The sequence below is a fragment of the Tyto alba genome, unplaced genomic scaffold, assembly GCF_018691265.1.
Source record: "Tyto alba isolate M040663 unplaced genomic scaffold, T.alba_DEE_v4.0 Super-Scaffold_26, whole genome shotgun sequence".
Lineage (NCBI taxonomy): Eukaryota > Metazoa > Chordata > Aves > Strigiformes > Tytonidae > Tyto > Tyto alba.
The window spans coordinates 9,174,038-9,227,038 of NW_024881300.1; the positions used below are offsets into that span (position 1 = coordinate 9,174,038).

A 53,001-nucleotide genomic window follows, 5' to 3' on the forward strand; every position below is an offset into this window, starting at 1 on the left:
TTCGGGGGCGAGAAACGGCGCCAAACGAGGGACTCGGGGGATCTAGGCCCACAGGCAGGTGAACTGCAGGCTCGGAAATGACGGGGAGGAGGCCAGGGATACTGTTCTCACACGCACCGCTCCGCCCTGCCGGCCCGGAGGCCGGGAGGGGAGCGCGGCCCGGGGCAGCCCCGCCTCGGCTCCCGCCTCCCGGACGCGGCCCTGAGGGGCGGCCGCGCGAGCCCCCGCCCCGCGCCATGAGCGCCCCCAGCCGCGCCGCGCCGCAACTGGGTCAGGCGCCCGACGCGGGCCGACGGGGCGGGGCCGAGGGGGCGGGCTCCTCCCGCGGCGCGGCGTGGTGACGCCAGGCGTCTGCGCGTGACGTCGGGGCGGCTTTCGTCGTGCTCCCGGTCTCGCCCTCGCCGTCCCTCGGCCCGTACCGGCCCGCGCCCGCCGCCCGCTGCCGCCATGGCGAACGTGGCCGACACGAAGCTCTACGACATTCTGGGGGTGCCGCCCGGGGCCTCCGACAACGAGCTCAAGAAGGTGCGGGGGAGGGGCGGCGGCGCCCGGGGAGACCGGGCGGCAGCGCGGTGGGGGAGGGGGCGGGCTGGCCGCCGGGCAGGGCCGCGCGGGGCGGCTGAAGCGGGTGGCGCCGGCGGGAGGCGAGCGGAGCGGCGGGGAGGGGAGGGGAACGGCGGCCCCGGGCGCGGGCGGCGTGGCCTGAAGGCGGCGGCGGCCTGCCCGGCCGCGCGGCTGAGGCCTGCGGGGAGCGGGGGAGGGCGCGGCGCCGGGTGAAGGTGCCCGGTGCCGTCTCGGTAGGCCGCGCCGCGGAACCGCTGTGGGGCCGAGCGGGCGCCGCCGGAGCGGGGAAGGCCGCGGACAGGCCCCGAAGAGGAGAGAACGGAGCGGAAGGAGGCCGGCCGGCCTGCCGGAGGAGGGAGCAGCGGTGCCCGGCTTTCTCCCCGCGGCCCTGGCCCGGTGCCTCGCGTCGGTGCCTGGCCCTGGCCCCGCGGCCCTCCCCCGCGGCAGAGCGGCGTTCGCAGCCGGCGAGAGGCTTCCTGGCTGTAAAAGACCTCGTGAAGCCCCGGCAGGTTCTGCCTGGAGCCATTGTCCGCCCCACGTGCCGGCCTCGGTGAGGTTTCGTTTTGCTCAGATATGTGGTCCCTTACAGGCCGAGAGCGACAGGGGAAGGTAAACAAAGAAAGGAAGCGAAAACTTGGAGCCAGGTCATCAGCGTAACAATTCTCTATGTCTATTTTGTTCTGTAGTGTATCAACCACTTTTTTTTCTAAAAGAACTTAATGACCATTTACACATGAGTGAGGATAATTAACTAGGCAGTTTACTAGCAGTGACCTGCTCCCGCTGATGGGTGGTGCTGGTATTAACAACTGTGCGTTACCCGTCATGCGTGTGGTCGCCTCATTTGTGCAGGGATAGGCAATTGCAGTGTTGAAATAATGTTAGAGGTGGAAGGCATGTGGGGAGAAGATAGTGCTGTATACTGAACACAGTCAAGTATATTATTTTTTTTTTCCTTACTGAATTTTCTTAAAGGTATCTGTGTCCTGTAAGAATAAAAAAAATGATAGCAGTTTTCCACACAGATAGTCTGTGCTGCTCAATATTAATGGCTATAGAATAAATTTATGGAATGTAAAGTTTTAAACTGCCTGCAACAGCAAGAAGTTCATCTATATCTTGTCCCTGAGAGGTCACATGGATGCTTTATTAATCTGATATTCTAATCTATATGACAGTATAGGAAAGTGGAAACATAGGTAAACAAATAGAAGGGGTTGCGAGAACAGGCCTTAACACTTCTTAGTTAAATTAACTTTTATTGAATTTATGATATGGTGCTAGTGTAGACCTTGATTCTGGATCTTTTTTGGATTAAATAAACAGTGCTAGCTTACTTTTGGGCCACGGGTAGTTTTAAGAATTGCTCTAAACTGGAATGCTGTTATCAGCAAAGACGAGTGCTATTTTTTTTTAAAGAAGATCACCATGTAAGCCCCTTTTTTCTTGATTAGATAAGGTTGTGTAAGTTTTCAGTTTAGTGTTCTGGTTTTTGTTTTTTTGTTTTTTTTCTTGGTTAGACTCCTTAAAATACATGGGAAAAATCCATTTATATTACGGAATATGTGGGTGTTTGGAAGATTATGCTTTGTTACTGATAAGTCCTGTAAGACCTACATTTTTTGTTCTTTATGCTTATTACGGGTTTGAACATTTGGCTAGTAATATCAATGTTCTATTTTTGTTTCATTAGCTCCTTAATCAAACTTTATTTCTTGATCGCATGCAGAAGTGTGGAATATTTGAAGATAATCAGTAAAGAGAAGTAACTGTGCAGATACAAAAGAGGAGTCTTACTTGTTCCGGTACAAAATGGAAAGTTGTGATCTCTAAAACTTTGTGTGTAAAGATCTCTTAAGGTTGTAATTCTGAAGAGCTAGTTTAGGTGCTCAGTTCTACAGAAACAGAGATTTTGAAAAATCCACTCTTAAGAAGAGCATTTCAGTTTGCAGTTGTATTACTGTAGCTTTTTTAATGTATATAATTTTAAAAATAAGATTGTATACCATATGATTTAGTAATATTTTCCCCCTGATTGTTACTGGGCGAAGTTGAGGGGAAGAGTTGTGATCTTTGCCATCAAAAACTTAAATTGTAGGAAAAGTCTCTGCTTGTTTTGTTACTTGCTTTGATTGTCTAAAGTATATGCAAAACAGATTAAATACAGCTGTAGAAAAAGTGGTGATCCTGAGAGTTAAAATACGGGTCAAAAAAAAAAACATTCTGAAAAATCTCTTCTGGAGATGTGGCTGTACTTATTCCTTCTCCTGTTTTAGAAGAATTAAGTTAAATAAAAGCAATGATCTATACATTTCTGCACATGTAACTCATATACTTAGTTCAAAATGAGATTACATCTTCCATGAGTGATAGGTAGGGAAGAATAAAATTATTATCACGAGGATTGACTGATAGGGTTGAATGAGAGGCTGAGGCAGCCATTTTGTTGTTAATGTATTGTTGTGATTGAGGTGAAAGACAAATGGGTTGAACCTTAAATTGTCATATTGTAGGTTTTGAGTAGGTTCTGCAGAGTAAGTCATTTTAATGAAAGTCTGATGTGATTCTTTCTGTAAGTTAACAAACATAAGCAGGAAAACTAGTTCTAGCTATTGTGTGCTATAGTTGTATTTAAATCCAAGTAGTAATTAATTCATGTGTATAACAATGTCAGAATTTCTGTATCATTTCAATATATGAGTGATTTCAAAACACTAATTTTCTCACTTTGCTTTATTAGAATTTCCTTTCTTCCTGAAGACACTACTTGAGTTTATCAGAAAATAACTGATTAATCAAAATTGAAACTTATTTTGTACCTCTTTCAACTAGGCATACAGAAAGCTGGCCAAGGAATACCATCCTGATAAGAATCCAAACGCAGGGGACAAAGTAAGGCTTTTTTTTGTTTAAATTCCTGAAGTTTGTTATTATAGTAGCATCTAAGGGACCAAATGCAGGTGTTGGGAACTTGCTGTTAAAAGTTGTTCAAAAATAATAACTGTGAGAGGGAACCCTGTCTGGTCTACTTCTTCCCAGTATCAATCTACTGGTGTACCCCGTGAAAAAAATGCAGCAGTTGGCTGAGTCAGTTTGGTTGAGAAGGCAATGGTGAGGGAAAAACTGCCTCTTCATCTGCCGAGATTGTCATCTGGCATTGGGTGACAAGGCGTATTTGAAAAAGATAGTTTTCCAGATTTTTCCAGTGTGGAAAAATGTCTGTATGGAGGTTCTTGAAACTACTGTAGCACGAAACAACAAATTACGTATGTGGGAAGGTTGAATTAGATTTGTTATGCTAATAGCAATTAAAAAAATGTCAATTAAGTTGACTCAGCTGATCCTCTTTAACAGAACTGAAATTCTAATGGTTGCTTAGAGGTGAGCAGAGATGACTCTGAAAGGATATTAATTTGTTTTGAGGACAAACACATAAATATGCATTTTAGGAAGTGGCTCAATTGTTAGCGTATTTTAAGTGCCTAACATACCTTGAAGTCTTTTCCTTTAGTATGTTACTGGGGTTTCTTTGTCTGTTGGCTATTGCATTATTGTGTACTTGGGGGTTTTCTTTGGTTCAGAATTTTGTTTGTTTATAAGAAAGCTGTCTTATGCTAGGCACAGTAAAGAACAAAGTCAATGAAGTTTTTCAACAAAATGTCATATTTTATGGTGAGGTAACACAACTAAGTCCAAGTCTGACTTTTAAATCTTGCATATTAGAGTGAGGGTGGAAAGCTGTTCTGTTGTGTACCTTCTTAATCGTGTGTTTGTGCTGGGCAAGAAACAGCAGTAAAATGCTCCCTTGAAGTTCTAAATTATCATGCACTGTTTTGACTCTGTTCCTCTTCTAGTTCAAAGAAATAAGCTTTGCCTATGAAGTATTGTCAAATCCAGAGAAACGTGAGTTATATGATAGATATGGAGAACAGGGTCTTCGAGAAGGTAGCGGTGGAAGCAGTGGAATGGACGATATTTTCTCCCATATCTTTGGTGGTGGATTGTTCAATTTCATGGGTGGTCAGAGTAGAAGTCGTAATGGTAGAAGAAGAGGAGAAGATATGATGCATCCACTCAAGTGAGTATCTTGATACTGCAACCTGTATTTTCAAACTTTCCTGATCAGTACTTGGCTAGGTTATATTCTTGATATGCTTCTCAGTTGGGGTATTCTGCAGTCTGCACCTACTTTTCAGACCTGTGTGTTTTGTGTAGCCCAGAAGGCAGTCATTTTGAGTTACTTCTCATGATTGGTTAATCTTACAGACTACCTAATACTTTGCTTTGCCTGGTTATTAGCCTGTATATATTTTGTTAGCATTATTTTCCTTGGTTTTGCTCTTTAATTATGTTTGGAAGTTCTAATCTGAAAAAAGCATTCAACAACCAACCGAGTGTTATTAGCTGGATTCTTAGAGAAGCAGAGGTACTGAGGCTCTGGAAAGACTTAAGTTGACTTGCAGTTATAGTGTAATACCAGCTGGAACTAAAGTTGAACTGCATAATTAATGGGAAAGTGTGAGGGGTTTTGTTTTGTTTTTTTAAAGCCATGCTTGAATATCACATCTAATTGTGTTTTGTAGATCTCTGCTTGCAGTCATGACTGGCTTTTTGTCTGCTGAGCAGGTCCTTTCTAAGTTCTTAAGCTAAGCTGCATCTTTCCTGTGGCTGGCAACCTGTGCTTACCAAAGTCTGTTTACTTTTACATGCTTGCTTAGTTTAGTAGCTAGTACTGCACACTACTATTAATTAGCTTTCATTTGATGGTTGTTTGTAAACACTGATGCCAGGCAACCTTTTCTCAGTACAATGAGTTGAAATTTCTGTCCACTAACAAATCTTGTCAGGAGAAACACTAAATATGTTTATAAACTTATTTCAATATGTGAAGGTTATTGGAGTTTGATAGTATATTCAAGAGCTTCTAAAAAAAAAAAACACAACCAAAAAGAAACTGAAACATGAACAAATCTAAAGAATTAAGTGTCCCTGGAGACAATCCTAACCCCTCCCTACAAACTATCTTGTGTGAAAAGCCCAATACAGTAGTAAGTATTTTATATGTATTTTTACATATGCATGCTATAAATACTGTCAGGACTGTCTAGAGGCGTTTGTTTCTTACCTGCCTGGTAGAACTAAAAAAAATAAAGCAACTATGACTGTATAATAAAACCTAAAATGTTCTATCAGCTTGTTTCCTGTTGAGAAACGCAAGCAATCCTATCTGGTTTCTTCTGATTTAAATTACAGCTTTTCTCTGAAACTATGTTCAGGATTACATGTGTATATTCATAGGTATGGAGTAGTTTTTAATGACTCATTGTGAAAGCTAAAATGGTGCTTTTAATTCTTATTTTAATAGCAGTTTTAGTATTTTTATGAATATCTGGTTTTCTTTAATGTGTCCTACGCATGTATTTTAATTACATGGGGGAAGTAAGTTGTTAAATGATAACCCAGGAGAAATGTTTTATTTTGTAGAGTCTCTTTAGAAGACCTGTATAACGGCAAGACAACTAAACTACAACTTAGCAAGAATGTCCTTTGTAGTGCATGTAATGGGTAAGTTTGTTTATATTTTTGGGTTTTCTGGTTGCTGCTTTGGCATACAATGTAATAAAGCATCTCCTGTGTCAGATCTTTATCAGTACTTGACTTACTGGAGCCTGCTCTCAGACTAGAAAATTGTTCAACTTGAATGATACTGTTGATGGAACTGAACTATTCAAGGGCTTTGGGGGAAGGGGAGAGGAGAGAACCTAATTATAACTGGCAGTGCAATTAGGCATGTTAACTTACTGATGCAGGGGTTTTTTGTCATGTTCCTGAAAAACTTACTTCTCATGCAACTGGTGCTTTCTATTCTAGGCAGGGAGGGAAGGCTGGAGCTGTTCAGAAATGCAATGCTTGCCGGGGTAGAGGTGTACGTATCATGATCAGACAGCTGGCTCCTGGAATGGTTCAGCAAATGCAGTCCGTATGCTCTGACTGCAACGGAGAAGGTAGGCCAAGCTATTCTGTTAGTAAATGCATTTAGGTGGATTCAACCTCCCGGTTAAATCTCAGGAGGAACTTATCCAGGGCAGTTTTGCTCCAACCTAGTCAGTTGGGTTTCATTCTGATGTCAACATGGAGAAATAATTTTACTCAGAACAACAGCAAGACTTAGTGTTTCATGTATTGAAAAGCAGCTTGGAAGCTTGAACAGTAGGGATTGATTATTTTTAAAAACACTTAGATGTGAATATTACTTACTGCTATTACTCTTGTGTTAAAGTAAAAAACAAGATTTTGTTGTTTTAAGAGCTTTTTTTGTCTTTTTGCAGTCTCCTAACATCCAAGGACAGGTTTAAGTTAAAAATGTAAACCTAAAGTTGAATTTGAACTACTTTGAACTAAGATACCTTTTGCTGAATTGGTTGTGTTTGGGGGAACAAGTTTTTAGCACATGAGCTGCATGCAGATTAGTAACATCACCTTGTGGAGGATTTTACTTGTAACCATACTTGGAAATTACAGAATTGTATTTTGTGACCAGTCAAAACATTTCACAGATTGTGTTGTCTTTGAACATGTTGTTTTCACAGTTTACATACCTAACCTACATATTTAGTAGTTTCAGCTACATCATAATGTTATGCTTTGTTTCACAGAACGGTGGTTTAAGCTGGCAAGTTTAATGTCTTGAGCCAAGTGCATCTGCTTGTGACACTTAGAGCAGTAGTGGAAATAAGTACTGAAATCGTACAATGCAAATAGAGAATTTAATCTGGTTTGGACAGTCATCTTTCAGTTTGTTGGAAAAAGTAATTGTCTTGCTACAGGTGATGGACAATGTGAAAAACTGCTCAGTTTCAAAGTGAAATCCCTTATGTGTCAGAAAATGTTAGATCCTTTCCATGGGAAAATCCATATACTGCTCTTGCATGGAACTGATTTGACCAGCTATCTTTGTGTCCGTCTGTCCCCTCTATTTTGTATGCCACTCTCTAGTTCTACTGGTTACTCTTAGTTGTGGTGGTATATTGCAAAATGTGGCTGTCAATGTAATGCAGTAATCCTTTTTCCACTTTTCTTAACAGAAGTGGAATTAAGCTTCCTAAATTAGTTGAAAATAGTTTGAAATTTATATTCTGACTTTGAAGGGCAGGGAGATGTTTCAGTCTGGTTTTAGCTTCATCTTTTTTTTTTAATAGCTGATACCTTCCATCATAACAAGGAATAGGAAAATAGGCTTTTCCCTCCTTCCCCCCCACCCCCCCCCCCCTTAGGAGTAGTAAGTTGAGTGGTAAGGATACTGGAGTCAAATTAAGATTTAAGGAACACTAGAAGCTATAATATTGTTTTGCTTTTTGTAAAGCACTCCTTTTTCCAAATGCTTGATAAAACAGCTTGGAAGGTTATGTGTATCTTTATTTCCTCTTCTCTTCCCCCCTGCCTTTATTTTTTCCTTCCCTTTCTTCCAGCGAGGATAAATTGAGCCTGGCTTTCATCTTGTGAGGAATTCATAAAGCAGCATCTAAATCACTTAGTTGTGTTGCGTGTATTCTTCAGCTTACTTTTAAAATAGTTGTTCTTCAGAATCAGATGCAATTAGGAGGAAATCTACAAACTCAAAATTTGTCTTTATTTAGGTGAAGTAATTAATGAAAAAGACCGCTGTAAAAAATGTGAAGGGAAGAAGGTGATCAAAGAGGTAAAAATACTTGAAGTCCATGTAGACAAAGGCATGAAACACGGGCAAAGAATTACATTCAGTGGAGAAGCAGATCAGGCTCCAGGTGTGGAACCAGGCGATATTGTCCTCTTACTCCAAGAAAAGGAGAATGAGGTAATGCTTTTGAGTTTATATTTTAAATGCCTTTTATCCTAGTCTTTAATATTTAAGTAATATAAATGGCTGTTCATTTTAAAGTAATTCATATAGTTGCAGCTCTGGGAGAAATGGTGAATAGCTTTTAATAAATTTATAGCAAGTAGCATAGCTTTCATGGTGAGCCAGAAAAAGCTTTCTAAGTCTGTAGCTGGAGGACGTGCAGATTCTGGTGCTTCCTAATGCTGATAAAAGGTAGCTTTCTCAGGTAAGCTCAGGCTGACTTTGATACAGTGGACACAGTAAAGAGCCATTCAGGTTCTTAACTTCAGTCTGCTTTGCTTGTGACAGTAACAAAATGCTAGATGTTACTTTTTTCCCAGTGTGTTGTGGTATGGTACAGAACTCCTAGCAAAATCCCCAGATGGTGCTTTCTATCTTTGCTGCTGTGGTTGTGGAAATATAACACCTAATACTGATGTTACTGATTAATTTAACAAAACAAACACACACATTTATTTTATGCTAGTTTTGTTAAGGCATATGCTTACTGTTTCCTGGAGTAAATACATTGTACTCTTGAATTAAGTACTGCAATTTCCTGTGTTAAAACTCCCTTAGGGCAGAGTTGAGGTGACTGCTTCTTTTTTTTAATGCTTTTGTTTAGAAAGGCTAGGTATTACTATGATAAAATAAGAAATAGTTTGTGTGTTACACTGAAAAAAATGTTGAATGGAATGATGGCGGGGGGGGAGTTCTGTAGTGACACAAGGAATAGCACTGGGTACAAACTTTAAATTCCAGTTGCATATGAAGGATATAGTGTAGCTAAGTCAAGGACTGGTAATTTGTCAATCAGTTTTGCCTAGCTCTTAACACATTCCTCTCTTCTGTAATGCTAGTTGAAATGTGGCATTGCAGTTGATTTTAACTATAAGGGAGAAACAGTCTGTAAGTATACAGAAGTCAGATGTGCATGATGGCATCAAATTCCAGATGGTGGATACTACTTCTGTCTTCTAATGAACTACGTGTAATTTTACAGTATTAACAGTTCTGGAAAATACTGTACCTTGTGTCCTAGTGACTGAAACTAGGCTGACTTTTAGTGAAGCTTTTACTGTTCTTCAAATTTCTCTTGAGTTGTGAGTCATGGTTCTGCCAGTAGATAAAGCTCACATCTACTTTGACTCAGAATCCTGAGTGATATGGCTTAATGATCACTTATGACAGCTTTTGACTAACTGATCAAAGCCCTGCTGTAGATAAAGGTAGCTGAAGCAGATAGACATGATGACTAGTTAAATGTTGGGAAACAAAGATGTGTGTGTTGTACTCTGGTGCAGGGGAAGTAGTGTCAAACTGTCCTAAGTTTTGTTTATAGGTTGTTTATATAGAATATCTTGGGGGTAAGAGAGCACTGCTGCTGTACAGGCCTTCTTGTTTAATTTGAACCCTACATCGCAGTGTATAGTGTGGTTTGCCTTATCTGAGGTGACACTTTCATCAGGCACAAATGTTCCAAGTATGTAAAGCTATTTAAATTAACAGAATCAGGTTGCCTTTGAAGAAAGGCTGTTGCTCTGACACAGAATTTTAAGAATAAATAATAATGAATTCTATATAATGAGTCTTGTGGAGATAAGTTCATAGGACTAGAAAAGAAGATATCTCTTGATTTTGTTTTTTTAGGTGTTTCAGCGGGATGGGAATGACTTGCATATGACACACAAGATTGGGCTCGTTGAAGCACTCTGTGGATTTCAGTTCACATTTAAGCACCTTGATGGACGTCAAATTGTGGTTAAATACCCTCCCGGAAAAGTAATTGAACCAGGTAAGCTGGACCTGATAAGGACTTTTTTGACTGTGCTTTTGTGATTCTTGAACACTTAAACTCATTCTTGTCCTGTTAACTGAACCTAGGCCAGAGAAATGAGGAAAATTGTCTAGAGAAGGATCTGTTCTGAAGTAGCACTCTCCAGCTTACTTCTCTTTGAATTACAGGTTGTGTTCGCGTAGTTAGAGGTGAAGGAATGCCACAGTATCGCAATCCTTTTGAGAAGGGGGATCTTTACATTAAATTTGATGTTCAATTTCCTGAAAATAACTGGATTAGCCCAGAAAAGCTTTCAGTAAGTAGTTTTTCAAGTGTAAATGTGGTGGTTTTATTTGACAGCATAGGCAAATTGGGTATGTTGTACCTCATGTGCTCGCTTTCAGTGCTTAAATTTAGATGCAAGTACAATTGTTCTTTTAATGTTTATGGGCAACGTGTAATTTGAAAATACCCATTGGAATATAAATTCATGGAACCTGTATTTAAGAGCCGTGCAGATGTTGGGCAGATAAGGGCAGGAGGAAGAATCTACCTGCTGCAGTGTCATAAGTTTTTGGAGTGCGACTGTATTTACTGATTGCACTTTGGCTGATGATATGTGGAGCTCTTGGTTTTCATAAAGTGGCATTTTCCCAGTGATACAAATACTTCGGATACTTTTAAATGAGTATGCACTTCGGGTTTATGTCAGCTTAGACTTCTAAACCAAACCTTCTCTGAGGGAGTCTTGAACTTGTGGGAAACTGATAGCTTTGTTTAGCAGTTGTAGATGCAGTACTGAATACGCTTGTTTTTTTGGGGCAGGAACTTGAAGATCTTCTGCCAGCTAGACCAGAATTTCCCAATGTAATTGGTGATGCAGAAGAGGTAGATCTTCAGGAATTTGATACCACTCGTGGTTCAGGTGGTGGCCAGAGACGTGAAGCCTATAATGATAGTTCTGATGAAGAAAGCAGCCATCATGGACCTGGGGTACAGTGTGCCCATCAGTAATCGTTTGTCTAAAAAGTTGCACAAGGATTTTCTTTCAAATTTTGCCTGACTTGTTTTCAACAATCCAGCTGGATTGTATAAGTAATCCAGATGAACCAATGGACATCTATTGCTGTATGTGTAACTTTTAAATTGGTCTATAGTATCTACAGAGTGTAATTTAAACTAACCACAAGCTTACATCTTCATTTTGACTGTGTAGCAGAATAAAGCACTTGAAAGGAAGACGAGACTCCTTTTCACATGGGTTTTAAGTTTGTCCTCGTATCTGTGCTTGATTTTTACCAGTTTTGTGTAGATTTTAAGTTTCATATTTTAAATTCAAATTCTACATTGTAAAGTTTGTGTACAATTTGTCCTGAGGCTTGGTATTTGGCTGCACCTGCATAAGCTGCTACAAGTAGAATAAAGAATTTCATAGCCTGTATCTATCATCTAGATGCATGGTAAATGGGCTTTGCACATAATGGGTTTAGAGCTGACTGGGAACAATGGAAGACTAAATTAGAAGTGGTTGTAAGTTTTTTCTACCATCTTGTGAACGGTTTCTGAAATTAAATAAAAGCAGTTGGTGTATAATATATTTCTTTTGCCTTGTAACTCTTAATTTTCCAATGGCTTTAACTGTTCTGTGTACGAAGAGACTATGTAGATGGTAGACATTTTATAAACACAGGGAGGCTGAAGCTGCTTTAAAGACTTGGTTACAGTTAGATAAAAATTGTGTGCCACATATAAAAGTCTTTCCTTGAAATAAGGTATGACTGAAGGGGCACAGGGAAGTCTGCAGCCATGTCCCCTTTGTATGAATCAAACACAAGGATATTGTGAGTTCAATCAGAAGATAGCAAAACCTTTTAAATTAAAATGATGAAATCCCAAAATAATGGTGTCTTTATCTTAGCTTTTGAATCCAATTCAAAGCCTGATTTGGCCTGACTTCCTAGAGAAATGTTTCCAGTTTGAAAGTCTTTGTAAAAATGAACATTATGCCTCACAACTTGTGGTTGTATTAACACAGTTTGTAAAGAGATTGAGATTAGTACTGTACTTGACAAAAATTTTTGACCTGGAAACATCCTAAATGTATATGGTTTTGTTATTTTTCCAGTAGTTTATGCTTTGTTTCAACTATTAAGACATTAAGTTCTCCAGCTTCAGTTCTATTCCTTTTTATATGCTTTTAATTGGTAAAAATACCACAACAAAGCAAAAATGTGACCTTAAGTAATTATTGGGTACAGTTAGTTATCTAAGCATTTTGTTACGTTACTGTGCATGAACTTCTGTTGGTAAGCTGCTTACCTATAGTGAGGTTTCTCTACCTTTTGTTGAAGTGAGGAAGTTGAAAGATGCCTTTGCTTTTCTTTACAAATCTGAAGTGTGACATGTTTAATTATTGCTCAGATAGTTGTTGAAACTTTACCAATGAGGTTGGAGGGACAAACTCCAAGGATTTCCATGTGCTGGGGTAGGCACTGGCATTTTGAGTATTGCTGAACATCCTTGTTGCAGACTCTAAAACTGAAGCAAGAATAAATACTGTTTGATCTGTATTTCAGTACTGATTTCTTATGCTGTGGTACTCGCATCCAGTAAATCTTTATTTTAATTTATGAAAACTTCAGGTTGCTTTTTGTGAAGCCATGGTTACATACTGGTCCTTTCTCCCGATTCAACCTGTAATGCTTAAATGATTAAAACACCAGTCTTCCACTTTTACGTAGTAGCTTTAGGATTTGCCTCCTTGGAGGAAAACTGATTTTGTACTCTAAACATTTTATCTCTTTTTTTTTCAAGTGGCTTTTATGTGGGGGTATGGAGGAAGGGATTCATGATAACTTTCTGGATAGCGTGCTGAAGTAAAGGGGTGGAGGTGAAGTTGATTCCTGCATGTGGTGCAAGTTAAACTAGTTCTGTTTCAGTCCTGAAAGTGCCTTAATTTAGGTTACTGACAGCAGCATCTTTCAATGAGTGGGGGTGGCTTCAGAGTCGTCCTTACTATATGTATTTCCAGCTTTATGAAGAGGGTATCCCTTTACAAAGTTGTAGCTTAGAGAAACCTCACAGCAGTTCAGTCTACACTGTCTTGGCTCCAATATTTAAGTTGCAAGTAATATACTACTACAGTTACTAATGCTTTAGCAGTTTAATGCTTAACATAGCCCAGTGAAAGCATTAACAGCTAATGTGACTTGTATGAATAATCAAATAAACATTAGTTGAGTGTTCTCAGTAATAAACAGCTGCAACTTAAGTACTTCTGTTAGAGGTGGTACTATAAATAAGTATTCTGTATGTTGAGGGAGGAAGAAAATGTCATCACCAGAACTGTATTAGAACCATTTTTTAGTTAACACTTTTTTTATACCTTTAATATTGGCCTCAAGAAGCTGAGAAGAGAACCTCAGACAGTCTTGTCTACCTTATTTTGTGGCATACTTCTGCATACACAGTGACTCAAACTGGCTTAAAGTTGAGACTCATAGAAAGTCTTATCTGTTCTCTTAAGTGCATTTAATTTACAAAGGTGTTCACAGCAAATATTTATTTATAAGATACCAACAGTGGTGTGGCTCTTGCTTACATAAAAGATGAGGTTATGTTCTTTAGAAAAACAGGTTTGTGGTGAAGTTAGAAGTAGTATTTCTTCCAGTGATGCCTACTGTTTGAAAAAAATGAACTATGTCAAAGATTACTGTTTGAAAAAAATGAAAAATGTCAATTTCTCAGCCCTCCAACTAGGATGTTACAGGAAAATTGTGTTAGTTATTAACTCATAACCTTCTACTGTAGCCTTAGGCTGATGCAAGAAGTTTAGACAATCCCTGTAAAGGAAGGGTGGTGGGGCATTAAATTGTATTCCTCAATGAATTTAAAAGAGGGCGGAGATGTAAATGGAATTCTGTAGGCTTTCTAGCATAGTGACAAGTCATAAGAATTCCTTCAGTTGATTGAAGAGTCCTTGTGCTTCATTACAGGGTAGATCCTGTGAGTTTGCCACTACCAGCTTTCAGTAGTAGCCTTTTGGTCACAAAAAAACCCTGATTTCTAACTTTCAACTCAGAAAATACTTTAAGAGAACGTTAGATCAAACACTAGTAGGTATTTTTGTAATATGACTACCACCCTACCTCAACCCCGAGTGAGATGTGCAATAAAGGTGTGGTAGCCTGTCTTACAAAGCATGCCTAACACCATACTTTTTCCAAAAACTCAAAGAACTACAGGTTTCAGTACTGCAGTGCGATCTTGATTACCTTAGTGTAGTAACAGCACTCCTTCACTCTTAGTTACTAAGTCATTCATGTAGAAATGTCTACTTGCCTACATTAATCAAAAACTGACACCACGTTGATATGAGGCCCTTATCAATTTAAGTGAGAACAGATATTAATTCAAGTTAAACTACTAACTTGAAGAACTAACTATTCATGGGTGCTCTGTAAACTTCATGTATAATCTGAATTAATACAATCTGGTTGCCAAAGGAGAGCATAGTTTTAATTCAGGTTTGATAGTGTTTCAACTAAGTGCTGTTAAAGGTTTTGTCTCCCACACCTTGGAAAGCTTTATTTTTTTTTCCTTATTTGAGACCTGGGACTTTTGTTAAGAAAAAACATAGATTTCATTTTTAAACTGTTTTAGTTTAAAGAGTGTAGGAGTCTTTCATACTACTCTTTACAACAGTGAAAACCCTTTAATTGAAGTCACCCCGGCAATGAAAGCCCAGTGCATCCCCAATTTTTGAAAATACTAGAGCACCTAGAGCAGCGTTACTGCAGGCCTCGTCTCTCCACCTAGAAACATGTTAAAAGTCTTTCCTATAAGTTACTCAAAAGTATGTAAGTACTAGAAAACTTGGGTTGACACAAGTTATAGTAAGTCTAGGTTGCTCTTGTCTTGCACATTACTGTCATGTCACAGCACAAGACTGGAAATAATTTTTTTTTTTTCCTGTGTCAGATTCATATATGCCACCACAGAACTGAAGTAACGTGCCTTAAAGTGTTATTCAAGAATTGAGAAGCTTGAACTTCAACTTAATTTCTGAGTTATTATTCAGGGAGATTGATACTGGGAAGAGTAAACACTAGGAGTAAACCAACATGCCATTCTGCTTGTGGCATGCATGGAAGAATGACACAGTAGAGCTCTATAGTTATAGTTCTGTAAAAAAAAAAATAAAACCCCAAAGTGTCCTATTTAGAACATCAGAGTTAAAATGTGTTTCCTACATACAGCCTATTACTGCTCATTTTACATGAAGGGAGATTAGATGTTAATGAAGCCTTTCATAAAGAAGTTGAAACAGTAGGATTACTTCCTTCTACTTTTGTATTCTTCACAGAGATAACAGAATTTAATAATATATATCACACTGTAAGCTTTTATATAAAAAACGTTTACTGGGTAGTATACAGCTTTATTAAGACATTACAGACATTCTCTAAACACATCAGAGGCAGCAAGCATATATTCTGTTCCATTAACTTGGTTTAGGTATTGCTTTTCCACATAGTACAGTCAGCTCACTCTAAGGGGGGAGAAAAAAAATCATCTTAGTTCAAGCTACCCAACAGAAATTGGAAGAGAAGTCACTACTGCTAAAGCAAGCAGTGAGCAACCACTCCCCCATTCTTTACCTATAGCAGCAGGTCCATGCTATAAAATACAAAACAGCTTCCCTTTAGCTTAACTCATATAGCTGCAATTCAAGTCTAAATAGCTGGAAGACGGAAGCGATTAATGTTTCTTATGTCTAGATAGATTTCTAGTGCTGCACATTACTTCATCCAAAAGCCCAGGTACCCTAATCTTCAGAAGAATAAGGCATTATGTGCTACAAAGTTCTGTCAACTTCATTCTGCTTCAAAACTATTTACTTCCCCAAACTAAAGGTAAGGCAATTACTATTCAATTGCAGCAGAGAATTAACAGTATAGTTCTTACTCAGCAAGGGACATAGAATAATAGAGAGATTATAACAAGAATTGAAACTTGGCTGTAGCTTTGTAAGCCTTTGTGAATATGAGATAGAGAATGGCAGTTTGCTCACATGGTAGGAGAGACACCAGAGCAATCCAGAAGAAGGGGTTTATGCTTCTCTTGTCCCCCAGGCAATTACCAAACTGCACATGCTTATTTAAGTGCATTTCTTTTACAAATTATCTGTATGCAGCAGTTCTACCCTCCCTCTTCTCCCTTGCCTTATCCTTCCCTCCAATTTATGCCAACCAATTTAGGCTTAATTTCAGAAGAGTTACAGCCCTTAGAATTTGCATTCATGACTATCTCACATGAAAACCTGAGACTAGGTGTCTGAGTTTTTATATGTAAGCTTACTAGTTTAAACTTACCACTAAGTTATGAATATGCTGTACTGTATCTTGATTTAGTAGTTGCACATCAATATTATGGAGGTCTCCACCAGCCGTGCAGAGTGTCTAAACATGAAAAGAAACAGTTTCAAGAAAAATCATTCTGAAAGTTTTTACCTGCATGGCCAGCTTTTCTGAAAATCATGTGCTTCCCTGCTACACCAAACCTCAGTAACCATTATTCCTTTTGTTTAGCAGCAACTCATTTAGGGATAGCAAAAGCTATCACTATCAGACTATTCACAGTTTATGAACTACTGCAAGGTGAAAATGTTTTTATTAAAAAAAAGTTTGATACCTGTCCATCAGCGAGGGGAATGTTTACAAATGGAAGAGTTTTATCTTGGGGTACTGATTTACTTCTTAGTAACATGCCTTGAACTCTTCCACTGATAGGTACGGTTCTTGAGACAGTCTGCTGTAGTCTGGCACTAGAATTCAATAAATATATTACTCTGAGGTTAACTTTCAATGCTCAGCAGGAAATTTTCAAGCGTAAGGCAAATTCAAGTAATAACAAACATACCTAAGAGAAAGGCAATCATATTTAAATTTTTCTAGTTCTACCAGAGGACTACAGGAAATCCAACCATCAGCAGCGCTGACTAGCACCACTAGGTAATGTTTTACGACCCTGAAACAGTGCAGCAACCTTCTAAGCCTGTCTTACCGGCCCAGTGAGCAAGCTGACATTTGGGCCACTTGGCAACAAGAATATCCATCCACTCTCCAATATCAACACTGAATGTTTATAGTTTTGGAAAGAGGAAACTTCATGCCTCAGGGCTTAGGACAAGACATGTGCTGTATCAAGAAATACCAAAGCTACTAGCTCTCAGAGGTACAGGTTGTGCCTTATGCCAGACAAAATGTCTAAGCTTCCTTCATATCACAGTTTTTCTTACTCCACTTCAAAAATGTAATATTTGGGTATCTTCTGCATGGAAGCACAGTTCTGAAATTTATAGCAGGCCAATGTGAAACTAAGCTACTTGCTGGTTTCATGACCCATTTAAGTTTAGTTTTTCACCTCCTCACTTCAGCTGATGACTTCTGCCAAAACCAAACTCTCCAGTATATGGAGAATGATAACACCTAAAAACCTTAACTTTTCAATATGCAAAGAAGTCATTGTCAATTTATTTGGTTGGGGTTCTTTGGGGGTTTGGCTTATTTCAATTTTTTAAAAAACACAGCTGTATGGGTGACAATCAAGCCTGAGCTCTGAGAATTGGTTGAAGCTGTAAACTATATCTTTAAACAACAGTGGATGGGAGCAGAATTTATACTGTTTTTTTTTGAACTGGCTTAGTTATGACATCAAATCCTGTACCTCTATGAGAACATAAGTTAACACCCACAGTCAAAGCAGGTGTGACTGGTTCACCATCCCTGCCACCAAATTTAGTGGCAGATCATGAAGATCTATTAAATCTAGATTGATCACGACTGATTACTATCAAGATCAATATTAATGTATATATAGTGTGTCTTGGTATTTAACAAAATTAATAAGAACAAGCTGAAAAACCATTACCTTTTAAATACCTTTGGCATGGCTTTGAAACTTGTGGCACTGCAATCAGAAGTAGGAGACTTAATGGCTTCAGTCATACTTGCAGAAGAGTAAACAGACCTAAAAAAAAAAAGAAGTGGTTGTCAGCTTTCTATTTTTTTTATTTCCTCCTTATCTACTGTAGAGTTTTATCTAGGATGAAGACAGACAGCTGATGAGTTAGAGAAGCGCTCCATGACATAGATCTAGTGGATATAAACGTGAAGCCCTCCTGAGGTAGACATGATATAATGGGACCTAAAACCACAGGGGAATGAAAGGATAATTTATGTTAGTAGGTAGGAGAGGGCTGCAATACCTGAGTCGGGTATAATTAAGGGAGCATCCACAGCTATCTGTCTGAGTGGGGGAAAAATTTCTTGTGAAGTTTCTTTTTCAGCAGGAATTAATTTTTCTGTATTAATTCTCAGGGTATTTATCCTATGCAGTTGCCCTGAATGAAAAGAACAGTTTTTTTCCAGCTTGGATTTTAACTCTGTTCACAGAAATCTTGATGACAGTTTACCTCACTCTTTCCTCTTACCTCCCTTTTCCCACACACATTTTAGAGATAGTGTACAGGCACGTGTTTTTGGCCCAGTGTTAGTGTACTTGAATAAAAGCAACCTTCAAAGACTGTGAAGTTTTTTTTTCAACTTCCCCAGGCAAAGTAGCCTTCTCTAGTTTGATTTTGTCGAGCCAAGAATTCTATAATTCCAATTCAAGAAAGTAATTGAACGTGGCTAAGATTTAAAATTTATTTTGAGCTCATTAAACACTGATACATTATTTAAATTGCATTTCTCTGAAAACAATTGGAATGTATCAAATTAAGTGCCAGTGGGAACAGGTATGCACACTGGAGCCATAGGCATAGCAGGAGCTTCTCAAAAAAATTTTCATGCAGATATCCACCAATTTTTTAATTCATTGGATCTCTAGTGAGACTTTAATTTGGTCCATCTTGACTGCAAGTAACTCTGTGGTACTTTCCCAACTATGTATTTTCCTGATGATACCTCCCTTTCAGCTATGTATGAGAGCAAAATTATGACAGAACAATTCATTAGTCCTAACAGAGCAACAAAGATTATTCCCTTACACATGCTCTTCCATTAAGTATTGTCTGGAAATCTATAGATTATATAGATTCAGAACTGTGCACCATTCAGTGAGTGAGAGAGACAACTACATCGCTTCATCAGCTAGAGGTGCTTTTTTGTTCAGTGTTCACATCATGCCAATGTCTCTGATTCAGGTTATGGAAGACATCTTTATCAGGTGTATTCCTACTGGCCCTCAAATCTCAGCTACTTTATCTGAAAATACTTTTAGTCAGCATTCTCAAGTTCAGGTGAGTTACATAACCTGTCAAAGATCAGTCTTACCTAGAAAGAGGGTTCAGTTTGTCATTTAAACCAGAGGCCAGTGAAACCAATGACTTGGTTTTGGAAACCTGAAAATGTATATGTAAGACTGCAGTTAAAAGAAGTGGCATTTTACGACAAAATGATAGATATGTCCAGGGAACAACACTGTAAGAATTACCTGTTGAAAAAGAACAGGTAATCCCCATAATGCTGCCTTTTATATAGTTCTACATATACATGAAATAGCAAATACACACTCCAAACACAGAGGTTCATAATACCAAAACATATTTGCTCATACTGAAGTTCTGTACAAACAACCACCTTTCTAATACACACCCTTCCAACTTGTAAGCCCTCTTATAATTAATGCCTGTAACTCTACATATAATCTTTTTGTCTTTGTTGGCATCTTGCTACATTCTTCAGTGTCTGACTGAGGTACTGCATTGCACAGATGGACTGAGGTGGTAAAATTAATACACCTGTGCTATCTGATTTAAAGGTCAAGGTGGACAAGAACACACAAGTCATTCAGATATAGAAAAGCATGTATTAAAACATGAAGGTGAGTTGTTTTTTTTTTTTTGTTTGTTTGTTTGTTTGCTTTTTTTAAAAAAAAATGTTTCAACAAAAAATGGTTCCTCAAACCATCAAGATTTATTGGCAAATCAAGAGAGAATGACTATGCCTGTGTTTGCAAGTCTGTGTGAATGAGTTACTAGAAGTGCAGATACCATATTTCATTATGAAATTAACTTATTATACCATTTAGCCTTCTTTACCTTAAAATACATAGAATTTAAATCAACTGATTTTTCAAACAAGTAGCAGGCAGCTCGCCTGCCCGGTCATGGATCTAGCAGCATTCATAGCAGGTCAGAACTGATTAAATCCTTATGTTTGTTTAGAATAAACTTACTTTTTTAGGTATTTTCTTTGCAGACATATGCTTGGCATCTTCATATTCAACAATTGTAGTTACCTTAACTAGAAATGCATTAGAAAAACAAGGAAAATAAAAATGTCACGAAGAGCACAAAGCACCGCTTCAAACTCATTTATTTGAAGCCCATTTACCCGCTGACAGCTACATATCAGCTCTGCTATCTGATGGTCATTTGCCTGGGACAGAGTTCAAAGCAAACTGTGTGTGTTTGTCACAGACACTGTGACACATGGGACAGTTAAAAGACACTACGTAATAGCCCTTCAACCCCCCGGAGAGAACAGAATTACATTTCAATGGCAGTGTCCTTCTTATTGCGTATTTTGGAGTATGAAGAGAAATGGTATTTTCCTTACAAACCTCAACAGGCAGGAGGTCAATGGGGAACCTATGAGAAAACAGGGGTGACTTTCCTAGCTCTTCTGCAGTAGCGTAAAGCACTAACAAGTGACTAACATCTGTCTCTCCTTGCCATTTTCAGTGACAAATCCAAAGGGCAGGAACTCTTACCCCCTGTGGTAAAACACCTCAACAGTAGCAAAGCTCATGATCCTTCACACTGAATGCTAGGGGGACCTGTATTTTATACTTCTAGCTATACACTTTTCCCTCTTGTGTCCTTCAGCCTTAACAGTCACTTTACAAATGCTCAGTTCAAACCACTAAAGAAAATTTAAGAACCAAACTATACATTAATGGACTGACTTGCCTTTTCTGCTATTGGTCCTCACCAGTTTTGGATTTGGTATGTCTTCTAGAGAGCAGTCAGTCTAAAAAAAATGTTTATCCAACAAGGGAAAGTCAATAGATTTTGCTGAGTAAATGCATATTATCCTACAAAAGGCAGTGCACTAAAAGAGCATAAAAGAAAGTAACTGAAGTGGAATTGGCTAAACACCAGTTTATTTTTTTCAGAAACATCTGGATTTCTGCCTGCGGATGACCCTAAAGCTTTAGGTAATGTTGATAACAGCACCATGGCTGCCTGTCTGGCTTCTTCATCTCATCTTCTGTTAAATATAGTGCCAAACAAAATCATTTGTCTGAAATGTTTACAGCAGGGAGAGAAGACTTCTATTCTGTAAGCAGTGATAGAATTCAAAGACACACTTACCACCACAGCAGCAAGAGCCATTTCCTCCCCTCCTCGCAAATCTGTAATTCAGGAAAGTTTGACTTGTTTATATACTATTACTTGCATAATTATTATCTGCACGTTCTTATCTTATGGGCTACGAAGCTGAAAAAGTAATTAAGGAGTACAGTTGCTTAAATAGTTAACCTCAGCTAGCACTTATGTTGCATTTGAACAAGATTCAAGTCTTGTACAATAGTCACTCCTACAAAACAACAATGAAAATCTTAGGCCATTTCAGTATGTTTAATCTCTGAAAGGGCACTAAGTGTAGTCACCCAGTATATAACCTGAATTCAGAGAAGAAAAAAACATATACACTGCTGCTGAGAACTAGTGCTTTTAGGCATGTTTTCAAGGAAGACATTGAAATACGTACACAGCAAAAGCTTACAGTAAACTCAAGTCCTTCAAGAGTCTTAGGTTTGATCTTTGTGTAGCCCCTGCAATTTCCAGCTGCAAGATAAGATTCCCAAAACATCAGTTCTCACCAGAATATGCATCTGACACTGAATGTACACCAAAGCTTAAACTGCTGCATAAATGCGACGTTAAAATTAAACTTGTTAATTTACCATCACAGGTAAATAACTAGATGAGAAAGGCTCAGTAGTAAAAGACTTCAAATTAACAGAAAGGCAAAATAATCTATGTGACTAGGATGAACAGATTCAGATGGAAAGAAGTGCTTAAGTTTTCATGCACAGAAAATACCAGACTTGTAATTATTCCTTCTGTCTTCAGGCTTTAAACGACTTTAAAGCACCCATGAAAGAAGGCTCCAGACTCTATACGCTGTTACCTACTAATTCTATATCCTGTGTTACACAGGTCAGTCTACTTAAAGTGTTTGCTGAGCACCTGCTGTGTAGTACCGCTGCTGATGAGTTTAAATATTCAGCAGACAAAGCAAACACTTTCACAAAAGTCACCAGGTTTACAGGTTTTCTCATAGTAGTCAATGGTAATGATTTCTGCATCCCTCACAAATATAAGACCTCGCACACTTACTAAGCAAGTCTTTTCTTTTCATTTTCCTGATGGCAACAGGCATCTTCAGCAGCTCCACTGTAAACGCCTTCTCAGCTGTTTGTAAAATCGCATCAAGTTCCTTCTTCATTTCCTGGATATGTTCCTTGGCTTGAAAACAAAGCAGGCTTTTATTGCCGTGTATGTTACATATTTCCAAGTACAAGCACTGGTAGATTGCACTAGAAAATAAAGCTAAAACAATGTTTCACCGGGGTAATCGGACTTGGGAGTCCGAGCGCCTGGAAGTCGCCATCGGACATTCCTCAGGCTGACGAGAGACACGGCGCAGGCCGGCAAGGACAAGCGCCGCGCCTCAGGCCGGCAGCGACGAGCTCAGGAGAGCCCTGCGCCCGGCGGGCCGCCCGCCATAGCGGGGCTGCGGCCCGCTCGGCCCCGGCCGCGCAGGCCCCGGCGGCCGCCAGGGCGCCCCCTTCCGGCGCGGCGGCGCCCCGCAGCCGGCCCGAGCGCGGGCTCGGGGCTCTGGGCGAGCGGCGCCGCTCCCCTGGCCGGGAGCCGCCCCGCGCCGGCCAGGGCAGGGCAGGCGGGCGAGCACCGCCGGTGCCGCCACGGCAGCGCTCTGGGCAGCTCCAGGGTGCCGACCCGCGCCGGGCGCCGCCTCAGCACCTGCGAGCGCCGAGGGCGCGAGGCAGCGCCTGGCCCCCGCCACCGTCCCCCGGCCCTACCCTGCTGGTCGAAGTCGCTGAGGAAGAGCGCGATGCGCTGATCCTTCTTCTCCTGGGAGAGGGCCCCGCGGTCGCGCTCCACGCCCGAGTCGGTGCTGCGCCGCTTGCCCGCGGGCTTCCTCAGGGGCATGGCTGCCACCCCGCCAGACAAACGCAACGCTCCGCGCCCGGGAAGCTTTTGTAAGAGCGGGGGCTTCTTCCTCCCTTCCTCCTCCCCCTCCGCCCCGGGCGGACACACCCTCAGGGGCGGTGGGAGCGGGCGGCCCCGGCCCCCTGTGAGGGGCTGCGGGCGTGAGGGGACGGGGCGTCGCGGGAGGCCCTGGTCTGTGGGGCGGGAATCCCGGGGGTCCCCGGCCTCTGCTGTCGGAAGGGAGGTGCAGGGAACCGCCGGGGGTGGGAGTCTTGGGGTCCCCCGTCTTGGTGGTGTCCCAGGGAGGGGCTTGGGCACGGCAGGACAAGCACAAAGCCGGGGCCCTCGCGTCCTGACAGGACCTGGGCAGGCTTACCTGCAGGCACACGCGCTTTGCCCCGTGGCACAAAATTAACTGGGCTTTTTTGTTAATTGCTTTGAAGCGGCCACGGCTGAACCCGGCACATGAGGAGCTGCGGTAGGATGGGTTGACGGCTTCCATCCCCGCGGTGAGTAGTAACCAGCGCCCGAACGCGGGCCCAGGGCCGGGCACGGGCGGCAGTTGTGCTGCCAGGGCTTGGACAGGTGCTGGAAAACCTTTTTGCTGTGTAGGAAGGACCCAGTTTCAGAGCTGAGGTTTGGTTTTAGCTATTTTACTGGTGTTCAGTGTTCGGAATAGGCAGTGTTTCAAAACTAGCAACGTGAATAACCTGTTTTGCCTGATGCAGATGGTTACCGGCTGTGTAAATTCTCATCAGGTGAAGAGAGTATTTAATAAACATGTAATAATGTGGCATATTAGAAAGGCATGACTATACGTAATATTGAATCTATAAAAACTTTCAAAGCCATACAAAGTAGAATTCCTTGCAGAAACTTACTATCTTCATGCATCCAAATAAAGAATCACAGCAGAGTTTGTAGATGATGTTGAAAGCTCTCTGAAGTTGTTAGCTTTTTCTGTATCACATGCGTCTGGCACAGTATCCTTATTTGCTGATCCAGATGGGACAGCCTATGTCACTTAAAAGAAGCTGTAAAAAAATCTGACAATTCATAATATAACTTTTATATCAGACTATGTTCTTGTTTGTGCAACAGCCAACTCCCAAAAGAGACCAGGTAAATCTTTCTTTCTGCTCCAGAAAACACTCAAATACCTGAGACAAAGAAGAGAATAGCCTGTTTTGCTTTTTTTTTTTTTTTAGTGTTGCTTAGCTTGCTTTTGCTTTTTTTTAGTGATACTGGCATATGTATATATGTTTAAGGAAGCAGGACTAGCTTCCCTTTCCCTAAACTTAATTTTCTTTTGAATTACCAAATACCACTAAAGTCATTTTGAGGTGTCACTGCAAAAGGACAAGATTGTGTTGCTCACTAAGTTTCTTCCCATACAAGGTGTGTAAGAGATTTTTTAACAAAGAAACAACTGGCAACACCAAACCCCTCACCAAAGTTTCCAAGCCACAGTTGACCAGCCTTAACTGACTGGCTGATCCTCTCTATGAAGAAAAAAGCCTGGCTTTCTTCACTCCTGGTTACAACTCCTTACATAAAAAGATATGATTAATTATGAGCATAAAACATGCCTAACAATCCCTATGTATAGTTCTCCATTGGTAGGGAATAGTTTTGTGGTAACAAGTTTGACAAATTTCAAGTCCACAAATTGGAGTGATGCAGAAATCAATGGTTTGGTACATGGATTAAAGTTAATACTAGTTTGAACATGAAATTAAGTGCCTCATAGTTCAATGCAGAAAGTGTTGCTTCAGTGACATAGGAAATGGAGAACTGTGACTTTTTTTTTTTTTTACCATGTGCTTTATTATTTGGAAGTCTCATACATCTGAAGTACCATTATAAGGAGCACCTGTAGGAAAATCAAACCTAGAAGCATGCATTTGAAAGTAAAGATTGTCTGTTATTAATGAAATAATTCGAAGACATTGAAAATAAGGTTCTTTTCTTAGCTTTACAGGATTGTTCCACAAAAATGCACATTAACCGTATCACAGTACATACAAATATTGTGGATGGACAATAGAAATCACCACCCTTCCATATGAGATGCATCAAGAACAAAGTGTTATCCCTTATAATGTCAGAAACATAAAAGGCACCATAATAGAATGTTTAGAAAAAACTCAGTTTATGCCATTATATTTTGATTTAAAAGTGTAAGAATTGCTGTCCCGACTTAAAACAAAAAGCCTTTCACACCTGTAAATTATCATTAGAAACTTGTAAACCTTTATATTTTTTTCCAGAAGTATCAGGTGCAAATGCAAGGCAAATATAAAATCTATTGACTTATTAGATTACAAATACTACCCCATGAAAAAGCTGTAGTTACAAAAATATAAAAAAATATTCTAACTCCCATTGTTAGATCTTAGCGTCAATCTACACTGCATTATGAGTCCAAAGCCAGATCTGATTTGGACACATTCCTAGAATAGGAAAATGCTGTTTGTCTTATTTTTACATCAATATTCTGACCTCTAACTACGGTTTTGCTTTCTGGATTTTTTTTATTAGTGCATATTAAGGATGCCAAGTGGAGAGTGCTAATAGATAAAGGGTTGTATTTATCAATGGATAGTAGCAATGTAAGTGTTCTCAGTCTGCTGTCCTCCAAAAAGTCTATTTCTCCAAGGACAAAAGGAGAATTTTTTTTTCCTCCAGGCCTCCATAGTAACTCTGTGTAGCAGCGTGCCATTTTCATTTATGAACCTGTGACCACTGGCAGGTGATTGAGAAGTACTAAATTCTTCTCACAGACTTGAGTAAGGAACAGTGAGAGGTACAGCAGCTGCTAATGGTTTGTCATAGACTAGTAGCTGCTGTTACAAGGACAATTATTGGCAACATCTCTTGTCTTCCACACATAAGAGGTTGGCACATGCTTTATCCATAGGGTGATTCTCTAGCCCTTGGCTTTAGTAACCTGGATCAGCATAGGATGTTGAACCAGCTACAAAGGCAGCCTAACATAGTGCTAGTAGACATGAAAATTAGTTTACTCGTAAATAATAACTTTATGATTAGATTAAATGAGATGTTCTTAATGAATAAACTTTGTAAATGCTGAGCCTAAGCCTGATAAATGTTAATGTTTTCATGGCTGAGTACCAGAAGCTGTGTTTCTTCAGTCCTTTATCAGTGCTAGCAGAAGGTGTCTAGTTTCCAACTCTAGAGAAGCCTTCTTTTGTTGTGCAGGGAAACTGGCATAGATTAGTAGAGTAATACAGCTGTACTGCTAGATAGCGAAATGGTTTAGCTGGGTTTTTATAAGCACCCAGGATCATTCAGCCAGCAGTATGACTGTGGAAGATTTAAGAGTGTACTATCGTTATCTTTATGCTTGGTGCAAGACATTTTCTTTTAAATACCTTTTCCTTCATTAGAAACCACCCCCAGCATTTCTCCTGCTAACAACATTCGTTAGTCTTTGCCAGTTCAAGCTGGATTTTGGCCAGCCAACGGGTCCCTCAGTCATGTGGTTCCAAACAAACGTTATAGATAAAGCAATTATGAAATAGTTTGTATTTTACCTTACTTGAAAGGATTGATAGTACTCACATCTGCTTTGAAATAGGAATTTACTATGTTCCATGTATATAGAAGATGTGAGTTAACAGAATTGTGGAGTTGTTGTGAGAGGAAGTGCTCAGTGGTCTTATGCTGGGATGATGTGTTGAATAGCATAGGAATAAGAAGCTAATATTCCTCATTACATTTCAGTTTCATACAAATAGGGTTCAAGCAGGTACTGTGTTCACTCCTCTGATCAAAACTGTATATTCTACTAGGATTATGTTGTGATGACAGGATTTCTTTTTAACAGAAGTACAAAGGTATCTGCACACATCTGCTAAAGATTTTTTTTTTAAATAAGCATGATGTACCTACATGCTTAATCAAATTTGGAGAACACTTCATACTTAACAACAACAAAAATTAAACCAAACAATACCTATAATATAAGCTTTTGAATTTTTGTTTAGTAGAATTTTAAGATGGGAAGCATGTTCCTAGCTAAACAATTGCTCTTGGCATTTCTGTTTTGTAAAAAATCCCCACACAACAGTAGTAATTTTAATGAGAAACTCCCTTCCCCAGCCTGTTGAGTCAAAAGCTCATGAATGTAACTTCCAGTCAAGGCACAAAATCATTTACTGACTTTCTTCTTGCTGCTTTCTTCACATTCTCCCCTTCCCCTTTAAAAAAAAGTTGGTGTAACAATGTCTTCTATACCAGACATTAAATTTGATAGTCTAATAAGTTGTAGCAGTATCTGAGATTGGTTCTATCTATTTTGAATTTAGTTAAATTAGATGAACAGCACATTCTCAGCACACCTTTGTTCATTTTCTGCATTCGCCTTGAAGGGGACGGGATGGGGGGAAAAAGCCACAATAGTTTCATGCATATTTTTCAAGAAACTTTATGTGGAAGTCTTTCACTTTCTCCAATAGAATCTTCAGCTTCTCTACTGGAGGAAGAATGGTCATTCTGAAAAGTAATATTTAAAGGAAGAAAAAAAAAAAGCTCACATTATCTTCGAAACAAACTCAACTGTGATCTTTGCACAGATCTTGATTAATCTCAGGGCACAGCTAGTAATGTGTTAAGTTTGGTATCTGTTCTGATGTGATTCTCTTCTGCATTTTTGCTTTAATTGAAGTGTACTATAAAACTACAGCAATTTGTTTCAATTGGTTAATACATAGGAATTTAAGAACTGTTATTTTCTGGTGAGTGATAAAGAAGGTTATCGGTGAAAAATAACAGCAACTCAGTTTCTATTTTTGGGACCATTTTACCCAGTTTTTTGAGCTTTTGGGGGTGGGCAGTTATGAGTAAATGTACATTTCTTTTTGCATTGAAAACTTAACTCAGAAGCATTAAAACAATGCAACGTCCCACACTGCAGTTCTTAGTCCCTTTTTTCCTTCTTCTGCATAATCTGAAAATCACACTGAGTATTTATGCAAGACTGTGTGCAAGACCTACAGAACAAAATGTTTCTCCCACACTGGAACAGGAATGGACTCACACTAGCTTTTTTCCAGAGCTGAATGCACCCAGATATCTAACCCAGCTATCTGTGCTGCAGACTTATCATGGCTAAGGGTACCCTCTGTTACGTTGCTTCAGACCAAACAAGACTAAATTTCATGATAAATTCTATCTATCAGTGGTTCAGCTGGAGTAAAGAGCTGTTTAGAGGAAGCTTAAGCAATAGAGTTTATATTCACAGTTTTGGTATGAGAAGATTTAGTCCTATACCTTGTTTTGGTAAAATGGAGAGCTATTCAGAGTGTTTAAGGAGCAGATTTCTAGAGAAGACACTGTATCTTTCATGCAGTTTCTCCATATGGGAACACTGTTTAATCCCCCCTCCCCCCAGAAGAAAGCAAGGCAGTTTTTGTAATGCTTTAGCCAACTTTAAGATTAGAGTATAAGCTATTATTATTGTTTGTATTTGTGGAGAAGGCATTTCAAATGTCAGTGTATAAAAATAGAATAAAACTATGTCAGCAAGCTGTGAAAACACCATAAAAACCTGAATAGGTCATCTGGCACACCAGGACTTTGACCTAGCTGTCAGTCCACAGAAAATGTCCAGTAGAAAGTGAGACAACATAAACTGAAATAAAAATCCTTATATTTAACCAGAAGAGGAAGTACTGAGGATTGTACTTAGCTTATTACAGTTAATTCGATTTTAAACAAACAGAAACTGTACCTGAAATGGTAGCTTCCTTCTCTTTGGCCGAATCCACTTCCAGGTACAACACATATTCCAGTCTCTTCCAGAAGTTTCATGCAATAGAACATATCAGGTGCCATTTTATGAGCCTAAGGGAATGGATGCTTTGGAATTATTGAAGTCAATATATAGACTTTCACAATTGCTTTTCTTCCTGAAACATTATCTTACATTATTAGTTTCTTATCCTGTTTACTAAAGAAGATGAAGAATAATTGCTAATGGGACACTCTGTGAATTAAATAACTACTTCATGGAGGAACAAGGCTGAAGAACCTACACAAAACACTCACTACAAAATAAAAGTTTTAGATAGTTTTGATTTTCTCCTTGACTTGCTTGTAACTTTTTGTCAAAAGTCTCAAAATTGTACTTACAAAAATTAAAGCCACTGACTTTTGACAAGGTGAAATTAATTTGAGAGCTCTGCGTTCCAGTTCTGTTAGCAGTTACTATTTTTTTCCCCTGAATTATCTGCTGACTAGAAGGTCTCCTGATTAATAACTATGGAAGTTCTTAAATACATGCAAGTTATATGCCTAATCAAATAATCAGCTGAAAAACAGCCCTATTTTGGTCCTCAGTTATGCTGATAGAATTGCCTTTAAAAAATTAATAGTACACATTAGGTAATAGACCTCTAGTTAGGATCAAAAAGACTTGTGATTTAGTAAGATAGCTTACTGACCCAAATACAAAAAGGTATTGTACAGAAATAAAATTTGTAAGGAAACCTCCCTGCCTCTTTCCCACACTGGGGGAGTGGGGCTTCTTTTGTGGGGTCAGTAGCACACAGCCATTCACAATCCCCCTCACACATGCTGGCCTACCTAACCCAGGCAGCAGTTTGGAATCTGCACACGTCCAGATACTTGCCCACCCTATGACTTAATCTATCTAACATTAATGTCCTTGGATAACATTCTCAAACTGGAAGCCTTACCACTGTGGTGAAATGCTCTGTTTTGCTTTCCTCTCTTAAAATAAAGGTCATGTTATATTTAAGATCATACATAGTCAATGAAGTACTGCTTTTGTAACTACATGACCTTATGCTATCTCTGGAATAAAAATTCATCATTAGAAGTGGCAGGCACAAGTGTGAGAAGATTAAAATGATTTAGGGCAAAAATGACTGACTGACCTTTGCTTCCTCAATGGCTTTGGAAGGAATAAAGATCCGTGGGAAAGCGTACATAGCTCCTTGAAGTGGATTGCAGTGAATTCCTGGTACCTTGTTAAACATGTCTTCTGTTAGTTTGGCTTTTTTGGCAAGATTGTTCAAAACAGACTCCTTCTCCTGTTTGAACGAAAGGTGTTCAGTTTGACATATTTCAAGTGGAATAAAAACGCCAGAGAAAACTATGATGCTTCAAGAAACCTTCCCTGACTTAAGTACTTCTAGGGCTTTGCTGAGCTATCTGAGCAAATGATGTTCCTAATTCCAATCATACTCTTAAAGACAGCAATGCAAAAAGGCATTAGAAGGATACAACTACAAAGTGTTGTAGATAGACAGTAACATGCAAAAGTCTCTATCTGCATGCCCTCTTCTTACATTCTTCCTTCTGAGCACCCACTCTTCACTATTTTTGGAGACCATGTTAGCTGAACCTTTGATCTGACTTAATACTGTAATTTCTTAAGCCAGATTCAGTTTCCTTTATACAAGTGAGAAACTATATGCATACTTTAATACAGAATACCATGTTCTTCAGTATATAGAGGTACTGGATGCCTAAGCACAAGGCTGATTTTATAACTGTATTTGAACTTACATTCCGGTTAGATTTTAGTAAAAATAAATCTTATTTAGTAATTCTTTTGTCATGCTAAACACAGGAGAGAAGTTGAATTTATCAGCAAGAAACCTGATTTGATAATGCCTTCTTAGCTTCTTTTGGCTCCTAAACAAAGGAACCATAAAAGGAATCAAAAATAATTTTAAAGGTAGGCATATTGAGTTAATTTAAAATACCCTGCAGAGTTCTGTAGATTGGTGTTACTACAGGATCGTATGAGAAGAAAGGAAAGAAGTCTGGTCTCTGTGTATATTTCGAGTTCACAATACTTAGAACAGGTTTAGGAAATGCACAAAAGAACAAGCATGTTACTGCTGACCTTTATGAACTGTGAATAAGATTCTTCTCCAGGTATTGGAGGATTAACTACAATATCCATTGCTGCTTGTCCTGAGACTGGAGGACAAAGGCGAACGGAAAGCAGCTTAACAAGCTGTCCTTTAATTTCTGGGTGCAAGTTAATGACCTCCATGTAACCCCCTCTGTAGCCACATCTGTGATGAAAGTGAACAGAAAAGATTGGTTAACCTCAAATGTATAAATACTGGAAAAGCAGTGAAAATAGCTGCAGAAGTGGAAAGACAGTTAATAAGGATCTTACAATATGTAACGTACAGGTTGTTGAAACAGCTGCTATACTGGTAATGATGTAAGATGAAACTAAATGATATGTCATTAAACCCTAGTATCCCATACAGAGAAAATCATGTACATGCAGGTTCCCTGTTAGGCAAGCTAATGATTAACTTGAATTGTTTGCTCTTCAGAACAAGAGCATATGGCTGTAGCAGCATTCATTTCATCAGAAAATTATTTTTCTTCCATCTCTTCCTCCCCAGAAGAACCAAACCCAAGCATCTGTAATATCAAACATCCCAGTGATCCTTGAGCTGTTCCCTTGAATGTTGGTGACCATATTTTCCTTTATCACAGGTCCAGTTTAGGACTGTATGATTTTACCTTTGTGGAACTGAGGCATTAAGTGTCTGAAATAAATATACTTATTATTCGGTACTTTGAAAACCACTGAACTAATCCATTACTCTGTGCTTTAAATGCTTGTTTTCCTTTTCATAATAGTTTTTAGTTAAAATTAATAGAAGACAATGGATTACCTTCAGGTCACTAACATGAAATGGCTGTCCAACTAGATTAATGAGGAAGATGAAATAAAAAAAAAAAAAACTAAAGCAGACTTACTCGCCCATGTATCCCTTAGAGGTGGAGTGAAAAGAGGCCAGCTCAACATTGTTATAGTACTCGGGTCCCATCTCATACAGAATCTTTTTGAAAGAGTGAAACTGGCATCCTTCAGAGTATACATTGTCCTGGTAAACCTGAACAGTCAGAAGACATTAATGTGCTCTGTTCCCCCAACTAAGGATAAAAGATGGCCTTTTAGAGAGCCAGATCTGAACTGAAGAAAGAGTGGTAACACGCAGAACTTAAAGCCCTTAGAAGACACAAGGTTCTTTGTTAAGTAATAGTTACTGTAATGATACATTTTTATCTCATGTGGCCTTACTTAATAGTTTAGCCTTTGGAATAACAGTGAGCTTCTTTGTATAATTTAGCCTCTACTTGTATGTTTAAATTGATTTTCCTTTCATTCCTTTCATTTGAAGTGGTCTGAGTATCACATACGTTTTTAGGTCAGCTCCAGCACAGTTCCTCCTTGTGTCTCCTTGCTTGTGTCCCCTACACTTTCTCTCTAGTTCAAATCCAGATCAAGCCACATCTCATATTAAGAATCTTGCATATCTGTTCATGTCTTAATATGATAACAGAGAATCTACTCCCTGTACTTAAAAAATACCAATACCACACATGGAACAAAATTATACTTCATACACATTCTCTTAGCTGTGCTCTTGAGAGAACAGAATATTCCATTACCTCATCAGCCAGAAGAAAAAGTTTCTCTTCCCAAGCAAAGTGTATCACATCTTCAATGCACTTTCTGTTTTGCACCTGTCCTATAGTTTGATTTTTAAAGCAAGAAGAAAGTTAGTGCAGCATATGTATACACAAATCTTTTCACCCAGACCTAGCTAGACTACTACCTTTTCAATAAGATATCCCTCTTTTTCAGAAAAGTGCTATTGAATTTTAGAATTCAGTTCACTATGTGTGAAATTAAGGAACATTTTTGGAGGAATTATGGTTCAAGGTAACTTATTCCATCTCAAGCAAACAAAGTGTGAGATACAGTAATCAATCAATAACTTATTAAGAGTACTCTGTGTATAACTGATCATTTGAAATACTCACATGCACAATGGTTAGGTGGGAGCTAGTTTCTCATTAATCAACCTCGACTAGTGAAAAACCTAAATTCTTCTGAAGCAGGCAGTGGTTGCCACTGAGTTCAGAGTGTATCTGTAGTCATTGCTTCTCAGAGGCAAGAGGTTACAGGCCATGTCAGAGACAAGATCTTTGATAAAGACCAAAAGTGACTGAAAGTCATTCTGCAAGTCTGCAGAAGTTCAGTGGAAGCAGTGGCTTCAAATGGGATCCAGTGAAGTGAACCTGTTCCATCCTCTCTTCCCAAATCCCTGGAGTTCCATGATACTGAAAATAAGTTTTTAAAAGTATGACATATCGACCTACTTTAGAGCACTGATATCTAGAATTCAGCTTTACATGCTTGATATGTATTTAGGATTTGCCTGCAATGTCAAATGAATGGAAGAGGGGATAAAAAAGAAATTGGTTGTAAAACCCATCCATTACACAAAATTGCTATAGACCTGTGGGATTTCCAGGGTTGATGATGCAGAGGACTTTCGGATTGCAATAAGCTTTAGCTTCATTCAAGGAACGGCGAAGTTCATTCACATCTAGAGCCCAGCAATTTTCTTCATCCAAATAGTAGTTCACCTGGATAGCATCTAGTTCAGATATGGCTGCAGAATATAAGGGATATTGTGGTATAGGGATCATCACTCCTGTTCGGGATTTTCCACCTCCTGAGACCAGAATCTTTAAAATTGTCTGGGGAAAAAGTAGGAATTAAAAAAAAAAAAAAAAAAAAGAAGTCACACACCAGAATTAATAGTATACTCCAGAATAAGTTACTGATCTTCCTTCTTAAAAAATACAGAGTTAAAGTAGATTTCTGTTCTAGAAACATACAGTAATTTTCTCATATCAAAGAGCGTTTATTTATTTCAGGTGAAGTTACTGTCTGAGTGAGGATGGTCTAACTCAGCTTAATGGAATTCCTCTGCATGTCACGGCTCCTAAAGATCATGTCTGATCAACTGCAAAATTTAGGAAAAACTTTCTGACCACAAGGCTACAGGGAAAGTTGGAAACAAAAATATCAAGATCATGATTTTGCTACTGAGCCCATTTGTAAGCAAAGAAGCTTCAGCTGTTGTTGTTTATTGCCTTCCACTCATTTTATCTCACTAAACACAAGAGGCCAATAAATAAAACCAGAAATTAGAACTGTGGCCTGTGGAGGTTCTCCTTTGGAACAGAGATACCTGTTCTAGATTAGCAGCAATTGTGACTAGGTGGGAACAAAGCTAGAGGCTCGTATTATGGTTTCAATTCCAAGTAATAGAAGAGACCAAAAGTCTTCATGTCTTTGGATGGGAATCTAATATATCATATGTAACTTATGCCCAGAAGATAGAGACAGAAATGTAATGCTTGTGCTAAGGTCAGTCCAGAGGATTTACCTGTGTCCAACAGCTGTGTGTCTATGTGTGTCTATGTGTAGGCTTTTTACTTGTGAATTGAATAAAAGAGTACATTTGGTGCAGGAAGGGAAGAGATTTCTTGCCTTTATAATCAAGGGAGAGCTATGAAGTACAGGTGCAATCAAAGCAGGCATCCCTGCCAACATGTACTTGATAGTGTAAAACCAAAAATACCTCTTCAGTTATAACAGAGGTATCTTTTAAGTTTCTCATTGGTTCTAGAGCAAAATCTGCCTTTCTGTGCCTCTCATCACATACTAACTCAGCTGCTAATCAACATAATTTTATACCCACCACTAGTTTAAAAATCCGAAGCATCCAAAATGTATGATCAGGAGCAAATGCAAATTTAAAAAGTCTTTAACACTCTCTGTCTCTCAAGTTATGAAACAATGGTTGTTTTATCCTTGGAAGTGCCAAATAATGAGACTCATTGTACTGCTGACTTTTCATCACTGGTGAAATCAATTAAGCATGGTACAGATTTGATATGCTATGCTGTCAATCCTGACCAGCTGCCAGTATAACACTTGGCATCATAAACTCTGGAAAGCCAATTCACTAAAGACATCTGGAGAGCTGTTCCTGTCAGGACATTGTCATTCTGAACTCTGCCACTAGATGTCATTTAAAAAACCCCAAACTTTTACAAACGAGCTATAAAAGGCTGCCTTAATAAAAGCAAAGAATTGCTGGTTGTTGTAATATCAGTAAATGTTTCAATGTAGAGGAAAAATCTAATAGAGACAGTTATTCCTGTCTTAACTGAGGACCATCTTTGAACCTTGGTTGAAGCCAAAACCTGAAGTTTTTCCCAAACAACCTGGCTACTCAAATAGATCTTTGGGATTCTCACTGGCATTAATCTGCAGTAGCAGAGAATTTACTACCAAGAAGCGCTGCTGAGACTTCTCAACCCCAAGGTCATTCTCTCTTCTCTCTGCCACTGATTCATACCTCCTGGTCTTCAGTGCTTACATATCTTTAACATTGAGGACACGATTATTTAGTCTGAATCTCCTAAATTTATATTTAGACACCTATGTAATTATATTACCTTTACAAAAGGTACAAGTTATTGTATATTAAGACTCTTTGTCTCCATACACATGTTTCTTAGCTGGCATCTTACATCCACATAATCGGGTGTATTGAATATTCACTTAATGTGACTTCAGTATCTGTTAGATCAAACTCACAGGAGTTTGTGAGACCAGATGTTCAACAGAGATCTGTATTTCCAAAGGTAACTGATAAATTATAGTTTATACCAAGAAGAGCCAGGTTTAATTTTAACACTTACAGCAATACCATCACTTGCCCCAGTGGTAAGATATATGTTATCTGGATCTGCAGGAACCCCTCCATCTCTTCTCTCAATATATGAAGCAACATCTTCACGGATGCAATTTATACCCTGACTGGCACTGTAAGAGCCTGTGAAAAATAGAGAATGACATGAGAAACGAGTACAATGAACATCAGATTTTCTGTTTGCTAGCAAAACTCCTAAGCTAGTATTGCGTAAAGTAGTTTGTATATATGAGCGCTTTGGATCCCCAGGATTGGGTTTTTTTCCCAAGCAGTAGGAAAGGGAGTTTGTTTGTTCATAGAACAAAAGAATTTATTTGTAAATAGACAACTATAATAAGTATCACTAAAATACAAAAATAGTACGCTGAATTGGTAAAAAGTAGGATTTAAAGGCTACTTTGCAAACTGGGACAACAATCACATTTTGACTATCTCCTAGTTGCTTTCTTTAAGTTGAAAACCATGTCAGAATGTCAACCAACACCTATTTAAGTAATGGGAACAAAGAAGAGAGGTAACATGTGCAATAGAAAGGAAAATAACTTCTTCAAATCCATGACAAAAATAAGATTTCTATTTGCAATATGAAAATAATATAATACTTTTTTCTCCCACAGTCTGAAACCCAAAAATTCCCTAAATGCTGCTCTCTCCCTCCACAGCATCTCCCAGAACTGCTTTTCAGTTACTTGTAGCAGAAACATCTAAGATCACCCCAAACTATAAGCCTCATGTGCAGTTTACAGAGCACAACTAATAATCTTAAATAAAGTAAGATGTTGGATGCCAGTATGCATCATTGCCAAGGCACACAAATAAAGAGTAAAAATAAGCCTAAACCAAGGTTAGGAATGGTTTCAAGCTATGAAGCCTAAGAGTGGTGGACAATGAAGTGACAAATGTACGTCTAATTTAGAACACTGTCATGAAGCTACAGGATCTTCTTTACTTGTTGGCTGGAGTGGAATAATTTTGCCAGATTTAACTCTTGTCAGTTATATGCTAGCAGTCTGTCTGGTAATTCTTCTGTGAAAGCATAAATTATACAGACAACCTTTGCAAGTACTGCACAATTGCATGGGACAAAATGGTAATTGAGGGCACAAAGTTATCTGATGTCCTAAGTGTTTACTTTTACAGGACTAAAAGTTATATTGAGTCTATACATGGGTCTTTGACCACAGCTAGGAAGCTACTGTTAAAATAGCAGAACAAACCTAAACTGTTATTATGTCCTGTGCTCTGTTGAGGGCTCGGTCCCATGACTCCATGAGAATATACAGAAGATGTGAGATAAATTTTCAGGTCTTCTTCACTTAATTGTACTCAATTGATAGCTTTGACTAGAGCCTATCTGTTTGCACTGCAGGATACAGATAAGTAAAACCAACCCAAAAATCTGCACATGCTTATATTAGATATCTTTATATGCAGGAGAGAGTTAAGTTTCTCAACTGCCTGGAAGGGTATGACAGTTATCCCACATGCAAAGTAAGTAATGTCAAAGGAATCCCAGGGCACTCAAACACAAAAGAAGTTGAGGACATATCTGAGCCTTCATACACGGTCTGAGAGTAGCAAGACTCACTACTCTGAGTAGGGGTTTGCCAAATGAACATTCATTGGAAGTGAGGTTATTCTAGTTCATATCTAGAGGTCAAGACATTCATACTAACTTTGCAATTAATAATTTAAGTAGGCTGGTATAGGTGTGGATACAACACTTCAAACACCTTGACCATATGTAGTGAAGCCACTTCTGTGTTGAACTGACAAAATTTTTGAAAATAAGGCTTCATTAGAACACAACACAACATTTAAATCTGGAGGGATCAGGTTTTGACCTTTGCTTTTTCCAGAGAAAGCCAATTTCTCCTTCTCTGCCATGAAGAGAACAGCAGTAAGTTGTCAGACTACCAACAAAGTGATGGGAGTGACTTCCATTCAGCTGCATGTGTACTTGCCTCAGACTGTGTGTTTATGGAGTGCTGTGCAGAGGCTGATGAGCAGCTGAGACCAAGTGAAGGGGCTGATATATGTTACTGGAGACAGGGAGGGTAGAGAGAAGGCATAAACTAGTACAGCAGATCAGAAAGGTCTACAGTGGTTTTAGTTTCGAGGAATTTAGAGGGACAATTGTTCTTGGTACATATCAGAAAAAAAAAATATTTAGACTTCAGTTACTTACACAACTTCAATTTATCCACAGAAATTAAAAGGGTGCATTCAGAATTATCATCTCATTTGAATATTGCAACTGCTTCAGGCCTAATTCTTCAGCATCTACTGGACTAACACAAATTACTTGAAATATGTGATCTTCTGCTGTAAAGGGGATTTTGTGCAGGCAATATATTTCTGAAATATCATTCAAACCTGAATTCCTTTCATTTCATTCCAGCATGGGGCCAAGACCCAACATTCTGAGAACTCTTACCATGTCCCTGATTTGAAAATCACTACAAAGAAAGACTGAAGCAAAATTCAGATATATCCCCAGTAACTCTTGCGTGACAACTAGTACTGTGTGGATAAGTTGTTCCAAAGTAAGCCAGGAAAGGAATTCTTGGAGCTAGAGGAACTTTTCAGTTGTGCTAAATGTATTTTTAGTGTTCTACATATAGAAAAAAAAAACAAAACAATGCAAAACAGGTGGAGATAAAATACATTCTGTATTAGGCTGCATTGTTAGGAGTAGTCCAAGGCTGAAATACTGCTAATGTAACCACTATTTAGGTTTTGTTTGTTTTATTAAGTTTCACAGCACCTACTCTCAAAATATGCCAGTGCAAATCAGCTCTGAAATCACAAAGATTAAGAAATACGCCAATTACTCTAATACATACTCTGAAATGTCACTGTTAGCCTAACTGAAAGAAGGTAATTAAATGTGCCAGACTCTTTGCCATACTCAGCAGCTGTAACACTATCTGCAGAGTAGAAATTCTAGTGGCATTTCCCACGTACAAGTAGGCAGTACAGTTGCTAGATGATAAAGAAATTGTCTCTTCCATTTCCTCTCTACTGAATATGCAAAGTTTGTATTTATTTATGTGTATATTATGTGTATACTCTTGCAGGAACAGCGGTTGAAGAACAGAGTTCTTTAGTTCCTTCATGGGTTATTTTACCTTGGAGAAATAGGGCATAGACATCTTCAGTTAAAACTATCTTGTCTAAGTAAAAAGCTTCCACGTTTCAGCTGTGTAGCTTTCCCTTTGCAGAGCATTGTCACCTTTGGTACCTGAGTTTCTGATACCCCAGTTCATATCCTGACAAACGTACTTGCACTGTTGGTTCAAACTTAGGATACAGGACTGTGAATTGGATCAGCTGAGATGGACATATACTGTTTGTTGATACCATCATTACAGGGACAGTAGAGACTTGGCAGAGAAATATAGAGATGATAAAATTGTAAAGAGCTCCACCTAGACTTAGCAGGAGACATACCTGTCGGAGCCCAGAATTAACAGATGTCATAAGAACAGTAACAAAGCTTCACTAGTACTCCCTGCCACTTACTTTTCTGATACAAAAAGCTCAGCATTCTGTTTAGGCTTATGCCTAGATGTTGTGGTGAGGGGTCCATAACTGTATAATCCTCATCTTGTCCTCTTCTGTGACAACTCTCATCAAAAATTTGCACTGTTAGTCGCTGATTATCAGCAGGGCACAGTGTGAACTCTCCCCCTAGCATTTTGTCCTAGGCTATCTCCCATTTGACTTGTAGTCATATAAAATACGAAATTAAGAAATTTCAGCACTACAGATATTGAAACTGCTTCTGTTGATTCTAATACCAACAGGAGCGATTGAAACAGACACTTACCTAAGCTGTTTCCTCCACAACCCTGCAAGATCCGTCTGGCTCGCTTTTTGGCATCTTCTGGAAAACTTGGACTGTCCAACAGGTTTGGGTATGTACACAGTGCCACTACCTAGAGTGCCAAGAAAATGTAAATTGGCCACTTCTCAATGGTTATTTTAAGTTGATAATATTACTGTTAACTTTCCTTAGAAATAAAGATCACAGATACTAGCTAATTTCAAGCAAAGGTTATTGATGAAGAGTTTGCAGTTGTTTTTTTAAGGGTAGTGCTTACAGAAGTGAAGAAATCTTATTGGGATCTAAGTTCTGCTGACAAAAACAGTTATAGAATTATTAACTATTTGTATTACAGACAGTGAAGATTGGAGTCCAAGTGATTTATGCATAGTGGAAACACAGTAAAACACAGTTAATTATTCATGTTATCTCTAAACAGCTCTATCCTCTACTCTTTGTGTATTACTAGCCCACTCTATGACAAGAAATCAAGAGTTCAAATATGGAGCATAACTGAGAAATATGATCACATTTTGAAGTCCCAGTTGCATGTTCTAATAATCCTTCCCCAAAATAACTTATAGTTATTACTAATTTGAATTTGTGGGAAATATTTAATTAAAAAAGAAATGGTGATATGGAACAAAGTAAAAGTAGAAACATGACCTAGCAGAATTAAGTTTATAAAGGCATGTAAGACACAAAGAATCTAGAAGTCTTGCTTGAGATCAACTTCATTTCTTCCAGTCTCTCTCATTTTTATGCTTACATGATGTGATATGGATAGGCTCTTGTCATCTTGTGGGACTATGACTAAAGAATTAGTTCACTGTGTGCACGTAGTCATGTGGAGAAAGGATTTCCCATTTACCCAGTATTTTCTTTAGTAACATTGAATCTGAATAATTTGTAAGAAGCTCTGGTCTTGCTAGTTTGCTGACATTTTGCTGTATAGCTCAATTTTATAAACTCATTGCCTGGACCCCCAGTTTCATATGGCTTCAGTTTGTCCTAGAACTCTCTGAATTTACATTATTATAGACTGAGGAGTTTACGTATGTGTGTAAGGAATGCTCAGTAAATACTGTAATACCAGCTTTAAACCTTGCTCGTGTTTTAGGGGTAACATACAAATGTGTCTTTTGTTGTAGTCCTTCCTAAAAGTTAACCTACCAGTTATCTTGCCCAGAGTTAAAATGTGCATAATCAGCAGCAGTACAACTAGTTGCACCCAACTGCATGCAGATCCTAAAGTATACTGTCAGATGAAGAAAGGCATTTGTTTTTTTCTTTGCAGACAACCACTTTCTTTTTTTAAATGCATTATTGATAATGAATGTGCTGACTGATAACATAGGAGAAGTGGCAGTATGAATGCGAATGATCTGAAAAGTAAGGAAAGCTACTGTGTTGAAAGAGGACACTCGGAAAGCAAGCTATAGGACTTCATCTCAGAAATCAATATTTGTAATTCTTTATGAAAACTATTTTAAGTCTAAGTGCATCTAGAGAATCATTTATACTAACATGACAGACATACTTTAAGGCATTCTTGGTATTCTAACAAAAAATCAAGAATACTATTTTATAATATTCTTACCTGACGGAGGAAGGTGATTGGCCTCTGTCCCATTGCATGTGCATCTCCAATGTTGGCTTTAATTACTTCAGTAAAAGGTTTTTTGATTCCCTAAAAAGAGATCATTCACAATGTGTTGTTAGGGCTGAAGTAGATGATAAAGAATACCTCTTTTTTTATATCTGTCACATGGCTGTAACTAAACAGTACCTAATGTCAGAACAGATAGAGTATTTAATGCATTTCTTATACAATGCTGCCCATAAATCTTTACAGAAACGCTGCTGAGTATGACACATTTTAAATGATAGACTGGCTTTTTTTTCTGCCAGCTACAAGTAAGAGTTTGACTTGGCAGGAAACTACATGTTGAAATAGAAAAGATGAAAAAGAGGCATTTTGAATTGTCAGTTTTAGAGCAACTTGTTTGATACACCTGAGGCAGGGATGGATCAGTCAAGAAGCTAAAAAGATTTGAGGACATGTGAGAAACTCACCAACAAAAGAAACCTCAAGACCTTCAGTACTTTTTAGAGTAAAAAAGAGTAAAGATACTGCTTGCTTATTTATTTTCTATTTAGATTAAATATTAATTGTGTGATGACCCCACTTTTCCATATACAGGTATTTTACAAAGTATATCATAGTGAGGTTGTATATGATAAACAGCAGAAGTGCTAAATAATCACCATGAATATTTAAAAGCTTCCTAATCTCTGAAATCTGATCAGACAGCCATTTTTCCTGTGAGAAACTGAATACATCATGAGAACATAGGGAAAACAGTTAATGAATGTTGATTAGCAATCACAGCTCTTTAAAAAGCAAAATAAAATAAAGGAAAAAAGGCAAGGAATTGACTGGTGAAAAAAAACACCATTGATTTAAATAAAAAGATTAACTGAAAATAAAGGCCAACATTAAAAGAAGAATAATTGAGGTAACCAAGAACAAATGTATAGCTTTTCTAATGTATATATAAGTATGAGAGATAGGAGGGAGGCCTTCTAACAGTGACAGAATTTTAGTGGACTTTAGTGGACTAATGAACTGCAAAATTTGACCAATTAGCTTTCTATACAAAATTACATACAACAACCTGCTCTGGCTGTGGACTGAACTCACAAAGCCTCTTCCTGTCCCATGTATTTACTGCAAGTTATCGGCTCTGGCTATAGAATATATGTCTGGCGAGCTTTAACTAATTTTTGCTTTTCTACCATGGATTATGTGTTGGACTTCAATGACAGACTGGAACCCAGATGTGCAAAGATAACAATGACCAAAATGTTAGTAGTCATCAGGAATACAACTTCTCAGGTATGCCAAGATTTGGAGGTTTACAGCTGCATAATGTGACTGAGAGGTTATGTGCTGATGTGATTCAAATCCCCACTACAGATCCAGTACATTGTATAACTGATAGCATTTAGGTTTTTCTTTTGAAATTAAATAGTTAGTTAGAAATGGTGTCAAAACAAGACAACTGGACTTCTGTGATTTAGTTTTGATTCCTCAGAACAAAAAGACCCATCTCACCACTTCAGAAAGAAGGAACAGGAAACAGTAACAGTCAAGAGTAAGTGTTGAATGCTAATGAGTCAAAGTTTCAAAGCAAGAATATCAGAAGCTGGCATCAAGGGAAGTCTAGACAGTGCCTATGACTCTGCAGATGAATTCAAGGTGGAATTCTACTTAAATCCTTAAGACAGAGTGGCATTAGTCACTGTCACTTGTGTCATGGCTTCTCCTGTAGTGATGGCACTGGTGTGCATGGGTATCCAAGGGAAGATTAATGTCAAATACTTTTTGGAAGATCTATGAAAAGATCTGTATGAAAGGAAGAAGTCTGAATGTTACGTCGATATCCTCAACAACAGGTTGTTGAACAGCAGGAAAAGTGCTGCGACAGGGCATAGTTTGTTAGGATGAGATTTATTTCACTGCAGAGGGCTAAGCAGTCTTTGACCATGTCAGCTACATGCCTGTGCTGAGACAATTTAAGGCCCTGGCAAGTGAAAGAACATACAGGGGGAGCAGAAACTAGGCCATTGGAGTTGTTTTGCTTTCTTCTAGTGATAGAGAGCTGCTTGCACCCACCCCCTGCTTCTCTTTCTCTCATATTCTCTTTCTCACATTCTTTCTTCTCTTTCCTCTTTCTCCCCATCTCTCTCTCCTTCTCCCCCCACCCCCCCAGTTAGGGGCAGGCTTTCAAGGTGTGTGGTAGAGGCAGTCTGACTGGATTGTAACTGGCCTCTGCCAGCAGGCAGAGATTTGGAAAAAAGAAGCTTGCAGAACAGGAGCTCTAATAACAAACTCGGGAGCAGTAAGTACCAGATTGATATTTATGTCTATTGAAGAGGGTATGGACCACATCAAGGAGAAAAAACAATCTCCAGCCCTATAAAACAACCACCGCTACAGCCTTCTGCCTTTGGTGGCACCTCACACTGTCCTGACAAAATGATTCATCTTCATCTTGGGAACAAAGTCAGTCTTCTGCCATTCTTTTGAAATTGTTAGCAAAGAGACTAATTGTAATAGCCATTTTTAAAGCTGAAGAAGCCATCTTGTACTTTTAAGTTCACATGTAAAGCAGAAAATATAAAAATGTGTTAATTTTTTTTTTGCAGTTACTGTCTTCTTGATAATGAAAGGCTTTTAATGGAAAAAAAAAATCTTCACAGTTTTGGAATAAGCTCTTTGAAAACTAGTTCCTTCAGCAGTTACTTCTTTCACTGTCCTCTTCTCAGAGGAAATTCAGTCTTTTAAGAGACCAGATGAAAAGCCTCTGGAACCTGAAGCACGTCAGACAGGATTATTCTAATAACTGTATCAGTGTTCTAGGTATCACACAAATTTGGGAGAAGGGATTTTCATATGTGAGCAAGAATTCATTGATGCAGATTCAATACAGATCTTTATGTAGTTAACCAGCTTTGGAGAGGCTTGCTCTTCCCCTAGACATCCTCAAGGCCTCAATAAACCCAGCAGGTAAGGAGTGCAGTATGAAATGATGAGCTCTCTCTCAAGGAGAGGGTCACCATACAAGAAGAGTTGGGGGAATTATTAGATCAAAGAAATGATGCAATGCCAGAACATACACTACCCCAAAGAACTAACATGAAAGCAATGCACTGCCAGGAGCTGGTTTGTTTCTTAGGAGTTTTAGTGTGTCTGGAGGTTCCATTTATGATGGTGGCATCTAAGAATGCTGGCAAATTGCAAAATAACATTGTGCCCAGAAAGAGTAAAGAAGGGTGCAAACCGACCTAAAGCTGTCTTTGATAAAGTCTTCAGCAAATTTCAAAAGAAATCGCTCAGTCTGTAGAGAGGTTTGTGTGATTTATATTTGGCAATGGTGATAGGAAAGAATTGAAAAGGGTTCCCTTGAGGAGGCCGTAAAAATGTGAGGGGCTTTTAATTCCAGAAGAACAACATGTTACTTCAACTATTTCTGAACTTCAGAATTGTCTGCTCTTGGCTGCTCCTCATTGTTTCATTTTCATTGCCATTGCTTTGTGCCTCCTTTTGATGGGTATCAGGCAATAACATCACACTGTGAAACACTGTGCTATTTCCTTAGCACAAGCCACGTCCGTTTTTGCTGTGACTTGCACAAACAAGCTGTATAATAAGACAGCTGGCAAAACCAAACATTTCAGCATAGTTCAGATCTATGCTGTAGTAGCCAAGTTGCTTGCTTGCTTTTTTTCTTTTTCCTCTCTTTCAAAGGGCCAAGAAAGCACTACCCAGAGGCCCTTAACTAATAGGGACTAGAAGACCTGAAATAGCATTCCGATCTTTTTATTAAAACAGCTCACAGCAGAAAAATAAACCTGACCTGCTTACCACAGGGTAAGGCTTTGAGTTTGTCTTATGCATATGTAATTCAAGCTGACATGAACTGCTGTTGGAAGCAAGGAGAAGGCAAATTCTGGATTTTGACTTGAAATGGCAGTGATGACTTGCGTGCCCCCTAACATCAGATGAGAAAATAGGTGTGGCTGACCATTAATTGGCAGACCTGATTCAGAGATTACAGAGCAGGGGTTGTCCTTAAGTTACTTTTGCCTTATACATTGTTCAAAGTGCATTTGTATTCAGAAATTTTGCCTATATGAATAAACCTGTAGATTTTACTGTGACTGTAAATGACAGAATTAAAATAATGCTCATTAGAAGAAAATTAGACATTATAACCCTCTTAACTTGAAGACCTATGGAAAAGGGCTATTTTTGAATTGATTTTGTTACTGTATTCGACAAGAAAAGATCAAATAACTGGATCTTCTGGACTGTGTGCTTCTGAACAGATTATTTCAGTAATCATACTCTTAAAACTGATTTTCTTTCATCTTCACCTGCAGTAGATCTCTCCCTGTTAAAAAACGTGGGGTTTGCTACGGATTCACTACTGTATGCAACATGTACAGGCAACTGAGGAACAAGAGTTCTGTCTAAATTAGGTCAAATGCTCTTGCCTGGAAGATACTTTCTTAGTGTGCACGCAGTCACGTATTCAAAGCAGAAAATTATAGGATGGTAATTTAAGCTTAACATCTTTCATTACTGGATGTACCAGTCAATCTTGTATCTTTTTCTTGGCATGTCAGATTATATTTCTGCATGTCACTGTCTAAACTGTGTTTTATCTTTACACAACTCCCAGGAACACAGTCAACTCACATTTACAATTAAGTCTGGATTCTAAATCAGAATTTTTTCTAGACAATTTAAAAGCCCAAAGAATTAATTAAAAAAAAAAAACAAAAAACAAAACTCCACAGTCTTAGCCAATGTACTTTAGCAGAAGCTGCCTGAGATTATAGCTACATAGGAGACTTTGGTAGTGGTATTATCTAAACAGAAACATAGGGAGTGAACCAGTGACTTGAAGAATAAACATGCAACAGGAACCTATTTGCAATAGTTATGCAAATGAAAAACATGCGTACAGGAGGTGAGTGTACAACCCTTTTACTGTAAAAGTAAGACTACAGTGGCTGTTCAGAAAAAAAATGGGCTTCAGTGTGTATAGACTACATATTGGCATGAAAGGCACGTAGTTCCAGACCCAGTGGTGGAATATACTAACCACCTGTGCTGATCTGAAGGAACTTTCTACATGCTACCACTGTATCTCTGCATAGCCTCCCTCTACCGCTTTCTGCCCTACAATTCTGTTTCAGTAACTTGAAAGTTTTGAACAGGCACATAATGTTGTGTGACTTACACTAAGCCAGGCTGTTTCCAATGTTACATGAGTTGACTTGTGGATCCTAAAATGCTGTTTGATAAGCACACGCTTTGCAAGAATGTGTAAGCCAACTTTACCTGACACAGAACTTGATATTATGTAAAACCTAAGTAGGAAGTGGGGAAAAAAGGAGAGTTGCAAGTGGAGAGAGATGTGAGAGTAACAGATATGAGGGAACTTTCCATAACAAGGTCAGTTAAAATTACCATGAATACAAAGTAACAAATCAGATGTGTGTGCTGACTATGTAAAGATAAAGCTAGCTTGTTATTACTGATTAAGTAAACAGAAGGGCTCTGTCCAGAGATTACATTATTCTTGCATTGAATTCATGTTCAGGCTAAAATTTCTAGTCTGAAATGTAATTAAAGTCAATACTTGATACAGTGGCTATCTGTTAGCAAGTCTTAAAAAAGGGGGGATAGAAAAAAGTTCTTATTTATCTGCATTCTATCAAGAGTATAATAATTTATTAAAACATGCTTGCTTGAAAAAGTTTCCAAAAACACCAAGGAAAATGGCTGAAGTCAGTTCTTTCTCCCTGTATAACCTTAGTAAGCCAGAATCAGCTGATTATTACCATTAGCAAAAGAAGATAAATCAGACTTCACTTTTGAAGTATGATGCAATTTCAAAATTATAAAAAAAATAATTCAGAGAAGTGATTCAAGTAAGTGATTCTGCATAAAGATTTCCAGCTGGAAAGACTTCATGTAGATCAAAACCTTGATTTTCCACCTAGATGAATACAGGTCACAGGCCAACAAAACTTAGAAGTCCAAATACAGCATGCTCCACCTGTACTCCTGAGCAATCAATCTTACTCTCCTTTAATAGAGTATTCTATCTTGTTATTTACATTGGCTTAATCCTGAGCACATCAACTGAAATTAATGCCTCGTTTTTAAATTTGTTTTTAAAGAACTATCCCTTCAATTGCCTAGTCAGAGGCTTCTCAGGTAACATTTTAGTCTTTATTTCTAAATACACTGTGAAGTTATAGTTCCTGTGGTAATTGCAGTTAATATACAAGAGAAGCAAGTGTCAGAATAACAGAGAAACTGCTATTCAGAATATGAGACAGCAGAACAAAACTCAAAGATGATGAAAACTTACACTGTGCAAACAGCTTCAAGTAGCTATTTTATAGTCTATTTAACAAGTTGTATAAGTTACAGAAGCATGAAGTCTAACTGAATTGAACCAAGTTTAAACAGGGAGAGCCTCTATTGCATCTGATTAGACAATGGCTGCATTTAAGATGTTTTTAGTTTAGAAACAAATGACCCTAAGGCATCTCATCAGGACAGGACAAATGCAGATCAGATTTACTAGTGGACGTATCATTGCTTCACATCTTCCTGCTCTTGCTACCACCAGCCAGTGCAGCACGTCCGTGTCACACTGTGGAGTCCATGCTCTCATGCCTGTGTAAAGCTCCTTCCCCGTCATGTGTAGCAGAGTTGCCATGGCACAACCTTTTTGCTGTCAATGAAGAGTGATCATGGATCTAAAGATGCTGTGGGGCATCACCTTTATCTGACAGCCACTTCAGCCTCTTTATCAGGCAGCGTTAACTCTGCTGGCAGTGGCTGACCTCACTCTCTGAGCTAAGGTTGAGAGGGAAAAAAGTAGTTGTCCAGTTTTAATTAAAAAGCAAACAAAGAAGTGCCATTGACCTGTGTTCACACAAAAGTCAATTTTAGATCAAAAAATACACATTTAGATAACCTACAGTATTTAAATTATAAGGAATCTAGGTACTACTCAAGGCTGTATCCTTTACCACACAGTTTGATTAAACAATAGAAGGAATAACAGTATTTTTATCAGAAAGGCAAAGAGGAAGGAACAATCTGAGCAGCATGGAAGAGAAAGCCTCTCAGCTGCTTCCTTAAGCTGACTAGTGTTCTCTGCAGATACATTGTCTCAACTTGCAGTAGCACTGTCCCCCTTCCCTGCCAACAGGGAGGTTTTTGTTTGCTTTAGTCATCTGAAAGCAGTCACATGTCTGTGAATGCTGGTAGTCATTGATAATATTCCATGAGGCTGGTTCAAGGAAAAAAAAAAAAAAACAACTTTTAAATGGAAAACGCCATGTAAGTGGGCACAAAACTGCCATCACAATCTTTTAATAAAGCTATTGGCAATGACTTGATCTTGCATTTTTTTAAAAGTGCACAGAAGATTATTCTCTCTGCCAGTGACTCAGCTTCTAATTGAAGTAAGCAGGGGAGTAGGGAGGAGTTAGTGAAGATCATATTATATTTGTTTTGTCAAGTAATATCTCCTGCCCTGTGAGGTTAACTTGAAAACAAACATACTCAGTGAGAACACTACAAGATTTTATACTCTGGAAAATAAACTCACTAGAGAACCTAGTTGCATAAAGTCAACAATACCTTTATAAACAAGTTTTAAGGCAAAAATCGAAACAAATAGTCTGAAATGAAATCTCTATCACCACTCTGAAGTTTTTAAGTAGAAGCTGTTTTTAATAATTGAGGTAGACATAAGTCATTTTTATATATATAATACTCAGTGAGCTGAAAGCATGCTTCACCTTCTAAAACAGGGGGAAGCAAGTAACACAAAGACCAAAGAACTAAAATAGTCTTGCCAGCATTGCTACGGCACTGGTTTTGTTCAGAGCACTTTACATACAATCAAATTGGTCTTGCAGTACCTGTAATAACATTTTAGCAAGACTTCCTAAAGCCATGAAGACAGGGAATAATACTTGAAATCCTAGAAGTGTAACTATGCCAGATGCTTTATTCAGACCAAAAATAAGTAGCCCTCATGCTGACAGGGGAAGCTGTGATGTGAAGCTAAAAGCCATGTCTGAATTACTAAGTGTTTGTTGTTGTTTTTTTCAATGCTAAGACTTAAAGATAGGGAATAAGAGAAAAATATGAAGAACAAAATGTAAGCACTGGCTGATTCGGATGCTTTATTTAGTAGATTTTGGCCCAGACCCTCGGGAGTATCTTGTATCAGGCTTTATTGCCTGATCTTCCTAAAAGTGCTAACCACCTAAAACTTGGGGCAGCATCGCTGAGCATTTGCGCTCTGAAGCTTGCTGTCCTTAAGTACCTCAACTTGCACGACTAAGGAAAGAGCAGCACGGTATCAATGGTCTCCTCCGAAGGCATTCGTCTCCCCGGCTTTGGAAAGCCCGGCGGCGCGGGGGTGCTGGCTGGGGCTGCGGAGCGGAGCCCGGGCAGCGGGGGCTCCATCTCGCCTGTCAGGACACGGGCGGTTCCAGGGGTGCCTCCCTGCCCCGGCGAAGGCGGCGTCTCCAAAATCCTCGTGAACGTTTTAAACGCTCTAGCAGTATGATGCAAGCTGGTCAGTCACCCTCTTGTATAACACAAAGGCCACGGGATTGCAGTAAAGGGTCAACGTGGCTGAAGAAATGTAAATACTGCTTTATGGGGGGTACACCGTATTTGCCTTACGCAATTAGTGACACGAGATAAACAGTAGCCGGGGGGCGGGTTTCTTTGTTTTGTGCCTCTCCCGCCTCCCGTGGGAAGGGGTGCGAGTGAGGGGGTGTCCCGCGGCGGAGCGGGGCCGGGGCGGGCAGGGCAGGTTTGGGAGGCGGCTGCCCGCCCCGGCCTGGCCCCGGCCGCTCCCGCAGCCCCCCGCGGAGAGAGCGCGGCCGGCCGCGGCTTCGGGCAGCAGCAGGGACGGGCGGCAAAGCTGTCCGTGCTCTGCGAGTTTTTAACTTGGTTACGAGGCATTGCACCGGCACCGGCACCCGCAGCACCGCCGCCGCCGTGCCTCCCGCGGCCGCCCGCTCTCCCGAGGCTTCTGCAGGGTCGCGTCTCAGCCCCGCGGGGTGTCGGCGGCCCCACCGCCTGCCACGTCGGCCCCACCGCCGGCCGCGGCCCTGTCGAGCCCCCCGACGCCCCAATCAGCAGCGGCGGCGGCGGAGGAGTGCCCCGGGGGCAGGGCCAGTGCAGGCGGCGGCAGCGGGCACGCCGCGGGAGCGGAGCGGCGGAGAGTCCGCCCTGCCCTGCCCTGCCCTGCCCTGCCCTGCTTTGCTTTGCCTTGCCTTGCCTTGCCTTGCCTTGCCGTGCCCTGCCGTGCCCTGCCGTGCCTTGCCGCGCACCCCCGGCCGCCGCTGCCTCACCTTCCGCAGCTCCTTCTCGATCTCGCCGGCTTTAAGGACGATGGGGCCCCGCACTGCATATTCCACCGCCTTCACTTGCGGGTTCATAGACTCCAGTGTCAGGATCTTCTCCCTGCTCGCCTTCTCGTTGATCTTCACCGCGGAGGCCTTGGCAGCGCTGCTCCAGCGCACCGTCCCCCCCGGCGCCGGCCGCGGGAGCCGGGGACACGGCGGCTGCCGCCCGGCCGCCAGCGAAGCGGCGCAGCGCAAAGCCATGTCCTCCCTTCCGCCCCGGCAGACCCCCGGCCCTTTGCAGCCCAGGCTTGCCGCAGTTTGCTTGGCAACCGAGACGAATCGATGCATGGTCTTTCAGGTAGTTCCCAAAGCGAGATTAAGGAGACTAGCGCTAAGGATCCGTATATTCTGTAATCAGAACCGCGAGCCGGTAAGGCGCACACGAGCAAGGGATGCGGTCAAAAGAAATGCCGAAGAGCTGGCACAGCTACGCGTACATGCTCGATCCTCCCATGTCCAGATCCTGCAAACTTAATTGCAACGGATACAACTGATCTTGCAGTGTTGCGATGCCACCAGAAGAGCAATAGATCCCACCATTGCATCAGAACAGCGTTGCAGACCCCTCTCCCCACCAGAAGCGCCCGCGCTAGTGCTCCGGAAGAGTCCCGGGTAAAACCATCCTCCCAAAGCCGGCGCCCGCAGCCGCCCCGCCGGCGCCCACCCCGGCCCCGGGGCGTGCGAAGGTGTGGATTGCAGCAGCCGACTGCCGGGCGCGCTGCCTGGCGGGCTCTGTAGTCCCTGCAGCCCCGGGCTGCGCCTGCCCACAGCATCAGGTGATGGGCAGGGAACTACCGCGCCCACAGGCCTCCCCGCCCGGCCCGGGCCCCGCATTGTCCGCCGCCGCCTGCGGGCGGGGCCGCGCTCCCGGTGCTGGAGATGCCGGGGGAATCTCGGGGGGCGGGGGGGGGGCAAATCCAGGGGCGATGGAGAGGGAAGGGCAAAGCCCTATCTTCTGGGTGCGGCGGGGGCCGGGAGCGCGTCGCTGCGGGTCCCGCCGTGCCGCCGCCTGCCTTTGTCTGGGTTTGGTTTTCTGCTCAGCGGCTTGAGAAAGGCGATATTGCCCCCGCTGATTCTCCTCTGTCCGCCGGGCGAGAAAGCCTCCCGCTCCCGCGTCCCAGCTTGGCGGTGGCGTTAGAAAGGCGCCGCGGGGTCTGGCGTGCGGCGGGGGCGGCCGGGTCACCTGTTGCGGGGCCAGTCCCGGGCCGGGCGCGGGCAGCCGGGCGGGACGGCAGCAGCCTCAGCCCTCACGCTGTCACTCTGCCAGCGGAGCAATTTCTCCTCCCGCAGGAACAAGCCGGTCCTCTTTCACAGTTTCCTCATTGTTTCCAGATGATGAAAATGTTTTTATCTCTGGGGTTCGGTTCAGCTTTCATAGCAAATGACTGGAGATCTGCCATGAAATACAACAGCGGCAGAATTCAGGGGAGAGAGAGGTAAATGCTCTCTCCTTGCTGCCGCTGAGGAGGAGGAGGGCCGTTTTACCCGTCCTGGGTGCCCAGAAGAGACTCCTTGTTTTTGCTCAGAGAGTGGAATAAGGGATCATTCACTCAGGAATATTCCTATGACCTAATGTTACCTTCCCCGACTAAGAGCTTGGGCTGTAAATCAGGCTTATTTGTGAATTGTTTTTGTAGAACCTTCTCTTTACTTTCTCTTTCTCCACTGACTTAGAGAGAATGTAGAAAACCAGCTTCCTATTTTGAGTGCCTAAATTAGATGGTTTGAGACTTGGGTTCTGTTCTGTGTGGTTTAGTATCTTTCCTTGGTTGATGAAGGGAAAGCAAGCTGCTTTTGCTGCATTTGATATTATTTTGTCCCATACAATTATATCCTGAGTCTTTTTCCTGTCTTTACTATTTCTTCTTTCTAATGAGCTTCTGCTTGCCACAGTGTTTAGTTTTATCAGTAATTTGTTCCACTCCTATTTCAAGGGCAATGTTTGCTAATTTAAAAATAATTGCTACTTGAGAATTTTAGTCAATTCATAGTTACTAACAGAAACAGGATGTTTTTTGTGCTGAAGGGACTGTCTTGAGTTGGTGCAGAAAACTTATTTGTTTTACTCAGGAATTAAATTTTGTGTAT

The 53,001-nt window shown here is 40.1% G+C and overlaps 3 protein-coding genes and 1 long non-coding RNA gene across 7 annotated transcripts; 2 read left to right on the top strand and 2 right to left on the bottom strand.

The window, feature by feature from the left end:
• Positions 1-328: 328 nt before the first annotated feature.
• On the top strand, positions 329-11,796 carry DNAJA2 (DnaJ heat shock protein family (Hsp40) member A2). The gene is made up of 9 exons (XM_032997962.2): positions 329-525; positions 3,397-3,456; positions 4,419-4,642; positions 6,049-6,129; positions 6,436-6,569; positions 8,202-8,398; positions 10,073-10,217; positions 10,388-10,515; positions 11,025-11,796. The coding sequence occupies exons 1-9, from the start codon at positions 448-450 to the stop codon at positions 11,211-11,213; spliced, it is 1,236 nt and encodes a 411-aa protein (XP_032853853.2). The 5' UTR covers positions 329-447; the 3' UTR covers positions 11,214-11,796.
• LOC104357387 (borealin-2) lies at positions 11,302-25,149 on the bottom strand. Of its 4 annotated transcripts, none has more exons than XM_032998117.2 (10): positions 23,319-23,492; positions 22,615-22,743; positions 21,583-21,623; positions 21,178-21,238; positions 20,442-20,509; positions 19,538-19,605; positions 18,132-18,230; positions 16,893-17,025; positions 16,574-16,660; positions 11,302-12,737 (listed from the first exon to the last, which is right to left on the bottom strand). In XM_032998117.2, the coding sequence occupies exons 1-10, from the start codon at positions 23,446-23,448 to the stop codon at positions 12,732-12,734; spliced, it is 822 nt and encodes a 273-aa protein (XP_032854008.1). In that variant the 5' UTR covers positions 23,449-23,492; the 3' UTR covers positions 11,302-12,731. The 4 variants fall into 4 exon arrangements, with proteins under 4 accessions (XP_032854008.1, XP_032854015.1, XP_032854001.1 ...); XM_032998124.2 differs by lacking the exons at positions 11,302-12,737; positions 23,319-23,492 and adding exons at positions 15,603-15,750; positions 24,330-25,149; XM_032998110.1 differs by lacking the exon at positions 11,302-12,737 and adding an exon at positions 15,603-15,750.
• LOC116962918 lies at positions 23,391-44,085 on the top strand. Its single transcript, XR_004407878.2, has 4 exons — positions 23,391-23,498; positions 23,892-23,957; positions 39,863-39,973; positions 43,659-44,085. It is a non-coding gene; the product is annotated as an uncharacterized LOC116962918 (long non-coding RNA).
• Positions 25,250-51,658, bottom strand: GPT2 (glutamic--pyruvic transaminase 2). Its single transcript, XM_042797494.1, has 11 exons — positions 50,860-51,658; positions 41,483-41,572; positions 39,886-39,994; positions 36,043-36,176; positions 33,780-34,023; positions 32,926-33,005; positions 32,230-32,366; positions 31,349-31,523; positions 30,372-30,527; positions 29,204-29,316; positions 25,250-27,966 (listed from the first exon to the last, which is right to left on the bottom strand). Exons 1-11 carry the CDS (start codon positions 51,199-51,201, stop codon positions 27,876-27,878), a joined length of 1,671 nt encoding a protein of 556 aa, XP_042653428.1. The 5' UTR covers positions 51,202-51,658; the 3' UTR covers positions 25,250-27,875.
• Positions 51,659-53,001: the final 1,343 nt, after the last annotated feature.

Bases quoted from the DNA above. Each gene is read 5' to 3' on its own strand.
- DNAJA2 (XM_032997962.2), top strand. From the start codon at position 448: ATGGCGAACGTGGCCGACACGAAGCTCTACGACATTCTGGGGGTGCCG. The intron at 4,643-6,048 runs GTGAGTATCTTG...TTTATTTTGTAG, and splicing joins GATATGATGCATCCACTCAA to AGTCTCTTTAGAAGACCTGT. The intron at 6,570-8,201 runs GTAGGCCAAGCT...GTCTTTATTTAG, and splicing joins CTCTGACTGCAACGGAGAAG to GTGAAGTAATTAATGAAAAA.
- LOC104357387 (XM_032998110.1), bottom strand. From the start codon at position 23,448: ATGCCCCTGAGGAAGCCCGCGGGCAAGCGGCGCAGCACCGACTCGGGC. The intron at 21,239-21,582 runs GTAAGTGTGTCT...CATTTTTTTTAG, and splicing joins TGGCTCTTGCTGCTGTGGTG to ACTGACTGCTCTCTAGAAGA. The intron at 19,606-20,441 runs GTAAGTTTATTC...ATACATTTTCAG, and splicing joins CAAAGAAAATACCTAAAAAA to GTTTCCAAAACCAAGTCATT.
- GPT2 (XM_042797494.1), bottom strand. From the start codon at position 51,201: ATGCATCGATTCGTCTCGGTTGCCAAGCAAACTGCGGCAAGCCTGGGC. The intron at 36,177-39,885 runs GTAAGTGTCTGT...TATTTTTCACAG, and splicing joins TTGTGGAGGAAACAGCTTAG to GCTCTTACAGTGCCAGTCAG. The intron at 29,317-30,371 runs GTCAGTCAGTCA...CCATTCCCTTAG, and splicing joins AAGCCATTGAGGAAGCAAAG to GCTCATAAAATGGCACCTGA.